Source organism: Charadrius vociferus, unplaced genomic scaffold, assembly GCF_000708025.1.
Source record: "Charadrius vociferus isolate BGI_N301 unplaced genomic scaffold, ASM70802v2 scaffold163, whole genome shotgun sequence".
Classification (NCBI taxonomy): domain Eukaryota; kingdom Metazoa; phylum Chordata; class Aves; order Charadriiformes; family Charadriidae; genus Charadrius; species Charadrius vociferus.
The window spans coordinates 4,973,378-5,044,757 of record NW_009648332.1 but is presented as its reverse complement, the minus strand read 5'-3'; the positions used below and the strand labels follow the sequence as shown (position 1 = coordinate 5,044,757).

The 71,380-nt window shown below is 45.9% G+C and overlaps 1 protein-coding gene across 1 annotated transcript; it reads left to right on the top strand.

Annotated features, from left to right (window-relative positions):
- The first annotated feature begins 37,717 nt into the window (after positions 1–37,717).
- SLC5A9 (solute carrier family 5 (sodium/sugar cotransporter), member 9) lies at positions 37,718–62,085 on the top strand. The gene is made up of 14 exons (XM_009884834.1): positions 37,718–37,771; positions 39,385–39,456; positions 41,906–42,010; positions 43,871–44,035; positions 46,630–46,735; positions 47,311–47,391; positions 48,182–48,387; positions 49,204–49,339; positions 50,247–50,354; positions 50,535–50,685; positions 51,898–52,066; positions 52,641–52,856; positions 59,741–59,888; positions 61,877–62,085. Exons 2-14 carry the CDS (start codon positions 39,442–39,444, stop codon positions 62,083–62,085), a joined length of 1,815 nt encoding a protein of 604 aa, XP_009883136.1. The 5' UTR covers positions 37,718–37,771; positions 39,385–39,441.
- The last annotated feature ends 9,295 nt before the right edge of the window (positions 62,086–71,380 follow it).

Genomic DNA, 71,380 nt, shown 5'->3' with positions numbered 1-71,380 from the left:
GTTTTCAGTTCCCCAGATGTGAGAGGCTTCATGAATTGATTCAGAGAATAGACAAGCAAAAGAGGTGAGCGTACTCTCGTGCACTTGACCAAGTCATGCCCCTTCTCTCTCTTCCTGCCTTTGTTCAGCTAAATCCTAAGCTTGTTGGGCTGGGACTACTTTTCAGTATGTACATACCCTCCACCTCACACACCAGGATCCTCCACAGAGTGCTGGTGAGAGAAATAACAGCTTGTGTTAAAGGGAAAATGGTCTGGGGAACGGCTGGGGCACATCCGCAGGGGTAACTGTGATGTCCAGCGAGGGATGCAACAATATGCACCAACTCTTTCACTATCTCCGTTTCCTTGAAAAGGAGAGGGGGAAAAAGCCTCCCAAAACCCATGAGGCACAAATGTGTTATTTTTCCTTTTTTGGAAACAAATGGTCTTTTCAATTAGACTGATTTGTCCCTGAGACAATCAATCTGAGGTTTATAAAAACAAACACTTGAGTAATTAGTTCTATCCAGGAAGAATATTAACTCTGTTTATCTTTGTGTAATTAATCACTGACCCTGCCAGCTCTACAAAGCCTCCTTTGCACAGATGGGGCAGTGAAGGAGGCGAGCAGAGGGCAGGAGCAAGGCGAGAAACATGTGATATACAATGAGAGCGTGTCAGGATGCCGTAACATACATCTTTGCCCCACGCACCTAAACAAGTGCCCACGTAAGTTCTGTGAAGCCGCATCCCAGCTGCAGAGCCACGAGGCTGTGAAGGGCTGCTACTTGAAGAAACAATAAATAACATTTTTTAATATAATTATTTATATTAACCTTTTAGCTGTGGGGACATTCAGCTCTTCACCGCGGCTCATTTCCCTAATTGATAAAGCAGTTGTGGTGTTTTCTGTGCAGCACGGCTGTATCCAGGGCTGCAGCAGCCGGCAGGTGAAGTAGCACTCAAATGCCTCCAGGCAGAGGAACCGCAGCCTCTGGTCCGGCTGGGTTGAACATTGCCAAGTGCCACCCCAGAGCTGGCTGTGTGTCAGTGGCTGGTTTTAACAAACTAGCTGTGGTTTACTCTGATCTCAAGTCCGCAGGGAATGAAGGAACTTCGAGTCTCTTCCTCTATCCCTGACCTCCAGTTTAGCTTCGAGGAAAAGTTTGGATTTATTCAAGTGTTTTTCAACAGCATGAAACAAGATCGAGTTCTGTTTCCCTCTTCTCTTACACCTGGTATGATTGTACTGACCGTCTTTCCTATGCTGTGTCAGTAAGATTTTTTTATTGATTTCACAGTAGCAGCTGAAAACACTAGAATGAAATAAAAGGTGACAAATATGGACCACTGTGTAAATAAGTAACTAAGAAAAGTCAGGCAAAGTGCAGCAGGTTCATGCCGCAGGCAGATGGGAAGATTAGCAATAAGATGAAGAGAACTGATGGGCATCTTGTCTTGACTGAGGTTAGAGAAGACCAGACTCCTTACTGTAAGAAACAGTCTCAAATTCTTCCCACAGTCCCTTAGCACTTCTGTGTGTCCTGGATATAAAATTAGAAGATGAGATGAAGCTCTTGACAGAGCCCAGGGTGACAGGGGACTTGCTTTGTCTGCCAAGGCGTTGGTGACCCTGCTCATGGCCACTGCTGTGGCTGATCACACACATGTAAAACAGACGTGCAAGGGTGGATGATAAGAGTCACTCCTCCACACCTCCAAAATGGTCTGACACAAGTCGATTCATACTGGCTTCTTTCACTAACTTGGATTTACCAAAGGGCAGAAAGAGCTCATCCAAGAGGGCTCATTTCAGAAGAAATTAAGTCTACTGGGCAAAACAGTGTGTTAACCACTGTTTCCATGAACACGAAACATGTTTCAGCCCCTGTTTTCCTCTCTGTGAGGTCCTAGAGTTTGTCTTATTGACCCTAGCAGAGGGGGCTCTGTGTGTGCTCAGGTCCCTCTCTCTGCATGTCCGTGTGTGTGGAAGCAGGGGACCTTTTTGCACTGTTCGCAGTGCTTCTCCTGGTAGGATTTTGCTGTGGTGTGCAAAACACACCATTTTGCGTGCAGATCATTGCTGCTGCTGGCAGCTTGTGAGCAGCCCCAGGCCAAGCTTTTCCATTAAGGAAGAAAAAAGGGTCCCCCTTTTTCTCACCCCCTTTATGCTGAGCTACCTTGCTATCTCAGCCACTCTTGGTTGCATCCAAAGAAGTTGAACTCCAGGTCAGAGGAAATCTGATCATCCTCTCCCACCTCCTACCCCGAGTTGCTGTTCATTAAGGTGAGGTATAGCTTTACCTTCATGGGACACTCCTTTTGCTCTTTATCAGCCCCGCTGAACACTAAGCAGGTCACATATGGCCTCTGTCAGCTACACTGCAAATCTTTTGTACCTTTTAATGAAAACATTGCCAGTGTTTTCTTTCTGTCGCTGTTGGAACCCAGCCGCATCTTGGTGATAAATGGTGCCCATTGATGAAGGAATGCTTCAGCCAGACCCACGACTCTGCAAGGACACCGCACCGATCTGAAACCCCGGCCAGGGGTTGTCTCCACCAGCCATGGGGTGCAACAGGGGTTTCAGCCCCTCCCTGCAGGTGGGACAATAAAAAAAAAAAAACCACCTCTGCCACTTCTTTTTCCACTGGGCATTGGGAAAGCTGAATTTGTGTGTTAACTCACATTGTTGTGATAGGAACTAAATTATGAGATTGTCTGTCATCAACTTCAAAACACAAGCTGAACAGTTCTTTAAAAAAAACCTCTCAGTTTTCAAATGCCAGAAGCTTTTTTTTTTGTGTGTTAACTCACATTGTTGTGATAGGAACTAAATTATGAGATTGTCTGTCATCAACTTCAAAACACAAGCTGAACAGTTCTTTAAAAAAAAACCTCTCAGTTTTCAAATGCCAGAGAGCTTGTTTCAGTTTGATAATGGGCTGCACTTCAAAGACTCAGTGGAAGAGCGAGGGTTTATGGAAATCCAGTGAATGGCACTGCATCCATGTTCCGTACAACCAGAGGCCAAGAGGTGAAAGCAAGGGAGGAGAGAGACTTAAGAACCCAGGGGCCAGCTTCTGTCTCTCCTTTCCCATGAACCAACTATTGTTCTGAGGAGACAAACTTAAGCTCCTTCTGCTGCTCCTTCTGAGCTCCTACCAGGGTCAGATAGGTGGGATATGAGTGCCATTCCTCGGTTTGGTAGTTTCTGTTCAGTGTAGATACTGACCTGATTTGAGGCTCACAGCTCTCCAGTGCTTTCCCATGGTCCATCCCTGAGGCCCATGAGGAGACACTGGTTCTCCCACAGTTCATCAGGACCTTGCTAATGCCAGAGCAGGCATTTACTCCTGTGTCCTTCTTGTGGTGAAATCCATGGCTGTGGAAGGCAAGAAGACATTTGCAATTTTTCATTTCTTTATTTTTTAGCCAAATCACCAAACAGATTCAACTCCACATGCAGCAATGTGATTGCTGATGGCGAAACAAAAGGGGCAGCGGGTCTGTATAGTCAGGAACTGGAGAAGGACGAGTGCATGTAGCTTTCTTCAATGATCTCAGATAACTTTTAAGTAGCCATTAATCCTCTCCCTTTAAAGAGTCATGATTTCAGTGTTGGATAATCTCAGGTCAAGCCCAAGTGGCTGTCAAGATGGGTGGTCATCACAATAAAATATAGGATATCAGGATGCAACTCAATTTAGCAAGTAATCTGCCAAAGTCAGTGACCCTATAATTAATGTCTTAAGGGAAGGAAAAGAAAATCTTTTCTTACAGGAAGGAAAAGACATTTTAATGTCTTCAGGGGGTTACACAACTGAGCAGTGTTGTCTAGGAATGGTAGCTGGGGAAAGGAATCGCTCTCAATTTCCGATTTCAATGCTTCACTCACAGATGCATAAGATTTGAGAAGTCAACAAGTGTTTCTTCCAAGTTAGCCTAACAATCGTGGGTTCAAGCATGTTTTTTTCTATTCAGTCTGAATCGGCTTCTCTGACCCTTACTGAGAATTTATCACAAGAGATCACATGGAGATACATCATCAGCCCTTGTTATTTTTCTCCTCTGTTTCCTTCTTTTGTTTCAAAAATACGATGACTTTTCCAAAGCCACTGTGGCTGTAAATTGAAATTCCACTTGGATGCTGCCTTGGACACGCAGCACTTCAGCACTCGTGTCTACAGCCTTCAATGTAAAGAGTTTCTGGGACACTCAGGAAAAATGGTGAAATAACACACCTGTGTTTCTCTTGAAAGCAAGGCAGCTAGATAGGGGTCCAGTTAACCTGATAGTCACATTTCTGCCTTTTGTTTAAATCAGCTCTTGCACTGTTTGAGGCACGCCTCATAGGCTTTCTGCTTGGGACACCCTCCATGTAGTTTGAAAGCATTCACTAGTAGAGAAAAGCAGTCTTCTTGGCTTGAACACATCCTGCACAACTGGCTCCAGGTTTCTTCCATGAAATAGGCGCAGCTGCATTGCAGTGGTCTGTGGATGAGTGCCAGTCTCAAGGGGAGGAGAGGAGGTGGCAGGAGCAGAATGAGAGGGTGAGTAGGACAGAGAAGCAGAGGGAGGTCCCTGGCGCTGTGGGTTGCTGCTCCTGCTACCAGAATGGGATTGAGAGAATGGAAAGAGGAAACAAGAATGAGGAAGGTGCTTGTCTTCTCCAGGAACCTCTGCTCCAGGGCAGCAGGCTGTTTCCATAGAAGCATCTGCTTATTTCCCTACTCAGCTGCAATTAGAGTTTCCTCATACCCGACGCCACTGATGGGGCAGATCACACACAAGGAGCTTGAACAACCTACTCATTTCTTCCTTATGTCCATTACATGCAAAACACCAGTTTTGGAGACTTCTGCTTTTTTTAAGGTTCCTTACAAAGCTGGGGAGGAACTTCCATGGTTCTTTGACCTCTCCTGCACACAACTGACACAGGGCTAGGTAGGAGTTGTTCACCAGTCCTTGAAACAGAGGTGCAGAGATACAGTAGAGGTCTCCTTCGGGTGTCCCAGTTAGCTGATTACCAGCCCTATCAACTGTCCAACATGTACTCTCTGCAAATTATGGGAAGATTTACCAGCACTTTGCCAGTCCTGGCAAGACACAACTGCAATAGCAGAAAATGTCCAGGAGCAGAGCTCGGTAATTTTTCAGTCATGGCCTTTGAGGCCACAATGACACTGTGCAAAGAGATGACGTATTTCTTTTTGCTAGTGAATTTTGGAAGGAGAATAAAAAGGGGATTTATCAAGTAGTTTAAGGAGATTGGGAGTCCACGTTGTGGGTAGGGAGTGCATGCTTATATGAGGAGCCATGGCTGTTCCCACAGAACAGAGAAAGAGATGAGAAAATCACTTCTTCCCCCAACCTGATGTCCCATTACCCGTCTGCCTGTGTATGAATTGCTGTGTGACTGAAATGAATCTGACCTTCAGAAACAAGCAAAATGTTACTTTTTATTCTACACACAGCCTTTGGGTAAATGCCTTGGTGGTCTGATATACACTGGCACAAAGGAGACGTTAATGGCACGAGGAGTCCCAAGGCAGCGGTGATGCCACCTAGGAAGGCACTGCGGTCGTAATTCTCCCAAAGGCTTTTTGCTTTCTTTCCCACCTGCCCCAGATCAAAGGCCTCAAGGAAAATGGATTTTAAGAGGCGGAGGGGTTAGCTGTTCTGAACGTATGCTTGTGTGTTTTACTGCCATATCCCAGCGGCTATGCAGCTCCGGTGAAAACCGGAGCTCTATTATTAATTCTCTTGTATCAGTAGAAAGGAGCAGGGCAGCGGGGTCAAGGGAACTGAAAGAGGCCTTGCAAGGCAAGCAAAAGAAAGCATTCAAGGGAAAGTAGCACTATCAACTCTCGTGATGTGATAGCAACTTTCACCATCCTTGACCTCTTTCTGAAAAACCGTGCCTATCAGAGATAAATGACTGTGCTGGGAAAGCCTAGAAATTGGATTGGAGAGCAATTCAAAAGGTTCTTTAAAAGCAGTGGGGGCAAAAGAGTAACTACATATTTTATGTAAGAAGTGTAGGTAGATTATAATGTCAGTTATATTTTTGAAACAAGAAATTAGAGCTATGTTCATTAACAATACTAAAATGAAATTCTACAAAGTGATCACAAGCTGAAATGGAACAGTCTAAGGATTCACAAAAATAATCAAAGATGTTAGTGTACATATGCTATCATGAGAAATTATATATTATTTAGATGTAATTATTGTCTGTAGAATTATTGAGGTTTTGTCTTAGATACAGCACAATGTGTAATCTAAACTGAAGTGTACTCTTTTGTAAAACACATTGTTTAAGACCATGTCCCCGACCATGAGACAGACAGATGAGTTCTGAGGGGGACTGAAGCACAGGGGGTGGCCAGCATGAAGCTCTGCTGCCCGTGGTGTGGAGTGTGTGGACCAACAGAGCTTCTGGGACGCACCATCTTGTTTTCACTTTTAAATGCTAAAGAAAGGAGACGATAACTCAAAGTCATGATTGCAGTAGAGAAGAAAGAAGTGCATCGTGGCTTCAAACATGCCCAGAGCAGCCCTGCCTGGGGCCACCACCCCTTGCAGTGTAAGGAACATGCCTGTGGAAAGTAGCAAGGTGCTGTTTTTGGTTTTGTTTTTTTCTTTTCTGCTTTCCTACAAAAAAGCCAAATTCAGAGCTAGCACAGTTTGTATGCTGGTTTATATCCAATGAGATTCCCATCCCTTGGTCTTACTTGTGCAGTTACTTGAGCAGACGCTGAAGTCTTCATTACAGAAGGTCACCTGTGCAAGTATTTTCCAAATCTGAAATGCTTCATTCCCTACATTTTTTTTCTACACAGGCTTTATGATTACTGTTAGACTCAGCGCTTTCTTTGGGGGAGGAAGGGAGAGAGGAAGCTATCTGTTTATCCAGGTTTCTGTGAAATTGCTATTAACCTGTGACACCATGCAAGGCTTGCTGGCTCTACCTGCTGGCTAGAGGGGAAACCACACTCCCCTCGCTAGGATGTCCTTACAGCATTAACAAACCATTTCATGAGACAGTGGATGAGAGATAATAGAAGAAATCAAAAAGCAGCTGCTACCTGATCATTTTCGAGCTGTCAGGTACGCCGGCAGAACAAGACTGATAGTCCAGACCGGTGGGAATTGATAACATTTCTCTGCTTCCTGTCAGGCTCTCAATAACTGAGTGATGAGAAACATTGGCCCGGAAACCAGTCCCACTGCAACAGTTTCATCTGTACGAAGATTAAAGCTCAGACCATCGTATGTCCTGCTGCAGTTCAGAGAATTGGGGATCGACTCCATTTCACCTCAATCTCATTCTGGTCCAGGGCACTGCAAAGCTGTGGGCTGCAAGGAAGGTTTTCATTACTGAATTTTAGCTTCGTGGTCTGAGCTCTGATGGAAAAAATGAACAGCTACAAAAGCAAAAAGGGGCTGGTCTGTGGTTTAGCTGATCCCTTTTTATTTGGCGTATCGGCAGGAATGAAGTGAATGGCCTCTTCTCGCAGCTTTTTCTCCAAATAACGATTGCCTTCAAACAGTGACTCTTACGCAACCAGTATTACAATCTTGACATTGTAATCCTTTCCTGAACACATTTTCAAAGCTGACAGTAAAGAATAGAGTGTTTTTTCCTTCCTAACTGCCATCTCAGCCAGGCTCTTCATGTCTGCTTGAGCTCTCCTGTCCATATCTTGTCATGGGCAATCCAAGGTATGCCTCTCCAGGAGCCTTAGGGAGCTGGGATGCCAAACCCAGAGATGAAAATCAGTGGGTTTCCTGTGGAAAAAATGCTCAGAAATCTTATCAGCCCAATAATGTTCATTTCCAGACATGTCTAATCCTGAGGGACTTGCCACTGGATTTACATCTGGATTGTATAAGTTTCACTGAAACACCTGCATTAGGCTCCCTCTCCAGTCAGCGGAAAAGATCAGCGGGTTTGACAGAGTCCTCCTGCAGGTACTCTGCTCTGCCGGAGGCTATGGCAGGAGTCTAGGGAGATGAGTCTCCTGGCTTGGACAGCACAACCAAGGGCAGAAAATGACAAGGATACACTGGAACTGTAGCTAATAACTTGGTTGAGTTATCAGACTGGAACCCTGATCCAGTTTTTCTGGAGCAAACTCCACACAGTCTGGTTTTATCCCTCAGAGGAGCAGCTGAGCATCAGCACACAAAAAGCCTGTGTCTCTGGAGAAAGGTCATTTTTAAAGCAGAACCACTCAGCAAGGGAAGAATTTTCCCCAACTCCTGCCCCGTATTTGTCAAAGTTTGCTCCCACTGGAGTCAGGACTCAGCAGTTAGATCACCCTGGGCGGCCTTTGGAAACTTCTGCTATTCAGGAGATGTACCTATGGGATTTGCCCAGCACAGATCACAAAGTTTTTCTTTTTCTCTCTTACTTAATCCCTCAAACTTTTGTCCTATGCACACTGACAGCGACTTGGAGAGCTAACGTCCTCCCCGAGAGACATGCTCTTCTCCCATAAGCAAGAAACTAGAAGTGGAAATGCGCAGCTGGGCATTTATGTTTCCCTCTGGGTACAAACTGGATAAAGATATTGCAGCTGTGCTGTCCAACTACAAAGAGTTTGGATCCCAGATTGCTCGCCCAAAATTTACTACCACCACCAAGCACAAAAAGCAAGTACAACAAAACCTCACAGATCGCGAATGATCTGTCCACTGTTCTGGTGGAGCTAAACCATGACATGGTCCTTTTGTTGTTTTGTAGGGTGAATTCTGAGCAATTTTCGTCTGGGAGATAAAACCTTTCTGTGGGGTTTCTAAAAGACGCTCTGAAGCTTGGCTTTTTGGCTTTGCAAAAGAGCAACAGAGATGACTAGGAATAGTTGTTGCCTCTTTAATGCGTGCCTGCCATACTGATTGCATGCTATGTGGCCAGAAATGTGGCAAAACACCCCTAGAATCTCTGAAAAGACTGACTATATGCATGAGAAAAAAAAACCAAAAAAACAACCAACAAACACCCAAAAGCTGCTTTGGACAAAGTAATGTCATAATGCCCTAAATAAATATTACGTTCACAATAGTTCTATTAAGACAAGGATCCCATTGTGCCTAGTACTGTCACAACACAACACGAGCTAAGATTACCCTTACACCAAAGAATTTATGTTCTTAAGATGAGAAAATAGGAAAATTCTTTTTCTTCACTTTACAGGTGGAAAAGAGTAAGTGATTCGCCCAAGGTCACACAGGAAGTCTATAAAAGAAGCAGAAACACGACCTGGTTTTGCTGAGCCGTGTTCTGGAGCTGTAACCACAAGGCCATTCCTCCTCTCCCAAAGCAGAAATTGATTCTGGCTGCAACAATTTCTCAATGAGGGGATTTAACCATCATTTGGGTCTCCATCATGGGTGGGCGGAGTTGAGACAAACCTCACCCTTAAGCCCGTGATGGTGTTCGTAGGAGTGACCGTGTGGATGTCCCTGATGCCCAGAAGAAATTCATTATGCAAATGACCCTCAAAATCAGCCCATCATTTCAAGCTGCTAATGGAAAACAACTCTCCCTAAACTGCATATCCAAAACATTTCCTCCAAGCAGCAGGCTTTAAAATATATATATGCACATATATATTTTTTATTTAATCGGTGTTGTATTTCTCTGACAGATTGGTCCAGAATGCAGAGGGAAGGGAGAAGCCACTGGAATGTGGTCTAAATTAATAGTGAATTGTGACACAATCCAGAGCACTCATAATAATCAAGTTAGTATGTTTTACATTTTCTCTCAATGTGTTTTGCATTTTTGCTGCATTGGGAAGGAGGCTTTAGATATTGAAACAACATAATGTTAAACTTAAAAAATGACAATTCAAACACTGGCTGCTTTAAATAGTTTATACCTTGATAGTATAATGTTCTGTGCAATGTACACATGGCTTTGTTAGGGACCCCTCAAATAAATATAGATTATTTATGGTTAATGGGTGAGTGCTATTATAGATTGAAAAAACTTCTGACTGCTGCCTGGCTAACCACTCAGCAATGTTTTTTTCACACATGGGCAGTAACAAAACTGTAGCAAGGGAATGAACGAGCATTTGCTTCTATTTTCCCTGACCTTTACCTGGGACTTCTCTCAAAGCGTAAAGGATGTGTCTCCATGGTCCCTGCAACCCTGTTTAGTGGTACTAGAGAGATATTGTTTCTGCCTTTCCCAGCACCACATCTCACTTCCTTCTGTTTTCTCTTCCCATTTATTTTGAACATTACCCTACATTCATCTTATGACCTTGAGGAAGGGCTGTCACAGAGGTTTAGGCAGTAGGGTTATTCAATGGGTCTGTTTTAGGAGTCAGGTAATTTGGCTTTTAATTCTGCAGGGTGAAATTTGTTTCCTGTAACTTCGGTCTTTTAAAAAATAGGTATCTCCTTTAAGGTCATTGCACAATATCTCTCCATTCATCTCAGCTGTCTTGGACATGATAGATGAATCACAACTGAAGATGCCAATCTCTCTCTGTTCCTGCAATGGGATTCTCCATGAATGGAATAGTCCAGAAACCAAACTTTAAAACGACTACAATAACGTCAGAGGAATACTGCCATGAACTGTCCCATAATGAGAGAGAGGTTCACATCTTGGGCATCGTGGCCACCATAACTGTGAAACTCAGCTCAACAACAGGCAATGCAGGCTGGTGAGGTGGGAGACACACCAGCCCAGGCTCCTCGTGCAGGAAATGGAGAGAAGCAGTCATGCTCCTAAAGGCAGCAACCCAGTGTAGGGTTAGCACACGACTCTAGGTCACTTCTCCGCTTTGGTTTGCAGATTCCTGGTATTTGTCTTCTTGCATGTATTCAGGTTGGAAGTTCTGGACTGCAATGCTAGAGGCTTGGGGAAGAGTGGCTGGAAAGCCGCCTGGGAGAAAAGGACCTGGGGGTGTTGGTCGACAGCCGGCTGAATATGAGCCAGCAGTGTGCCCAGGTGGCCAAGAAGGCCAATAGCATCCTAGCCTGTATCAGGAATAGTGTGGCCAGAAGGATTAGGGAAGTGATCGTCCCCCTGTGCTCGGCACTGGTAAAGCCCCACCTCAAGGACTGTGTTCACTTTTGGGCAAGAAAGCCCAAAAAGAAAGACAAGAAAGACTGCAAGAAAGACGTTGAGGTGCTGGAGGGTGTCCAAAGAAGGGCAACGAAGCTGGTGAAGGGTCTTGAGCATGAGTCTTATGAGGAGCAGCTGAGGGAACTGGGGTTGTTCAGCCTGGAGAAAAGGAGGCTGAGGGGAGACCTTATTGCTCTCTACAACTACCTGAAAGGAGGTTGTAGCGGGGTGGGGGTCGGTTTCTTTTCCCAACTAACAAGTGATAGGACAAGAGGAAACAGCCTCAGGTTGCGCCAGAGGAGGTTTAGATTGGATATTAGGAAAAATTTCTTCACAGAAAGGGTTGTCCGGCATTGGAATAGGCTGCCCAGGAAAGTGGTTGAGTCCCCATCCCTGGAGGTATTTAAAAGACAGGTAGATGTGGTGCTGAGCGATGTGGTTTAGTGATGGCTTTGGCAGCATTAGGTTAACGGTTGGACTTGATCTTAAAGGACTTTTCCAATCTAAAGGATTCTGTGATTCTCCGTGGCATCAGGATCCTTCTGCTTTGGGTTTGTATGGTCACTTGGACCACAGAGTCACTTGGACTTTAATGATTGCCGTTTCTCTTGCAATACAGTTAATCTCTTTCTTAGTCCACATTCATATAGCCACAAGCAGGCAAATGTGCCATAGGAGACAGAACAGCTTGCTTTCTAGTTTGATTATGCATCAAGAGGTACACAATGTCTAATCAAGTCAGTTTGATTATTGATTGACCTAAACAAGACTTGGGAAGCTAATACCTACTTTCACTCTCTTTTCCTTTTGTACAGGTAAAACAGTATTGTAGCTCACAACAGTGTATTGAGAGCAACATGGAAAGTATATAAATTTGTATATTATTTAGGCAAAACAGCATTTAAAAGACTTCTAAGGGACTTCGATCTTCTGAGCCATTCTGTAATATGTATTTGCCATTCTAGGACTGATAAACAACAAGTGATTCATGTTGGGCTGATGATTAGTTGTACATTTTAATGGTAATAGCAAAAGGCATTTTTTAGTATTCTTCTTTGTATGTGTGTTACTGGCTGGCTAATCAGGTTAGACCTGTCTAATCATTGGCAATAGGTATATTAATTATGTCTCCTCTTATATTGATTTCGAAGTCAGAATTCAAGATCACATTGATTGTCTAAATGACAGATGACTTAAGTCAATAAATGGTACTTGGAGAAAGGAAGAAAATTAAAATAAATTGACACAGAAAAATGCCTCAATATGTACATGACGGATTAAAAGAATTAAAAATCAGCTCATGTGTGTCATATTTACTTAATTTTTGAAAGACTATTTACATCCTGTGGTGATGGCTTTGATGCCTAAATGAGATTCTCAGAATGAGACTGACACAGTGAAACTGGCCCATTATGTGCAATAAACAGCCTTATTGTAAATTTCTTTTTTGTACTAGAATTGTGTAGTTTGAGGCCCCCCGCCCCCATGCTGAGTGTTAGCCATGTCTACAGCCAAACACAAAACTCAGCGCCAAAGAAATTCAAGCTAAACAGAGAAAGCTGGAAGGGCAAGAAGACTTCTTCAACGTCACACAGCAAGTCTCCGGAGTAGAGAATAAAGCAGTTGACAGTAGGTTCCCATCTGATGATGGCCAGCTAGTCAAACCAAGACCCAACCAAGTTCACACCCTAATTAAGATGCAACTTAAAGAGACTCAAGAAAAATATTTAAGACAACCCGGTTTGTCAGTGTGCCTTGTTAGATTATCTCAGGTAATTCAATATATTAAGAGGAAGGAAAAAACCTGTGAAAAATCCAAAGTGATGCAAATTCTGACCATGATTCCCATTCTGCCTAGAGTGCCAAAAAAAAAGAAAAAAAAAAAAGAAAAAACCAAGAAGGGCTAATGCCACTACCTTCTTGTAGAAGTAAGAAGTCACTGTCTAAGGATCTTCTAGTCAAATTCTGGAACATTTGAGAGCCTCTTTTCCTAGGAACGTACCGAAATCAGTTTTCCCAATGAAGAAAGAAGGACATCTCATTCATTAGAGATGTTAGACGTCTCTAACCCTCTGACCTGGGTTTTCCTATTCTCACTGTTCCTCTGCTCTTCACAAATCAGCTTTCTTAGCAATCGACAAGCACCTATGCTTGCTGTAAAGGATAATGTGGGTCTACCACAAATTAACCAGAGAGGACATAATACAGGGATTGTTACAAACATGCAGTGTTTCTAACTCAGACTACTGCATGCCTTGCAGATGGAGCTTTGTTTATCTATGATGCACTTCAAACAAACTCCACCTTCTTGTGTACAAGTGAGCTGTTTTACAGGCTGGACTTACTTAATCCTTTTTAGCTTGATTTTGTAAGAAGTTCAGCATTTACAACAAGCTTGGCTATCCATAGCCTGGTAGCAGGTTATTACCAAGAACAAAAAGTAGGTTATTGTGATGAGAGAATTTAAAAAAGACACGAATACATAGAGTGCATCTTAATTTGCTTTGCCACTACAGAAATACTTGTTTATTATTGAATACTCCCACAATTCATTTCTTACTCACTCTTCATCACCAGATAATAATTTCTAACAATATTTTTTACTTTCAATATGCTTATACCAGCTATGCACTGATCTTTGCACATGACTGTTTTTTTATGATGCATAGTATCCCTTTCTGTTTTCTCATTTAATTCCTAATGCTTTCTGACTTCATAATGGCATAATATGACTCATAAGAAGCAAATAATGAAGAGCAATTAACTCTCGAAGTCCTAGCAACACAGTTATTACCTACAGTCTGGGCTTCATAGTCCATCAATAAGTGTCCGAACACTTTCAGCAAACAAGTAATATGATGCTACTCCTCAAAACAAATACATTGGCCACTTGTATTCACTGTCCCCAAATCAAAATATTATGGTACAATATTTTGAACCTTTTTTTCAGCACTAACATTGCTAGTGAAGTTGCTGGCTTTTGAACACGTTAGCAAAAGAGACAGCTGCAGCTTTATGAGTAGGTGGTGTGTGTTACTGATGCTCCTCCAGGATACGTACCATTGTAAGAGCAATGAAAACTGTTTTTACGTGACAAATGGTTTCTCTTGCTTGGTGTGAACCACGGAAGTTTGAGGAAAGGTACTATTGACTGATGTGAACCAAAATGATAAAATATTTGTCTAGAGGAAGTGGAACACAAATCATGCAAGTTCTGCAGCATCCCATATTATGGGGGTTATGTGCTCTGTAGTCTAAGACCTCAAAAAGACCTAAGCTGGAAACATATCCAGTAGTAAACACATGTGGGAGAAAAAAGCTATTTAAACCACAGGACAATGTTGGCATAGGAAAGCGGACATGAAGAATAGGATAAAATCTGGCTGTAAATAGAAACTGGCCATGAATAAGTTCAGGGAAAACTGGAAAGAAGGGAAATGCAGTCTTTCAACACTCTACAACAAGAGGAGGGAAGACAAAGAAGCAAACATCAGAAAAAAAGATCTGTGGCAAGTTTCAAGACAGAACTTGATGAAGCTGTGTTTTCGTCATAGATCCAGGAGGTCCTTGTAGACCTATGTCATCTCTCAAAGGAGTACTCCACCAGCATGAAAAAGAGGTCGATAATGCGACACTAACCTTTAACTAGAGAAATTTAGGGAACATAGAAGCCAATCTCTGTTTACGGTGCTGTGCTTCTGGTATCTGTCATTGTTACATTAAAATCACGGTCTACTTTCTGTTAGAACATATGTATGGAAGCTATCTTGATGCAAAAACAGGCCCAGCAGCAGATCTAGACAGTGGCAAGTTACTCCCGTGTATGTAAAATGTGGCTGGAAAACTGTATGTACACTTTGTTACTTGTCATGGCAGTTTATTTCTTTTCTTTCTTTTTTAAATCAATCATTTGACTCCCTCCAAATATCAGCCTTTAGACGCAGAAGGCATTTATGCAGGCAGGCTATTACTGTATCCACCCAGACCTCCACGCTGATTGTGCAGATTATATAAACCTTTTGGTTACATTAGCACCTGAATATGATTTATGAGGGCAGGCGGGAGATGGTGATTGACCCGCTTTCATGAAAGCAGCCTGTTTGCTGTGAAACAGCTTCCGGCATAAATCATTTTAGACATGCTTTTACACCAGGACTAAATAAACACTCACTTACCCCTGGTACCTGCTAATATGTTAACAAGTAATGTCCTCAAACAGCCTCATTATTTGATTACATCCGAGATTGGGGACTTTGGGCTGTTGCTTTCTCCGCCTGCCAGGATCTCACGAGCCCAGACACATTAGCTCACTTGAATACAGAGAGAAAGTGGGAGTTTTATCAGCCTCCATTATCAACCCAGCATAACAAAACAGACCATAAGGGCATTTATGATCTCATGGCTGAGGCATTATAACGCAAACGTCTTAATCCCTGCAGTTCTCAACGGTGCTGTTGCCATGTCTTTGGGTCAGTAACATGGTGCAGGGTTAATTAAGAAAGACAAATACAGTGGAAACAAGGGAAGCTGGAGGGGTGCCTGCATCCCATTCCTGCCTGCGCTTGTGACCAGCGTGCTCTTGGCCTGTGGAAAATGTGCTCTGTTGCTGCAATCTATGCAACACACCTCTCTTCAGCAACAGTTACTGAAGTAGACCACGGCTGTGGATGATCCTGCATCCCTCAAGACAGATGAAGGTAACCACCCAACATCGAGGAGAGGCAAAGACACACATGTGCACACAAAAGACAGTTTTTATCTCAAGTGCAGACTTCAGTTACTAGTTTTGCTGCCGGAGCAATGCAGGCCATGAGCTCAAGATGATCTTACCCAAACCATGCATATCTGCAAGCAACCACCTCCATGTGTAATGCAAATACAAAGTCAGACAATGTAGCTGGGCCTGCAGAAACCACAGTTATCCTAAGTTATATCCCTTTTCTCCTTTCATGGCTCAAGGGTGTCAACATCGACAGCTGGATCCACTTATTCTACATAATATCATTATTTTGATATGACTCTGACGTGTTAACAGGCCTCATGAACCACTTTGGGACTAGACCTTTTGTTAGCATGAGGCTCTTTTCAGCATCAGCGTTTCTAGTTGTTTTTCTAGGCACTGAAGGATGTTGTAGAAAGTGCAGGAACTCAGCTTGTATAGAGCAGAAAGAGAGGAAAAAATCCACAAAATGGGAGAGGGAAACAGCACTCTGGGAGGTATGTGAGCTTTATGTCCAAAGTATGGTGGCAACCACTTGTCGTTAGCATGAACCACCAGAAGCACCTTCAGTGATTTCAACAATAAATGACTTTCCCCTGAGATACTTTGTTAGCTCACTGCCACAGCAGCTGTCACCTTACGAGGAGTTATTCGCTACCCTTTTGCAGAACTCAATACATTTGTTGTAGTCCATGAAACTGCACTTCTGTTATCTTGGGCAAATGAGAATGCAGGCCTCCATGTGGCACATTTGGGAGCCCTCAGTGGAGGGGAGAGGGTGATCGAGTGGGTGCCTCCGTGTCATTCAGGAGTGCAAGTGAGAAGCCCGGCTTCACCTGGAAGCTGTATCTCTACTGATATTGACCTGAAGCTATCCTCATGTAGAAACATCCCACCTCCGGGCTTTGGGGACACCCTGGTACCACAGCTCTGACCTGCCTTCTTAAAACACATGGCAGAATCCATCCTGACATTAATATCTAAGCAGATATCAGCGAAGATTAACTCAAGTTGGTAGACACACAAGGATGCAGGGTTGCTACAAGAAGAAAATCGGGCCTGCAATGCCAAGAAATTGTCCCCTTTTTCAGCATAATTATCTGAGCAGAATTTAAAGAAATCCATTTGAGTTATCAATAACCAAAAGCTTTAGATCTTTGTTTCCTCAACTCTGATGGAGCTGCCATGCTTTACAGTAACATGGGATTGTCCCTGGTGAAACCTACACTAGATTTAACAGACTTCAGACTCCGACTCAGGAAAGTTCCCACCACAGGAAGATGTCAGAAGTATGTATGAGTCCCATTGTAATGAAAGGGACAGAAAGACAGAGAGAACAGAAAGAAGACAGAGAAGTCAAACGCAGTTTTAGATGTTTCCTGAATCAGGCCCTAACTGCAAGCTTCATGAATGCATTGAAGCCTGGATACTCCTTTACCTGGGGCTACATTTTTCCCCCGTCTTTGCTAAGAAAGGTTAGCAAAACTGATAAAGGTGAACACTGAACAGAGACTATTTTTGTTTTATTAGATTTACTTTGCACCTCACATTTATCGTGGCTGTCCTAGCAGTGATGCTGTCCTAGCCATGATGTAATCTGCAATTAACTAGTCTCCTTTTGTCAGCCTGCATCATCAAAGCCTGTTTTTATGGAGTGTTAAGTCTAATATTTACAGTGTTAAATACTTGGACAATATTTAAATTGGTTTCATCACATACTATATTTAGTTGGAGTGATATTGTCTGGTTAACAGCAATGAAAACAATTCTGTTCTTTTGGGTTTTATATTTTGAGTGGGTATTAGGTAACTGGAAAATATGGTCATTATATTTGTCTAACATTTCTACAAGTTGTAACATGGCATTTCAATTTGGGCTTTAACTCATGAATTATCCGTACTCAAAACTTTTGAGAAGTTTCCAGGTTCAACATCGAAACAAGCGCAGGGTTCAGTGGCGTGTCTGAAAGGAAGGCAGTTTAATATTTATACACATATATAGAAAAGTATGAAGACATTTTTCAGGACCTTTTCTTTCCAGCTATACTGCTGTTACACAAAACCTGCTCCAAAGGTATTTTTACTGTCAAACAAAAATCGCAATTAATGTGTGATCTAATCCCAGTCTCACAGAGACAGACATCGCTACATTTCTGGGTATTGCTTCTTGGAGTTTTTATTTGTCTGTGTGATTCGTGTTTGTCTCCACTTGTGGCTTCTGTGGGCAATCCTGCCCATACTCTCCTGAGTAATTTTGTCCGTTGAACCAAAAGCCTCTAAGACATTGCAGCTGTGCTGACTCCTCATCTCCAGCAGCAAGGAACTCCTTCAAACGATGAAGATGTCTCCCTTCTTCAAAGTAGAGATCTTTTCTAGAGGTTTTTGCTAATGTTTATTCATTAGAGAAACTGCTATAAGAACTTTTTTTTTTCCCAACTGCAGGGAAAACCTTTTACCTTCTTTTATGTCTTCAGCTTTTCTTTCTTTACCTAGTGTTGGTGTTAAGACATCTTCCCACCTCAGTTACGTGATCTCTAGCTGTCCCACTGAGTTAGTTATTTCCCTCCTTGATGATCACAGCCACAGTCTCTGGGCCAGAACAATACCTCCTCCGTGTCTTGGCTCTTGTCCACCAGAAATTTCTGCTCCAGAAACTTTTGTCTATAGTTCTACGCAAGAGTCAGAACCACGAAGGAGCACGGCATGGAGAAGGATTTTCTCCTGACTCTTAGAAAGGACTCTGCTCACAAAACCATGACTGTGACTCAGTTTTGTTGAGCTAGGTCTCTGTGCAGAGGATCTCGCTAACAAAAAAGAGCTGTAATCCCTTCAGGCAGCCCTTTGAACTGCCCAGGAGCTCTTTGACAAAGCCTGATAATAACTTCTGAAGCATTGGAAACTTTTAATCATGCGTTTTATTTATTTTTAGCAGATAGAAATAAGACATTCTGTAGAAATCTACAGTGATGTGACAGAAAACTAAGCACAAACCAAGAGATACGTGGTAATTTTGCTAGTTATCGTATAAAATGAAAACTAGTGCATTTCTTCTTTTGGTAAGTCACAGGATTTTGAGATTTGAAGTCTGCCTGGTTTTAGAGACTTTTAGAAGAAATACAGTAAAGGCCATTTCTCTCTGTGGATTGCAGTTTCTCCTTAGCACTGTAATGTCAGTTTGTTGGTTGGACTTAAAATAAAATTGGTGTATGGAAGCAGTTCTACTTCCCCTTCTGCTAAACTTGTACCAAGGCCTTCACAGGTGTCACAAAATTGTTGCTTGCATAGAGCTGTCTAGAAAGGGGTGGGGATGAGGAAGAAAGATCCCATCTTTGTGTGGCATTGCCATGACTTGGTGACCAAAGTCTCCTGTGTGTGCTTTTAAAAACAGCTTGGGTGTCACCCGCTGACGCTCCAGCTTTCAGAGAGTCTAACTGAAAGTAAAACTTACTCATCCAATAAACAAATAAAAGGGCAAAACCATCAGTAACCAAATAAAAAATGTTTGATTTCACCATCCCTGGTAGATCACTTGGAAAAGACTGAATTCTACCTTTGGCTCCCTCCCATTCCCTCACTAGCCAAGTGTTACCGAAGGAAACACATCAAACAAGCGATCTTTGCTTTGGCTTGAATGGCAATGCCAAACTGTCCAGGGCTAACAGAGCAACCTGGGGGGCATCAGAGCCTCTGAACAGTCACTTCCAGATTACGGAAAGCCTCAACAGAATTTTATCTGTTTTCTTTACTATTTGGTTATGAACCATCCTCTTGTAGAGAGGTGAACACCTAATACATTTCCTTTTCTACGCAGGAAATAAGGTGCCGAACGCTTCTTCCACAAACACCAATCATTGTTTAAAGCATGCATGAGACTCTTAGAAAGGGTTTGAGTGGCCAAAGTTGAAATTTTTTTATTGTTTTTCATTCTGCCCTTACCTTTGCAGGTTGGACCTCAGTATTCAGTGCCTAGCAAATACCCTCTTCAACTGCAGTTTGGAAGTTGGTGGTAAAACAATCATAGAATTCTGTAAGTGTGGGAAGGAGAGAGATCTGGGAACCAATGCCTTTGCATCTTATTTCCTATTTCCCACGTGGTCCCATGTCATTTTTTAATAAATTTTTTTACATAAATGGCATAAAATATAGTATTTTGCAGATTTCACTTAGTAAGGCAGTCTTTTGCTTATGTTTTTTTTAGGGGAAAAACGCTGCTCCAACAATTTTCAGGGCAGTTTGTGAAACTCTCAAAATATTGTTGTTTGTTCAAAGCCAGAGTTTATTTCAGGCTTTTCTAAAGCATTGGGCTGCTTTGGAAAATGAAAGGGAAAGGTTTAGTCATATTCCTTAATGAAACTGTGTTTTAATTTAAAGATGTCACGAATTTTATGGCAGTCTATTTGCTTTCACCTAGCCCCCCAAAACAAGTATGACTTCCAGATTTGCTACAAAGCAAGTTAAAAAGCAGGAAATGTAAAACAAACTTGATTAAGAGCCTGATTCTGCTGATTAAAATCAGTGGCCAAACACGCTCTGACTCCAGAGATCAGATTTGAACCTTTATTGCGCTGGACCTGCTCCAAAACCCACTAGAGTCAATAGGAGTTTTTCTTTTGAGCCCAGTCACTGGGTGTCTGTCTGCCTTTTTCTCTCTTAAATTATAAATCACCAGGAGGAGTTTAATCTTGCAGTTTTCAGTGCCAGTGTGACATTTATTTTAACTTTGGCTGTTGACAAAGCACCCCGCATCCTGCATTTCCCTGCTGGCAATCACATGTCTATTCTAACTCACATGTTACTTTCTGTCAGGGATTTTATTTTATTTGTCCTCTGCTTATTGCCATCCACTTCTCCGACCCTCCCTTTTCATCTGTCCATCACATTTGGCAGCAAGAAAAATGGATCTATTTTGCAATACCAATTGCAGTGCCACTTGCCAGTCCAAATAAGAGTTGTGTATCTAACACACCATACAGGGTCTCACTTTCTGGATTTTGTCACAAGAGCTGTATTTTCTCAGCAGCTTATTAACAGCGTGTGTTTGGGGTGAAAATTAAGCAAATGGAAAAAGGATGTCACAGCAAGGAGCTGTGTTGCAACACTTAGGTTATTATATTGCATTAAGTTAAACAAAGACTGTTTAGCCATGTTATGACTATGATTCTCATTCATTCCAGTCCCTTAAGTAAATGTATTTGAAAAGAGGCAACTTTGCTCAGTCAATTTCCCTTTGGTGAAAATGCTCCCAGGTGCCACTCTTGCAAATTTGACAGGAAGAAAAAGTTGTTAGGGGGGAGCAGATCTTGTGGGGGGGTAACAGGGGGAAGATTGCCATAACTCTGCTGGTGCCAAGAATAAGAAGAATAGTGGAAACCGCTACAGATCGGAAACTTTCTTTTGGTCATTTATCAAGCCCATATTATTTTCTCATCTTTCACTGTCTTCAGAGCGCGTGTGTCAGGTGAACAAAAAAAAAGTTACAAGAAATCTTGAATTGCACTCCACTTTCCCAGAAAAATGTGCTGACCATCTATCGTGTGCCTCAGGTCAACCGTGCAGCTTTTCAGCTGGTTCTGGATCCATAAATATCCCTTGGACAAGGCTGCCGGACAGCTGAGAAGGCTTTGAATTTCTCATTCAAGGAAGGGGTGACATACAATTGCTCAGCACCAACCCTTCGACTGGCTCTTTCCCACATCTGGCCAATGACTTTGCCTAAATGGGAGCTGAGCAATTCTGGAAATTGGACTCTAAGTAGAAAACATTCCCACTTCTGCTCCCTCAGTTGTGTTGGTGGGGAAATAAAGCACGGTGACGCTTTTACCATATGTGGATTTCACAATAATTTCTGAATCCCCCATACCAGAGCCATAGCTTGCTGAACAATTCCCATCAACTACTGTTCCTGATTAGGGTGGAAATGATGCAGGTGACTTTGATAAGATGAACTTCTTGGGTGACCTAATCTAAACAGAGCTATTCTACCTTGCAAATGCCTAGCCACTTGGGGGGCTTTAGCTGGGAAGCTGTCAGTTCTCAAATGAAAGGGACAACCGTGTCTGCCAGGTCAGTCTCACTGACCTCTGCAGAGAAATCAGCTCTCTGATATGCTGCAGCAGCGGCTGCTGTATCCTTTCTCCCTGTAGGATTTCCCACTTGAAGGTCTTCTTTCCAAGTCTTTGCTTACAGATCACTGCCTGCAGCTCTCTTTTACTTGCCTGAACTGGGCATTAAGCTGTTTGAACAGATTTCCACTTTTCTGATGAGGGATGCTGCCTTCAGTCGCACTGTTCTCTAGTGATCCGACAGACACGTTTTCTCCCGTGCTGTCCTTCATTCACTACCCAGACTGTGCCCACCTTCTCCTGTTCCTGTTCACTCTCAAAAACTTACTTTTTCCATATGCAGACAGCAACATGTGACCTGTTAACAACCAGGCAGGTGAGGAGCTGTGTCTTGGCTCCTAAAACACACCCTGCTTGTGGCCAACTGATAATTGCACATCTCATCATAACAGTCACATTATTTCAGACTCCATCCGTCCACCCACCCATCCATTTCTCATGTGTGAGCTGGATCCGGGGCTAATCTTGAGTGGCATCCAACATAGGAAACTCACCCAGCCTCGGGGTATGAAAAAATGGGCAACACTAAACAATACGTGTTGTTAAGCTGTGAAACTGCTTGCCACAGGAAACTGTGGATTCGAAGAGATTTAGGTGTAGCTGGATAAATTCCTGGAAGTAAAATTCACTGGGGGCTATTAAATACAAAGACACTGTGTCTGGCTCCGGAAATCCCAGCGCCACAAATCACTGGCCCTGAGCCACAATCTGCGTGCCCCATTCTGATATCCTTCCGTAAGCACCCACGACTGCTGGCTGCAGTAGACAGGGTATTGGGCTGGGTGGACCTTTGGTCTTAACCAGTTTGTCCGTTCCTGTGTTTTTGTACTAACAGATGAGCTGGGACTGAATATCACATTCGGCACTAACGTCTCTGCGTTCACCCAGCAGCATTTCTATCACCAGCACTCTCCAAGCTGCTTCTGTCACGACATCTGGACATCACATAGCACCTGAAGCACATTAAGCTTTTTCAGCAGGTAATAAACCCCTGGATAGTGTACGGCAGGCGAGCCCCGGTCTCTAAATACCCACCACGGACATTGCTTTCTCCAGCAATTGCCGAAGCCTGGTTTAGATTAAACTCCTTCAGGCCAGCCGCTGCAGAGGGCAAGGCTGGAAACGGAAGTCTCTCTTGTTTTGTTTGGGCTCTTTTTTCTCCTGCTGATTGGTTGTTTTGGGCTTGTTTGTTTTTTGGCAAGTTATTTAAAGGACAAATATAAGGCTAGACGGCTGAATGCATCAAGAAGGTCAGCCAATTTCTCAGGCTACTGTCTTTTTCCAGCTGTTCCAGATGAGAAAAAGGATCAGGCGGGGCTGTATCTCCCTGGTTGCTTTCCACAGCATAAGGTGGACTTCTTTGATGTAAAGCAAAGGGTTAGGGAGGTTAGAGGATGCTGGGGTGGCAATGCTATACAGGACACCAGCAAGACCCCTCTCCTTGCTGGGCAACTGCTCTTTTCAGAGCCATTCCCAGTGTCATATATCCAGGACCACTGTCCGTCAGCGCCCTGAGACACAGCTGTGCTGTTCAGCTCTGGGTCTGGGAATGATACAGACCTGGAGCTTCCCAAACTCCACGTATTATAGGGGATTCTGGGCCATAGCAGTGGAAAACTTCTTGTGAGACTTGGGTTGTGTCAGACTGTCCCACACGACCATCTCTCTGGAGGAGACCATGCACAGGTTGCCCAGTCCCACCAGCGTGCAACCCAGTACATGAGCACAAATGTGCCAGATCACCGTGAGCAGGGGAAGGTGAAGCAAAACACCTTTTTGACACATCAGATGTGGGGGACAGGGTTGTCCACAGAGGAAGGTGACACCTCCACTTCCGCTGAGTCCCCCAGAGCACCCCTGGGAATTATTCCCCTTTTGTCCTGTTTCTTGTCTGCAAGTGGGGCAGCTTAGTCCAGAAATGGTTGCATCAATCCAGTTGATAGATGAAGGAAAGAAGGGAGGAAGGGATGGGAGAAAGGAAGGAAGGAAGGAATGAATGAAGGAAGAAAGAATGAATGAAGGAAGGCAGGAGAAAGAAGAAAAAACATTTAAAAAAATACAACAAAGAAAGAGAGAAAGAGAAAGAGAAAGAGAAAGAGAAAGAGAAAGAGAAAGAGAAAGAGAAAGAGAAAGGAAGGGGAAAAAGAAAAAGAAAAGGAAAAAGAAAAAGAAAAAGAAAAAGAAAAAGATCTGCTTCCCATGAAAGAAAAAGAAAAAGAAAAAGAAAAAGAAAAAGAAAAAGAAAAAGAAAAAGAAAAAGAAAAAGAAAAAGAAAAAGAAAAAGAAAAAGAAAAAGAAAAAGAAAAAGAAAAAGAAAAAGAAAAAGAAAAAGAAAAAGAAAAAGAAAAAGAAAAAGAAAAAGAAAAAGAAAAAGAAAAAAAAAAGAAAAAAGAAAAAAGAAAAGGAAAGAAAAAAGAAAAAAAAAAGGAAAAAAGCAAGTATGCATTTCTGATGACAGCTGCACAAACGTTCCTTATTCTGGCAGATCTCTCAATTAAAATCAAGCCACCCTAATTGAAGGGGAAAATAAACACAGGCCTGATGTTATGTGCTTTGCTTTCAAAAGGAATCAACCTGAGGAGAGGCAGCAGGGCCCTTAGCTCGGGAAGGTCGGTTGTAAGGGAGAGGCAGATCTTGCTGCATCGGCTGCCATCCCCCGATGCTGAGATGAAGCCGAGGAGCAGTGCCCCCCTGCAGCAGTGTGGGGGTCTGGGCGGAAGAGCCCCCACCCTGCACTGGCTCTGGGGATGAAGGGACGAGGCTGGTCTCAGATGGGTCTGTACCACCGAAAAGTGGGGCAGAAGGTTCAGTGCAGTGACTCACTGCTCCTTTTTGACTGAGTCCGTACCAGCCAGGGGCCACAAGGGAGAGCTTGGACAGTCTCTGCTCTGACACTATCCCTTACTGTTAAGACGAGAAGTTCAAGGCACAATCATATTTTCTCATGTTTTCCTTCTCCCACATTTTTAAGTAAAAATTAACTACTGGTGAACAATGTGGGGGGCTGTTTTTTAACCAAGCAAGCTGATAGTGCCATTCACACAGAATCCACACTGTTACTGCAGTGTTCTGGCTCTACCGTAGTGCTCCTGCACCCTTCAGGGTGGGAAAGATGAATGCTCCTGTAGCTGCTCGATGGGTACATACCCCTGGGAATAGCAAAACTCCCTGTTCATCCTTTTGCTGTTGTTTTTTTTTTCTCTTCTCACTCTATTTGTGGTGAAATAAAGAATCACCATCCACCTTTGGATAAGAAAATAGCCAAAATCAAATGAGTTAGCTCACAGACTGAGTTACCACTGTGTCTCCCATGCTTGTTCAATGAAACTGTTCATGGAACAGAAGACTCTCTGTGCCACTTAGGGACCAGATAACATGGCATAAGCAAACATCCTGAGGCTCTTTCAGGCCTCCACAAGCCAGGTACAGCCCTTAGCCTGCACAGTGGGAGCTGCTATTATGTTGTGATAGAAGAAACCAAAAACCAGCAGCAGCACAGGGATGCAGAGGTCCAAGGGTCTGGGGAACGGTTATGCCCAGGCTGGACATTTAAAATGCCCGTTTGGTGCACAGAAGGATTCTGCCTGAAGTTTCAGGGAAGAAAAGAAGAAAGAATTTAAAGAGTGTAACAACAGGAAAAACATACGGACTCTTCAGCGTAAGCTATCATGGACTCAGCTCTGGATTACCGAGGTTCGGGAGATCAAAGCAGCAGCAACCAGAAGGGGCAAACCAGAGACAGAGCGCAGATAAAAGAAGAGATGAAAGCCAAAGAAAGCTTGGATAGGGGCTGACGTCGGTAAATGAGGAACTGGCGTTGGATTAAACTGGTAGTGCTTGATGTGTTGTCTAGTCCCTTTTTTGGCTCCATTGGTTTCTGCAGAACTGAAGCTTTGGGGGTTGGGGGCACGAAAAATGGTATTTCCATTTTTTGTCCTTGCCAAGAAAAGCTTCCCTGTGTGAGTCATCTCTGTGCTGCCTGTGGAAGGCTGCAAGGAGCCTGGACAGAAAGTATCCTCCTGAGGGTACAATACTGCTCGGGGGGGACAGTGGACCCTGATCAGCTGTGCTGCAGGCTCCCCAGAAGTCACCCTGGTAGGACACACCACCTACTCTTTGTCTCACATGTGTGTGCAGGGACCCAGCTGATGCACAGTGCTTCCTTACACCCTGGGGTCGGGTGTGGATCTGGCCTTTGGGCAGCAGGGGACTTTTTAAAGCTCATGGGGTATTTCTGGGATTTTTACATATTTTAATATAAAACACTCCTGGCTTGAGAGGGTAACCCAAGCAGTTGCATTAGCAGAGCCCATCACGGCCTCTTGACAGAGGATCAGTCATTCAGGGAATGGGGTGGACCCTCTCGCTTCTGCAGCTCCTCAAAGAAAGCTCCTCTGGGTGAGCAGGTGGGGCTGATCACTTCCCACAGCTGTCCTGTGTGAGCTGGGATTTGCATCTCCTTTCTGTGAGACAGTTCGACTGGGCCATCAGCTGGGCGGAAGAGAAGGAGAGGAGAAGGAGAAGGAAAAGAAGAAGAAGAAGAAGAAGAAGAAGAAGAAGAAGAAGAAGAAGAAGAAGGAGGACGAAAAGAAGAAGAAGGACAAGAACAAGGACATCTCAGAAGAGGATGTGGAGCTGGAGCAGAAGTTGTGGCATGGCACAGTGAGATGCTCCTGTTGCAGGACTGACTGGGATGGAGGGAGGGTCCTTTCTAAGCAGTGGGGCCTGAAAACGAAAGGAGCAAGTGATAGTAAGAGGCTAATGCTTGCTTCTGGGCCTGGTGCTGTGGGGAATTGCTGCAGCCCGGCAGTGTGATGTGCTGTGGGTGAGGTTTTGGTGCGGAGGGAGAGCAGGGATTACTGCTGCACTCTGAGTTACTCTGCCCAAAATGCATTTGGGGACTGGCTGGGACCTGTGTGTGCAAGTCTGAGGTGGGATCAGGTTAGAAAATGGAATCTAAATGAGTCTTTGGTTTGAGAAGTTGAGCTTGGGGTGGAGAGAGGAGAGATGTGGCCTGTGAATCAGTTGATTTCTTCTTTTTTTTCCTTTGTCCTGTACATAGAAGGATAAGCACCGCGTCCTTCACAGCCTCTTCTCTCTGTCCTTGCTGGGGTTCCTAGTGCATTCACCCCCTACTTGGGGTGAAAAGCGGGAAGGTCACCTCCCTGCTCGGTGGTGAGGCCATGCTTGTGCCAAGGTCACCCGGTATTTGCAAGCTGCTTTTGTAAGGCCAGAGAAAACCCAAATTTCCCTCTGTGCTGCTGTGGAGCAGCACCTCAGTGATCTTCAGCTGCCATCTGCTGGTAACTGTGCCATGCTGGAGCCGGACAGCCAACGCTTGGCTGCTGGACCTTTCCCTGGCTGGTGCCAAGGCTGGGCATCCCTGGGGGACCAGGGACCTCCAGCAGGAGCTTCCCACACCAGTCAGGGCAAAGCAGTGCACGAGAGATGGCAAAGAGCTACCTGAACTAAAGGGACCTTGGTTCAAGGTGTTTGGGGGTGAGTCAATCCCATTACAGCAGAGCACTGAAGGACAAGTGGGGTTTAAGCGCTGCAGTAAACTTGATTTATTAGAGACTCTTTTAGTCTTTTTTTTTTTTTCTGGAGAGATATTAAACCTGCCTTGGGAAGGCGGGGAGGAGGTGGCAAACAATCTGTTAAAATATGTTTCTGGTGTTTTCTGGTCACTTAGGCACAGAAAAGCAAGTTAGCAAAAAGTGAAGTGGTTATTGAGAGCTTGGGTCTTTGCATAGTGGGGTTTTGGTTTGGTTTTGTGGGGGTTTTTTTTGTAATTTTTTTTTTTTTTAAAGTGGAATTCTGCAACTTCTCAGCTGTTTTGCTGCATATTTACCAAAGAAGATACAAATCATATGGGTCCCAGGGCTATTAGAGGAATACTGACTGTCCCTCACAGTGTGAACAGTAGGTTCACGGTGCTATTTGCACGAGGGATGGAAACACCCTCTCCCTGCCCGCAGCCCCGCGCTGCAGCTGCCCCTCTTATCTCGGACCTTGTCAGGTGCGTCACGTAACACGGTGGCCAGGCATGGCCTGTTGCGTGACCTGCCAGCAGGCATCCGTCCCCTCCGCGTACAGCCCAACACATCACCCCTTCTGCTTTGGGTTATGGTATAAAGCTAATAAGTGTGAAAATATCCCAGACAGTGCCAGGCCCTTTGACGCTGTTCCTGCCTTCCCTGCGTGCAGGACTTTTGTAGGTGGGAGGCGAAAAGCCACAGATACTGCCAGAAGTGATTTGGGGAATTTATTTCCCCAGATTTGGAAGAGGGGTTTCCTGGGGTGATCACAGGGAGGAGGTGGCATGGGTGCGTTGGTCCTTGCGAGCAGCAGCCCTGGCCTCAGTCGCTGGTAGATGCACTAGTTAACACCAATTAAATGTAGTGGAGAACTAATGGTTTTGAATACACAAAGTCCTTACCGAGGTTCATGAAAATAAATGATGGAGCAGCGGAGAAAAGCCCTATCAGTCCCATCAGCAAAGGAAAAAATCAAGTGTGAGATTTAACTGTCGTTAGCCAGGACAGAATCTACAGCAGCAGTGTACTCTGACCACCAGAATGGATGTGTGAGACCTCACACCTTCCTCTGACACTGGACCCTCCTATCCTAGGATGTACATCCAAAGGAAAGCAGGTTTCACCAGCTTCATTGCTCACAGAAGATCTTGTTTCTTGGGGCCATCTTGGAGATCTGCCCTGAGAGCTGCAGTTTGGAAGACTGCATGTTGAAGAGCAGAGACTCTGCTAGGAGAGCGGGGGAGTGTAAGAGCGGGGCCTCTGTGGAACTAGTGAGGTTTATTGTTTTCCCTGACGTCCCAGTTTCTGGAGTCGTGGGATTGCAGTAAGCATCCTAAATCTCATGCAAATATAAGACTTGCTTGTGAAGGAAAGTATAAAGATGCACCCTCCAGGAACAGAAACCAGAAGGAACAAAAAAGCTTCACTGCTAAAAAAGAAAAAAAAATTTCTCATGATATCTAAGCCAATATCATTCAATTTTGGCCCCCAACTCAAGAATTTTTAAGGCTTGGAGTTGGCAGTAACAAAACTCCACTGATGCTTTGGCCAAGAGTAAGGGCATTATTTCTTGTGTCCTGGCTGGTGTCCCAAACCGAATGATTCCCTTTCCATGGACTCAAACCCCTCCCCTGGAAATCCAGCTACGCAGGGGGCTCTTTATCACGTTTTGTCCTCAGCTTCTCCAGGGCATCACAAAACAGCAGCGTCTTCCCACGCTAAGTCTCATCACACTGTGCAAGTTGATGGCAGTAGTTTATCCAGACTGATGTATTCCTCGGGACACAAGCTGCTCGACTAAGGTATAGGAGTCATATAAGTTATTATTATTATTATCACGAGGAAGATTAGCATTGGGGGTGTTGCTGGACAATGTCATAGTCTTTCTATCTCATTCTATTTTATTTTCATTTTGTTTTTTAAGTGCAGCTAGGTTTGAAACTGGACCAGGGAGACGTTTTAGTTTTATTTTAGTTTTGTTTTAAGAAATCTCAGCCCTGGAGGGAGCTGTCATTTTGGGATGCTGATTAGCTTTTGCAAGTTGACAGGGAGCAAGGCGGCTCTCTCTGTAGCAATCCCAAGTTCTTTCGCCTAATCAAGCCAACACTGCAGGCTCTGTGTGGAGGAAGTGTAACCCTATCTCACTGCCTGACAACTCCTTCAGTTCCAGACTTTGTTTCCTCAGTCCCCACAAACTGTAACAAACCATTAAGTTTGATTTTATTATTTTATTCCTCCCCCCCCATTCTTTCAGCAACCATTTTGGCTCAGCCTTCCTCTCTGTTTCTTTTCCTTAGGGATAATAACTCCGAAGACTGTACTGACTTCATATATATCCATCATCCTTCGAGCTTTTCAACATCTATTTTATCGACTAGTCAAAGGAAATGCAGCATCCTTCAAAAATTCTCCTTTCTACAAAAAAACCCCAAAGTTGTATCTTATCTGTCCAGTTTGCTTTGAAAAGTGTTCCAACTAAAAATGGATGGACAGGCTTCTTGCTGAAGCTAAAAAGAAGGTCTTGCAGCTGTAGAGTTTGAGTCAAAAGATGTGGATTTCATTTCCAGTTCTGTGAGAGTCTGTAACACAGTGACTGCATGGAAGTGATGCTGAAATATAATTGTCTTTCATTGAGCCTGGCTGTGAAAAGAAATTAGGCGTGTTCATAGACCGCTCGTTGGAGCAGGAGGAGCTGCTGCCCCAGACTCTCAAGACTGCATTCGAGGGAGGGTCAGCAGCCAAATCATGCTGGCAGAGATGTTTTCCCTGGGGCCCTGACGCAGACACGGGGAACAGAGACTGAGGGAGGGAGCTGCATAGGAGGGAGGGAACGAAGGAGCACAGGCAGTCATGGGGAAGGCCTTGTACCTTTAATAAAAGCCCTGCAGAGCTCTGGGACAAAGTGCCAGCTGGGAAGAAACCTTTCCTTGATTTCTTCTGTTGGACTTCAATATTTCTAAACAAGCAGGTTTGTACCAGACTTCACCTCCTGGTGAGAACAACCACCAAACCCGCAGGCATTGACTAATCTGTCAAAAGGGAAAATGTCCTTATCCAGCCTCCTAACTATAAAATGAAGGATCTAATTCTTCCTTGCCATTTTTGCCCTGACATGAAGAAGAAGGATTTTCTAAATAGTCACCAAGCAGACATGGATCAAAGCTGCCGATACCTGTCTGAATCTGCAGTTCCAAAACATCCAGGCTGTTGACATCTGTGGTTTTGTCGTGGGGCATTTTCTCTTGAAGTGGGCCACACAGCGAAAATTTAAATGCATTGGTTCACTTTTCAGTTGTGCATAGGGAGTGGGTTTTTTTTGTTTTTTTGTTTGTTTGTTTTTTTACAGAGTACATACCAAAATCATTCAGCAAAGACTGTTTTCTTCCCCACTTTATGATCTGTAAAAGGGTTGTGCAAGCTCGTACTGGGAAACAGAGATAGCTATCCTGTGGAAAGTCCCACAGGAGCTTTCCAGGTAATTGTGCACCACCTCCAGTTTTACCAGTCTGGGTAAAACCAGACTGGGTTTTACCAGTCTGCCAGTGATTCCCAGACAAAGGATTGCAGGAGGACATCAAAGTAAACTGGTTGTTCCTGTAGTACCTACCAAACATGCCGTTTGCAGGGACTGCAAAGCATTACCTTACCCGCTTTGCTGTGGAGCGTTACTGTCCCAGGCAGCATGACTCGCCTCCTCCTGCCCTCCCCCTTGGCTGGCTGTCCTCTTCAGAAGCATCAGAAGAGAATGAAACAAGGTGGACGTGTTCTTACTGCAACTCCTCCATCCCTTTTGCTTGTTGATTCATTATTATTGAGTCTTCATCTTGCTGGTGGTAGCTAATGGTCACAGCTCACGACAACCTCATTGTGGAGCATCACCATGAACACACTGACTCACAGCTCAGACCGTAGGGCTTACGTGGCTTTCGCTTCCTTGGTGTTTGTCAGACCATCAGTTCATTATTCTCCAAACCTGAACCATCTTTCCAGAAAAGCAATACCCAGAGTCCTAATACAAACCACAAGTAGATCTCTTCATGTCTTAAATTTGTTAAAAATGCTCTCATAAAAAGATTTATTCCCAGGGCTTTTACCCAGACTTCTGCATGGAGTTGGCAAAGACATTATGTAATAGCTAAATCTTCATTAGTTATATCTGTTTGCTTTGTGCCTTCGTGACAATGATGAAAGCTGTAAATAAGTACATTGTCCCATCTTAACAAGGATAGCGTATCCATCAATAAGGACACTTACTCTGCTGAGATCTTTGCAAGGCTGTACAGGGGAGTAAATTAAAGGGAGAACAACATCCTTCATCTAAAATGTCCTTGTTCTGTCACTTAATGTTTTACCCTTGCTAATATCTTTCAAAGTCTGGCTGTTAGTCAGAAAAGTCATTCAGTAGATGTGACATAATTTATCCAGCCAAAGCCTACTTGGTCCTAGAATGATTTTTCTAGGCAGCCACGGCAAGTGTGACTTGAAACTGCTCCTGTGGCTTCTCACCTTAGTTTCCCAGCAGGCACCAAAGTTTCCCAGCAGGGAGCATGAGGATGGAAGGGGCAATCAGCGGAGTCATGGCAGCTCAGCTGAACAGGGAGGTGCAAACCCTTGTTTGGAATGGCAGATGCATCATCGGAATAAAGGCAGATGGGATGAGGTTTCACTCTCCGTAACATTCACTTTAGCCTAGACTGGTTGGTAACACCACGCTTAGCCCAAGGTGTCTCCTCTCAGCAACTATCTCAATTAAGTGCAGCAAAAAAGATATGCTAACTTGAAACTGCCCTGTGTGTCAAGGCTATCCTGAATCTACACGCAGATGACAGGGTCATGGGTACACAGTGCTCAGGTAGGAGCTACAGGTGATCTTCAGGACAGAGCGAGGAGGGGCTAAGCGATGGTCAGTGCCGCTTGCTGGAGAGGTCCATGCTCGGAGCTCCCTGCTGAGGGGGAAGCCCAAACAAAGCACATCCCATGTGATCCCATCTGCCTCTGCACCAGGATTGCACGGCTGAGGCTGAGCAAACGCATCCTCCTCAGGGCTATCCCCTGCCCCAGGGGCGGACAGGGGTAGTCTCCAGCGCACAGAGCTCTGAGCTTTCCCCCAGGGGTGGAGGGTGCACAAAGGAGCCTGCCAAGGTACTGAGGTTCCCACCAAAACCGGGACCTTCCCTGGCTCCTCTGCATGGTGTTTACACCGCTGCCTTCAGCACAGGTATCCCTGACTCACCCTGGGGTTAAGAAAACAAAAATTTTTTTTTAAAAAAAGCAAGAAGACTTGAAGTTATGGACTTGCTCCAGGTTTATGGGACAGTCCAAGAGTGAAAATCAGAGTGTGGCCTGCAGAGGGAAGAAAAGAGCTGTGGTAGCATCGCTGCGGCTTCCCAGGGGTCTGCTCCTCTTCCCGCTGCCACTGTCTGCTCCCCACCGCGCTCTTCCTCCGGAGCAGGCTCTGAGCTGAAAAGCCTCCCTTTAAACATTAAATACATATAAAGCCCATTTGTATCAAAGCAAAATTAAACTGCTGGATTTTATTCAAGAGTCATGCCCCCTGAGAAAGGGCTGAGAAGAAAATAATGGTTAGCTGAATGCCTCACCCATCCAGCGTGCAGAAAAATGTCCCCCCCGGAGGTAAGGTGAGAAGTGAGGCTTGGCTGTCGCCGTGCCTCATTGCATTGTTATCTGTGTATAAGCCAATTTCTCAATCCATTTAGAAATTCACTAATTGTCATTGCTGCTATTTGCTGACGACTGTGAAGTAGCTTCGTAATGCAGAGGAAGTCCATTTATTCGTTAACGTTTGCGAAAATAATTGCCTGTCACTTAACCGAACATCCTTTGCCCCAGAAACACTTGCTCTTCACTTTTTTGTTTTTTTGTTTTTTTTTTTTTCGTTTGAGCTGCACACTTTGAAACTCCACTTATAATTTCCAGGTCCCTGAAGGGCTCATTCTCAGCTGCTGTGACACGAGTGAGAGAGCACACTCCACAAGAGGACACTAAATGTCCTGTCACTTTTTTCTGCAAGGAGAGGAGAGCGTATTACTGGTGCTGCAGGAGGCCTCTGGCAGGCAGGTTGCATCTCCAAGGTACTGCTGAAACTGTGAGGTTTTATGGGGCCGTGGCTCCTCTGCAGCCCACCCTGCACCTCTGTGGGGCATCCTGATGGTACTGGGGGAGGCCGTGGTTGCAGGACTCAGTGCCAATGGGCTCATGTCTGGCCAAGGATGTGAGACCAATGAGGTAGCCCCAGACCCGTCATCAGAGCTCCAGAGGCTGTCTTCTGCCCCCTGTTTACTAACCCCACTCTCAGACCTCGCGAAGGCAAAAGATAGACTGCGTGAAGCCAGGCATGCACCAGGGAGTGAGTCCTGCAGGGGTGAGAAAAGGGGTTTTGGGAGGTAGAGGAATGATGTCTCAGGAGGGGAATGGAGAGAGGGTGGAGATCGGTGTTCCTCAGCTCAGCCCTCTGTGCCTATTATCCCTGTGAGTACAGCCGACACCTCCACCAGTGCCGTTCATGCCATGGGTGACACCCCACAACAACTTTGTCCCCCATGCCCACCGGCTCACCCCTCCCCACCATGCCCAGCACTTCCTCTGCCACCACTGCTGCTCCCACCAACACGGATAACATAAGCCCTTAGTTTTGAGGAAGCAAAATTCAGGTTTGCCTACGTGACCAAGAGGCTCTGAGGTGCTCTGCCTTCTGGGGAAGATGGGTTTGCCGTAGCAGTTAACCAGAGCATCCAAGGTCCCCTGGAGATAAGCAGGAGCAAAGGAGATTCCCCAGAATCAATAGAGATCTGCCCGCTTGCGCCTGCTGGGCTTATGCTGCTGTAATATCTTCCGCTCCAATGGCTGCTCGTTTGTTTGTCAGCTGTGTTGAATCTTTATTGTTTCCCAGGCACGTGAATTCTCCCATCCGTTCCCAGGGCAAGGAGCGCCACGTCTCCCGGGGGTGGATTGCCACCAGTGTTGACTTAAAGAGCGTGTGGAGCAGGAGATAAGCGCTGCCCTGCTGCCGGGGCCCGGCAGAGCCGTGCATCTCGCACCGTGCTTCTCGCCCGGGGTTCCTGCTGCGGGGCCCAGAGCCAGCACGAGCGTCACGCAACACCGGCATGCGTCATCCCCTGGGCTGTAGGCAGGGACGGCAGCCACCTCCCGAGGAGACCACAGGAGGAGCACACCTCCGCAGCCAGCCCCGAGGAGCGGTGAGCAGATCAACTCCTGGCTGAGAGGGACCGCAGGCAGGAGGGCCACGAGATTGCTGACCACCGCCGCAGACGTGCTCAAGGTATTGTCCACGTTTGAGGTGACACCACTGCCATCCTACCCAACTGCACCAGCAGTGGGGTTGGCCGCTACGGCTTGGGATGATCCAGTTGGTGTAATAGCACTTGGCAGGGTCCTGCCACCATTGCCTAGCGTCATTCTGGTGGGTCCAACAGACTTGTGGTAGCTCATAGCTGCTGGGAATGGTTTATTAGATGGATTTACTTTTGAGGGGTGCAAGTTTTCAAGTGTTTGGAAGTGTTAATTGCTGCTGGTACAGCACCTTGGGAAGGTGGGGTGAAGGGCTGCATTGAGCAAGTAATTTGGGTTGGGCTCCCCATGGGGAGAGGGATTCCTGGTTCTCGAAGACAGGAGATAGTGGCTGTGTTTGCTTCTTGGGTAGGAATTTGATGCGTTTCAAGATTAGGTGGCTGTCTTTTTTGCTTTCAGGTGTTGCGGTGTTAAGAGGGAAAAGTGTGTGGGTGAGTGTAAATCAGCTCTGCGCAGGGAGAGCTGCCTGTTTACACCAGGGGATTTAGGCTTCCAGATATTTAATTTCTGGTAACTGTACTTCAGCTTGTTGAAACATTTCAGTCTTTAAAAGCCTCTTGTGGATAATGAGACTACGGGAAGGCACCGCTCCCAGAGAGCCTCAGACTGGAGCGCAGGGGTGGACGGGGACCTTGCTTTGGCAGTGCAATTAATGAGCAAGTAGGTAGCTAGCTTTTGCAAGGAAACACTGGGAAAGAGGAGGATAAAACAAAATGGGAGAGATGTTTTGTTGCTTCCCTTGAAGCCAAAAACAAATGAAGCTTGCCTAAGTTTAAAATATCCTGCCTGATATTTAGTGGGGTGGAGGGACCATGGATAGCAGAGGGTGAGGGGGAGGTAGGAGATGGTTCTGCTTTGAGGACCAGAGGACTGCCTGGAGAAAGCTTGTGCCCCGCAGCCAGCTCTGCAAACCTGGTAGGAACCTAGGGCGACCCTCCCAAAGCTGGTCCAACAAAGGAGCAGAGGGGCAGTGTGACCCACACACTGTGCCCTGATTCAGAGGGCTGGTGGTGTCAAGGAGAGCTGGGCTAGTGCTGGAAGATCCCCATCTTGTCTCCAGACCAGGCTGGTGCCCTCAGCTGAGGTGTCCTGTCCCCCGTCGGTGGGTATGAGATAGCTGCAGACAGTGGTAAAGGAGGGATATTTGCAGCCGTGTTGGAGCTCAAGTCTTGGTTGCTGGTACCACAGTCAGGACCACCCTATGTGTGTCCCCAGTGTTCTTCTCTTTTAGCATCCAGCTACAGACCTTCGTGATTTCCTTTCTGACAGGCCTCAGGGCAAGCCCTGCTGAGCCTGCCAGGGTTGCAGCCCCAAACGAAACCTCTCCCAAGGACATCAGTCGTAGCCCCTGCCTTTGCCTGCTAGCCCAACCCACTGCCCTGTCTTCTCCTACAGCAGCATCCCCTCCATAGGAGTGGTCAGGAAACATCTCCAGCATACTTGTGATTTCCCTGGTGCTACTGTGGGTGGGGAAAGTGAGGCAGGGAACTGACGCTGTCTTGGAGGGACATTCACAGCACTGGGGACACTCAGGAAAGGAGAAAAGCAGCCCTACCTCAACCAGTGGAGAGAGAGGGGAGATATCTCCAGAGGCTGACCTGGGCCAGCCATGGTCTGGAGATGTTTCTATTTATAAACTAAGGGGGGAATAAATGCCACAAGTCCCCATAGCATTGAGGGTGGTGTCAGGAGCCAAAATCTGTGGGAGGTAAATGTCTTTTAGCATCATTAAGAACCACACTGAGAAGCCAGGTCTGTTTACTTCTGCCTGTCTCGGGCTCTTGGGTTTTGACCACCAACTGAAGCACCTGCAGGGACTGTCCTGGATGCCTCCCGGTGCCTCTGAGCAGGGCCTGGTGCAGAGGGAGATGGAGGCAAAGATCCTGCCTGGCCCCAGCGCTAAGAGACAGAGAAGGGCAAGTCATCCCACACAGCTGGGAAATGGCTCTGCTGCGCCAGGCAGCTGTCGGGACGGGGAGGAGGACCTGTGGTTTGCAGTTTGCTGCTGTGGTAGGGGACAGCCCCCTCCTACCTGCCCATGGCCCAAGACAGCTGCTGCTCCTGCTGCCACTGCAGCTTTCCTGACTCATGTAGGTGACCTGGCATTGGCTCTGGTTGTCACACAAGCAGCTTAACTCCTCTGCTGCTGGCCACGTGCACGCTGGAGAGCCTGCCAAGGAAATTCAGCTGTCTCCTCCCTGCACTTTCCCCTGTTGCTGTCTGCAAAGTGAATGTACAGTGTCGTGTTCCCTCTCTGCTGACCATCCGCCAGGGCTGTGGGTCTCTCTGCAGCGTGGAGTACCCCTGAGCTGCAGCTCAGGATGAGGAAGGAGGCAGCACACGGCTGGACCGAGTGAGGAACGGGCCACTGATGCCCTCATCTACCGCTGGTCCTGCCCCTGGGGGTGGGTGCTGGTGCATCCATCCTGCACAGGTCATTACCCTCACCACCTGCACCAGGAAGCTCCTCTTAAGAGGAACTTTCCCCTATAGGATGCTGTGAAGAAAGCGATATGAAAGAGTGGTGGGGGACAAGACAATGATGTGATGCTTATCCATTTGCCACCCCAGTGGCTGTCACCAATGGGTAAATGGGCAGGAGAGGGGACCGCTGGTAAAAGGATGCAGGAGCTTCTGGGAGGGATGCTCACACTGCAGAGCTATGGGGAGGTCCTCACTGATGAACCATGGAGCCAAAGCTCCTGCTGGGGCCTGCTGGGAAAACGTTAGCCACAGTCCTGCCTGGATCCCGCTCCCCACTCACACCTTCTCCACCCTGTTAATTATTACAAGGGCAGAGATGAAGGCCAACGTGCACCAAAGTCCAGCGTGAGAGAGAAAATCAGCAGTTCACTCACAGCCATGAGCCGGACAACCTCAGCCACCACAGAGCTGCCCACGCTGCCGGGGGACACGACAGTGGCTTTTGGGGTGGCAGACATCATCGTTGTGGTTATTTACTTCGCCTTTGTCCTCGCCGTTGGGATATGGGTGAGTCCCTGAGGTGACTGGGTTTAGGTCTGCCTGAGGTGGAGAACCTTTGATCTTCCCCAGCCCCCTCCTGGGTACAAAGGTGTTTGCCTGCAAAGGGGCATCCTCTGTGCGCACCGATAACCCAGGGCCTCTTGAGCAGGTTTGGGGGTGACAGTGATCTTTCTGTGAGCCTTCACCCCCACCCCACATGGGGACAACCCAGGGGTGATTCCCTGGAGGTTGTTCTGGGGATGATGCCTACCCCCTGTGCTGCAAAGCAGTCTCACACCAGGGTGTGGGCAGGCAGGGAGCAAAAGAAAAGCCTGAGATGGGGTGGAGAAGACTGAAATGGGACTTTAAAAGCTTTGAAAAGATTGTTGCTAATTATTTGTTCATGTTACTTTGCAAAGGCCTCTTTCATAGAGACCTATAGTGTTCTGGTTGGCTGAACTGTTTTTTCTTTCCCAAGTGGTACCTTCAAGGAGAAGCCATGGAATAGGTACACACAGCTTCTTTCCAAAGCAGGACTATCAGAAACCTGCACAAAGAGATGTAGAAGCAATGGGTGAAGTCTGGCGTACTTAACAGATACACAAAACAATTTTTGGAGCTGATGCTGAGACATTCAGCAGGCATTCCGGCTTCTCCTGGCTTGGTGGCAGTGCTGCTCCCTAGCCTGGGTGCTGCCATGCGCATAGGCATTTTGCAGCAAACCATTTTATTGTGGTGCCCGACTCCAAGTTGCTGGTTGCTGCAAACAGCAAGCACAGACAGCCTCGCTCACATCAGAAGCATTTTCTGGCCTATGGACATCCTATTGCCATTGAAATCCCTGCAGTTCTCACCCAGTCCCTAGATGGGGCTGCGTGATGTGGCTATACGAGTGTGGGGCTGCTGGAAACCCTGAATCCACAGCAGTGGGAAGAACCAAGGCAGCAGGAGCTGCAGCAGGGCCTCACTAACCATCCTGGAGTGCACCTGCATGTCATGCCCATATGCAGTCCCTGGTGGTGTCCCATGAGATACAAGGTTGTGCTCTGATTCTCACCCTTGTGCCATGTTCTCCCTTATTTGATTCTGAAGGCACTTGCTAGCAGTGCTGAACAGTGAGGAGGGAAATGCCTCCTCTTAGTGTGTACCATCTTCAGAGGGTGGGCAACCTTTCTTGGAGCTGCAAACATAGAATCATAGAATTGTCTAGGTTGGAAGGGACCTTTAAGATCATTAAGTCCAACCATCAACCTAACACTGCCAAAACCACCACTAAGTCATGTCCCTTAACACCACATCTACCTGTCTTTCAAATACCTCCAGGGATGGTGACTCCACCAATTCCCTGGGAAGGGAATATATATCTTCACCTGTCTGAGAGCAGACAAACCCCTAGATTTCTCAAAATTAGGTGCCTTTCACAGGGGCCCTCCTTCAGCCTGTGTCAGTGCCATGCACTACCTGTCTGTGCCGCCCTGAGTAGGGCAAGCCAGTTGACTGCAGTGACACCCAAGACAGTAGGACTAGGGTGGTGCAAGAGCTTGCTGATGGGATGTTTCAAGGCTACTGGGATGGGAATTGGGTCTGACTTGAGGGTGGGTAAAAGGAGGAAAACACTTCTCTTTTTCCTGTGCTTCTAGTCATCCATACGAGCAAGCCGGGGGACCATTGGAGGCTATTTTCTAGCTGGACGATCCATGACCTGGTGGCCTGTGAGTGAAATGCGTCCCTCTGTTTCTCATGGTTTGAAAGCAATTCCAGATGTAAGGAGGGCAGGTCCAGCGAGGGGACCCAGTCCATACATGTTTTAATTGCAGTCTTGGGATGAAGAGGATCCACCAGGATTCATCCTATGCAGCTTTGCTAATGGGCTACAGCGTGGAGCTGCCGGTACAAAAGGATAGTTCAGCATCTTCAGGTTTTTTCAAGTCTCCATTTCTCTGCTAAAGTCAGCAGTAAAAATGTTCACATTGATGGAAGTGAGGGAGCGCTGACTGCCTAGCTGGGTTTGAAACTCTTTGGCCCCAACTCACCAAAGACACCATTGTCCCCAAGCCAAGAGAGCATTAGGTAATCTAGGAATGTGCTATCCAGTAAAAAAGCATTTAGAGACTGAAGAAAAAATAATCCCAAAGCCCAGGACTTTCTGAGCCCTTGCTTTTTAGAGTAAAGTTGAGATTATTGACTAACGATGTAAAGGATATAAACTTCAAACCACCGAAGTATAAATCTTCACTATGAAGAAAAAAAAAATCTATTGAAGGCACCTTTTCTTAGGAGTGAAAGGTACATATAAAGATAATTTAAAGTTTGAAAGGAATAAAAACGCCACAGGAATAAAGATCCTTCTCAGCCAATGCCAGACTCTAGAACCATATATCTCTCCAGTGACTCGTGGGTAACGGAATGCGCTTCTCAACCAAAACACTGTATTTTTTTCTTTTTTTCCTTTGGATGTACATTGCCCATAAATTCACTAGGCTAGATTTTCAACCTATTCCATCAGAGACACATACACCTCTCTGAAATGTGTTATTTCTTAAATGTTCTTTATACTTCTGTCTTGGCCAAGTGACATTTACTGGAGAAACTTAGCTAGTTTTGTCTAATTAGGAGCAGAAAAATTAAAAGGTACTAAAATGGAACATTTTTCCCCCAACATCATTCTTTTTTCTTTTAAAAACATAAACCCCAAAACATTCTCATTTTTTGTGGCTCCAACCGCAGGTGGCCACAGAGTCTGTTGTGTACAGGTTGGCTCTTGGCTCTCCTGACTTCCCATTCTAGGCTCAGAGCAGTCTCGAATGCTCTTCACTTTTCACTTTTGTTTGTCAGAGAGCTGATGCCACCTCTGCAGCTCTCCTGCAGGCTCGGCTCCTCACAGCCTTCCCCTTGAGCACGTGGCTGGCTTACGTATTTGTTTGGGTTTTTTTTTTATATAGGGATGGCAGATTTCTGCTGCGTGTTAGACAGCCTCAACTAAGCCCTGATATTACATTGCTGCTCCTGTGTAATGTGTCTTCTGTATTTCTGTGTCTGATAGAGATATCAGGAAAACTGTTTATAGTTCTTGAGAGCACCAGTCCCCACCTCAGTTGCAAATTCATGTTGCAGCAGCCAGCTCTCTAATCGAGAGTTTTCTTAGACAGACAAGAAGACAGAACTGTTGGCATGAGTCAGTGTGGGTGTTGATGCCATATTAATGTTTTACCTTGCTCAAAGGTGAAAAGCAGATCAAATTCCGTCATTCCTTCTTTCACATCTAGCAGTACTAAGGAGAGAAAAGATCCTTGTAGGTGATGTGGCTAAAAGCAAACTTTCTCAGGAGACAAAAGGGCTAGACTTGTCCTTTGGGTAACTTCTCATTTGACCCTGAGAGAGAAATTTGGTGTTGGCATACAGAAAGGAGGTGAAGCTTTATGCCAAATAAAAGTAGTAATTAAGTCAGATAGTCTTTGCTCTGTTTCAAGCACCTTGGAGATTGCATTCTTCCAATTAGGATGTCAATGAGCCATGGCAGGGACAGCCTACCATGCCTACAGTTAAAGTTAACCGGAGGCATTTGCATTTTCCAGCCTACTGCAGAGCTGAATATCTTTGAACCTATGTTTAGACATTAAACACAAAAGGCCTGCGTGTTTCTAACATCGTCCCTGCTATGGTTCAGGGATCTCCTCCCTCAGGACGAGCTCCAGGAGAGCACTCCTGTCACCCTGGCTGTGTAAACCACCACATGCATGTTCAGTGCAAGACTTAAAAGATGCTGGGCTGTCAGGAAGGCATGGAGACATGAAGCAAGGGTCAGCAAGGTTGGAGAAGGCTGTTTCATGGACACTGAGATATCTGTGGCTGTCACCACGCTTCCCTCACCCCATAACAGGCATGCATCTCAGGACAACCATTGACAAATTGAATGCCGATTCTGAGATTAAGCTTTGAACTGGAGTGGGGGCGGTGGAAGGGAGTGGGCGCACCCACTTTAAGATACAAAACCATAGTTTTCTTTAAAAGGGAAACCCAACTGTCCATTAGCACCCAGCTACCTATCTACAAGGAGACGAGGTCCTGGGGAAAGAGAGTGCTGGGGAAAAATGCTTGGGCAGATAACAGAAGTTCTTCAGGGTGACTTTCTGGGTTTTGTGCCTGTGCCATGTGTTTCAGATTGGAGCATCCCTGATGTCAAGCAACGTGGGCAGCGGTTTGTTCATCGGCCTGGCGGGCACTGGAGCAGCTGGGGGCCTTGCTGTTGGGGGCTTTGAGTGGAATGTAAGAGTCAGTTGTGTTGTTAACTAAGATGTCACTGTTTACAAAGGGACTGGGGGTTTGTCTCCAAAATCAGATGCTAACAGTATCGGCAACTCCAATTTCTCAAGCCTTGGGAGAGAAGCCTCTAGACATTGAGACAGCCTTAAAAACATGAGATCTTTATTTTAGTTTAAGTGGAGCCCACTAAAATTATTAGCTCTTTGACCTTCCCAGAAGCACATGGCCATATTTTTAAGCTTTAATCTGCACTCATCAAGATTAAAATAAAAGATAATGAATGTGGAAAAGGTACTTGGATAATAACAGGATTCTGGGTACAGGGAGTTTGAAAAAAAAGCAGCATGTGCTCCAAAATTCAGTGTAAAGCCATGAGACTCGGCAACACTGCATTCACCTGTCAGCTGCCAAAATGTGACGTCTCTGGGGTGAACATCTGGGTGCGAATGCAGGTCTCATTCTGCCCTATTGAAGTGGCCTGGAAAATTGCCACTGACACCACACGGAGCATGAAAACCGGGCCCTTTGTGTGTGATGCTAATGAAATTTCTCAGCTGCAGTGATGAGGAGTGAGATTAGTGCCAGCCTCACAATAAACATCACTCACCTAACTCTAAATCTCTTGTCGGTATCAGCAGAGACTGCTAATAGTGCCGGATACTTGCCAAGCACGGGCAGAGCCCACCAAAAACTCTTTCCTGGGATATCTATTCACTGGATTGTTTTTTTTTCTAAACTACTAAGATCACCTCTAAGTCCTTTGTGAAGAAACCAGAGCGTGTGTTCAGCCTGGTGCATTTAGGACATACCAATATCTGTGTACTTTAGGTAAATCTATTCAAGTCATTTTAGAAGCTCATGAAGACAACATTTTATGTCAGGGCAAATCTAATTTAATGAGTTTAGATTAATTTCTTTCAGGTTGGAAAGGGACCTTAGATATGTCATTATTCTCACCCTTTGTCGTGGGACGTCACTCAGCTGCAGGGATCATATGAGCGTCTTTTACCTAAGCCAGTTTCTGCCATTGCAGGAGCCGTGGCTGTTCTCCTCAGTCACTCACAATCTCTGCTCACGGGGCTCAATTTTATTTCTGATAAATTAAATAACTGATCAAAGTAAAATCTGGACTAATGTAAGGTATTTGGATGAAAGGTAATGGGCTGAGACAGCCAGGAGGTGAGGTTTGATAATTCAATGGCTTTTATTTGTGCTCAAGACCTCCTGTTTGGGCTTTTGCTGGGTTTCAGAGAAGAAATACATGATGGGAGATGCCTTTACACCTTCCAAAAGACCCTTCACCTGTGGCAAAGCAACTGAGTTGTCCCTTTATCTACCAGTGACAGAAGCACATCTGCATCAGCCTGCAAGGAGAACATCCCAGCAGACTCTTGCTGTTGCTTATTTTTATGCTCCGCAGGGACAGTCTGCTGCCTCAGCCTCATCACTTGCTAATCAAGCAACAAACAGATGCTCCCATCCTTCTCTGAATCGCTTAACTCTTCACTGCCACAGCATCAGTGGTTTCAAAGGCCACCAAATACAGCACCAACTTTCAGAGATCCAGAGCAATATAATATACCATCTCACCCAAAAGACCAAGAGATGGAACAGGATGTGCCACTCATGACAGAGAGACATGGGGCGTAGGAGGAGAACTTCAAAAGCTTCTAATTATATTGTAATAATTCCTCCATTTGTCATCTCTTCTTCTGAACAGGGAGAAAAAGTCAGATTGCTTCACAAATATATGGCATGGCACTGTACCCTTCTGCTTTCTTAGGATGTCCACTTGAAAAAGCAAAGGAGAAAGACATTCCCATGTGTTGAATCGTGCTTTTATTTTCTCTGTCTCCTTAACAGGCTACCTGGGCACTTCTGGCTCTCGGCTGGATCTTTGTGCCTGTTTACATCGCAGCAGGAGTGGTCACCATGCCTGAATACCTGCAGAAGAGATTTGGAGGGCAGAGGATACAAATCTACATGTCCGTACTGTCCCTCATTCTCTATATATTCACCAAGATATCCGTATGTATCCAAATGAACACAAGCCTTGTGTCTAGGGCAGGGGTAGGTCATCCTGGTACAACGCAGGGCTGCTCAGAGAGAACTCAGATGTCCTTGACAGGACCAGCTCAGCTACCAGAAACAGTAGCAGTGTGTTAGTGTGCTGCTTTGCTCAAGTAAATACCTGCCTCCGTATTGATCCTGGAGACCTCCCCTAAGAGAGAGAGCCCTCATTAAACAGCAACGCACAGTGAGAACTTTACAGGGATATGGCAGCTAATTACTAAACAGTATAAGTACTGTAAGCTGCCTGCCTGCTTTCCCTCTTCTGTCAGATGAAACCTTAGGCAATACAGACAGGGGAACTGCAGCATTACCCTGTCTGAGGGTCTGGCTGGCTGCATCTTGTAGGTGTGAAATTCTCTTAAGTTATCATAAATCTGCTGTTGTTCTTGCAGCTGAGTTTTCAGCATTAGGTACGTTACGGTTATTCCTCTCTCTTTCTGCCACTTGTATAAAAACGGTATGGTGAAAGGGATAAAAAGGGTATGGTGAAAGGGAGGGAGGTTCCGGCTTAAGAAAAAACTTAGCATCCTTCCTGAAGAGCTTGTAGCGTTGTACCCTGCTGGTAGCCAAAAAGCTATGTAAGCTATTGGGTATTTTACTTCATTTAAATTCCATTTACAAAGAGGCAGAACTTACGCCCAGAGATTTGCTAAGAGTTACCTGTGCCCTTGAAGAGAGAGGCCTGTATTTGAGAATCCATTACAGGGACTGAAAATGTCCATCCTTTGTCTCCAGCTGATTGTCCCATGGCCAGTACAAGTCAGTTTTCACTAGACCCTACTGAAGTATTTAGATATCACATTGCTTTGGGTGACGTTGACTGGAGATGAGGCACCCATGTGCCTTTTGCAGCTGGCTTCAGGGTCCTTCTGCCAGGCTTATTATGTCTCAGGTCCCGGGAGGTGCATTAAGAGGAGTTCCAGGCTGGGACTGTGGGATAGATTTCCTCCTCTAATGGCCAGCTCTTGGTCATGTCGTCCGTTGCTGCCACCACTGTCTCCAGGATTGAAGCACTGCCCAGGGTGAGGTCTTGCAAAGAGGCATTTGGAGCAGAACTGGGCACATGAGGGGTCTCCTGCAAGAGCACCACGATGTGCACAGCTACACAGTCAATGTACATGGTGAAAACCGACCAGTCTTTCAAAATGACCTTCAGCAGAGCAGTATTTGCCAATACCTTTCAGAGCAGGACCCTGGCCTCACTCATTGCTGTTTCGTCTCAGTGGTTTCTCCTCTGTGCAGCTAATTCACGCGTGGCTGACGGATGTGGCTGGTGGAGTTTATGGGCATGACAGGTGCTTTCTATTAAGCAGTGCTATTGTTTGTAGAGAGCTCATTTAGCGGCTGGCTGGACAGCAAGCAGTTGGTTACAAGAAGGATTTTTCTCCCTGTGCTTTTTGCCCAAGCACAGGTTAGCAAGTAGGGCATTGCAGAGTCTTCCCTGCTTGCAAAGAACAACAGAAATCTCAGTAAATATTGTTGTCAAAGGACTGATGCTGCATGGGTACAGAGGTGTTTGTATTTCCTGCTGGGAAGTGAAAAACCAGAAGGCACAGTGGCTCCTGTGGTGTCCTGACAGTGGTTGTCCTGTCCCAGGGTTGCAGAGGTTGGAAGCTGCACTGGGTACTTGCTTTTAAGGTGCTTATTTCAGGTACAGCAAAGAGAAATCTTACCCCATCCCTTCTGTTGCCCTTGGGAAATGTCTTTACCTGTATCTCAACCCATACCAGATTTGCAGGTGTTCTTCAGATTGATTTCCCAACATACACATCTCCCATATCGCCTTCTTCATCTGAATGATGTTATCTGTATAATTCCAGGTTTCACCTCGTTTCTGGTTTCACTCTCTCTGCCACTAGGTCCAAACAAAACAGGGCTGATGGGGGTTTCTGTATTTCTAGTGAGGTCCTCAGCAGGTATAACCTGTTTTTCTGGAGTAATTCTAGTATGCTGAACTGCATGGAAAGAAAAACAAGCTGTTGACCTTTTCAGAGAAATAAATCATCGTACAAGACATCAGCGATTCTGTAGGGATCTTTTGAGCTCGAGTGTCTCCAGGCCACGGGGCCACTGAGATGTAATCTTGGGTAGAAACTGGTCTCTGCTATTTGCCCCCCCTTTCCCTCCTGTGTCTGCCTGTGGATACACGGGCTCCTGCTCCTCACGGATGTCTTCACAGTCAGCAAGTGGAATGGCGGTTTCCACCAATACCTCTCTGTGCCAGTGAGGATTACACGCCATGAAGGCTGCCTGTAAGATACTCTTTTGGTTGCTTTGTAGTCCCCTGGTGTGGGACTTTAATTTTCTTCCTCCTGCTGCCCCATCTCCCAGATGCTGAGAGCTCTGACCTGGAGGAAAGGTTTACCTACACCGCGAACACGAAGGTTCCCAGCCAACAGCCCCATGCTCTCTCCTCCTCTTCCACTTCACCTTTGTGGTGTCCTCCCTCGTCAATGCTTTCAGCTGCAGAGGGCTGCAGGCTGCTTTATTAGATTTCACTTGCATGAAACACTACTAACTGCCCTTGGTTTGTTTTTTTTTTATTCCAGACAGACATTTTTTCTGGAGCATTGTTCATCCAAATCTCTTTGGGCTGGAACCTCTACTTGTCCACTGTGGTCTTGCTAGCAGTGACTGCTGTCTACACCATAGCTGGTAAATAGCTGATTTAAAAAGAAACATTATAAACTGGAACCTAGGTTATAAGTTTCCCCTTTTCTACATAGGGGAAAGTATTCAGGTCCTGCTGTGAGGGAGAGATTCCCCTGGTTGCTGGTAGTACCTGCCCTGTCACTCCTACCTGTTGGAGACCTCTGGCTATTCCCCTCTCCCCTCCTGGCCCAAAGGAAACTGGTATGAGGGAAACATCACTGTTTTCTAGAGAATTTTCTAATACTACAAAAGGCTTCCACCTCCCTCTGTGCAGATAGCTACCACTGCCCATATTTGCTCTTTTTTATTTCTTTTTTAACATTAGCATCTTTAGATATTAAGATGTTGAGCTGCCTCCAAGTCCTCTCATGAACATGGACAACCCCTTCAGGCCATTCCTCACGGGAGGGCTTGTGACAGCTATAGGGTCCTGGGAACCAGCTCAGTGCCAGCTTCTCCTAATGGGTCTGTCCTGAAATCACAGGGCTGGGGCCAAGGAAAACTTCTTCCCAGGTGAGGAACCTGTTTCACTGTACGTGGCAATGCACTCTGCCTGTTGTCTCTGGTTCTCCTCACAGGCGGTTTAACGGCTGTGATATACACAGATGCGCTGCAGACCCTGATCATGGTGCTGGGAGCTTTGGTCCTCATGTTCATAGGTAAGGGGAACCTGCAGTGGTATCGTACACTAATTTAATGATCCCAAGGTCATCAGACCTTAGCAGGGTACCTCCCTCTTTCATATGTGGTGCAGAAATGAGTTTTAACCACTTACAGAAGTGGTGCCAGCACAACTCTCATTCACCAACAAGTCATACTTACTTTGTCCTTTGCACTAACTGTATGGAGGTGAGGTTCTGGATGACTTCACCTTGCCGGTTTGGGTTCAACTGGAGTTGCCAAAGAGCTTGCAACACTGCATCCCTAGAGCCACATTCAGCTCTCACCGCGCTCGTGTAAATTCAGAGTAATTCTGCTGACTTTCCCTGTTGACTTTGGGAGTTACTGTGGATTCATCTGGGTGTAACTGAGCATTATAAAAAAAAAAAAAAAAAAAAAAAAAAGCAACAAGGAACTGACCATCATTAGTCTTTTCTTTAAGCCTTCTTGGCAAACAGAAATATGCGTATATCTTGTTTCATGTCATACCTTCCCGCTCCAGCTCTTGGAGGGTGTGTGAGCAAAGACTACGTGCTGAGGACATTGTGGGGATTAGGATCATGGAGATTTTCCTGTATTGATCCCCTTTCAGGATGCGTTGTTAAAACCACAAGAACTCTGGACAAAATCCAACCGACTCCTGTACCTTGACTGCCAAAAGCGAGGGTGGAATGAAAAGAAAGGAGATGAGAGGAAGATAGGAGAAAAGAAAAGTAATCATGAAACTCAGATAAGGAAATAACTTTGCAGGGAGCACCAGCCCTTGAATCACTGGCATTTTCTTTTCAGGTTTTGAAAAAGTTGGCTGGTATGAAGGACTCCAGGAGAAATACAGCACAGCAATACCAAAGATTATAGTCCCAAACACGACCTGTCACCTCCCACGTGCGGATGCCTTTCATTTGTTCAGGGATCCAGTCACAGGAGACATTCCTTGGCCTGGCCTTATATTTGGCCTCTCTGTGCTGGCTCTTTGGTGCTGGTGCACTGACCAGGTAAAGAAAGTTTTTCCCTCTCCAGACAAACCACCACGCTGTTATTTCCAGTTCACTCCTCGGTTTGTGGATCTGTGAGCTGAAACATGACTGTGTCTCACTGTACGGGAGTTACTACCTTTTTACTGGTCTAGACCAGAATATCTCACTCCTTCCACCTTCTCAGCAAGCTGCTTATTTTGTGCACTTCTTAGTGCAGGGAGAGCAGGTTATTTTCTTCCATCTTTATCCCACTGTGGGTTGATGACTACCGGGTGTCTTCATACAGTTACCATGACAAGGATATGAAAATGTGGACCTGGAGCTGGCTCTGCAATGACCTTGTGTAGACCTCCAGACAAGCCATTCATATTCCTGGAGGTCTTATGTCTCTTATTCCTTTCCAAGCTAGAAACACGGAAAACTGTATTTGTTTTGCAAGACACGGTGCTTTTGTGCTTTAAGATGGGATAATCATGAAAACCCACGAATGAACTTGTACCAAAACACCTATAGTCTGCTTCATTCTTTGTCTCTTGCTGCTGTACAGCTGCTGGCTCCAGTCCTCAAGGTGGCTTCATTTCAGTCAAGGGCGAAATGATTCCTGTAAAGGAAATTTCCACGCTGCCCTCTCCTATAGCCTGTGCACTGAGCTCTGAGCAGTGGCAGCAGGCTGCAGTCAACCGAGATGGGAAAGTTGCCATTGGCATGCAAAACACCCTGGGATCCTGCTGGATGAAAGTCATCCACGAGAACGAGAGACAGAGAGAGGATGGATCCTGCTCTCTCTGTAGAGCTTCTGTTTTACTCTCTGCTCCCTTTCTGCACTGATTGCAGGTGATAGTCCAAAGGTCTCTATCTGCCAAGAACCTCTCCCATGCCAAAGGTGGATCGGTGCTGGGAGGATATCTGAAAATCTTCCCTATGTTTTTCATTGTCATGCCAGGAATGATCAGCAGAGCTCTTTACCCAGGTAAGCCACAGGGCTGTACTCCTGCCGTGACCACTAATCCTAGACAGGTTGGCGAGCACTTTTACACCTCACAAACTGCTGTCCTGCAGCCATACTGCTATAGATTCCTGTTGTACAATGGTGTTCCCATGCCCTTCCTCCACCTCCAGTGCTCCCACAGTGGCAGAAGTAACTGGGAGTATCCATATGGGGCATATTTTGCCATGGGGGTCATACAGCTCCACGCTGTGGAGATTGCGTGCATCTGTCTATCTGGAGGAAACCAATGAAATGAAATACACGAAACACTGAGGTTGTCCTTCAGGTCCTGTGGATTACTTTCATTAGATATTTGGTGAGAGCTTTAGCAATCTACCACACAGATTCATGCAACTCCTGGTGGATTATGCAAAATAGCCCTCCTTTGGGAAAGAGCAAGCGTTCCCATCCTGTTGTCTCCCAAGAAACTCTCATTGCTGGGTTCTCCAGAGCATGCTCCTTCCCAGGAGGAATACCCCGGTTAGGAGGGCCACTCCTGGAGGGAAGTGTAAGTGTCTCAAGTCCCTGTCTCCCAGATTTCCTCAAATAGGAGTAACTCAGCCTGCAACACCCCTGGTAATCCAGCTGACAGGTTCATGGAAACAGTCCAGTTCCCACAAATGACAAATCATTGAGGATTACAATTGTGCAACATCCAAGAGAGTTATATCTGTAGCCTGAACAGAATCACAAAATGTCATCTTGAAGTTTCACCTTTATTTTACGATGTTAAAATGTTTTTCAGCTCCACTCATTCTAGCTGAATTCCAGCTGCACCTCTGAATTTATATGAACCTGCAAAAGGCATCAAGATTTGTTCCCTTGAATTAACATCCTATGGCTCAACAGAGTTCACACTAACTTCTTGTCATTTTCCTGTCTCTTACAGATGAAGTGGGCTGTGTGGACCCGGACATTTGTAAAAGGGTCTGTGGAGCTGCGGTGGGTTGTTCCAACATTGCCTACCCCAAACTTGTGATAGAACTCATGCCCGATGGTGAGAAACCTTTACACTTGGAGGTGGGCTTGAGCCATGGTCTGCACAGGGGGGATCATGCTGCTCTTACCCGTCCTAAGGATGAGGAAATCTTACTGCAGTTACCAGACATCGGGATGAAAAAGTGATGAGAGGCCAAAGGTCTAGTCCTCATTTTTCTTGCCTTTTTTCGTCTCCCAGGGCTTCGGGGTTTGATGATTGCTGTGATGATGGCAGCCTTGATGAGTTCCCTCACCTCCATTTTCAACAGCAGCAGCACTCTCTTCGTTATAGACATCTGGCAGCGGATCCGCAGAAAGGCTTCAGAGAAGGAGCTGATGATTGTGGGCAGGTCCTTACATTTCTTTATGTCTCTTTGCTCTCATTATGTGTTTTGAGTGCAGCATTTACGTTCTTCAGTCTGGACTCACTGAGAAAAATCTGGTGCCTAAAATATAGAGCAGGAACGCAGCCTGGGAAAGAGCATTACATTTTCCAGCTTCATCTCAGATAGACCTGGTCAAAGAGAAACACTGAGCGTACCACTGAGCTAGGTAGATCATTGCCTTTCTCTTTGCTGAACTTCACATAAAGACTGCCTGAAAAGTAACTTTCAGAAAAGCCAAAGGTGCTCTAGAGTCACTGTCACTGGAGATCTTTAAGAGCACATTATTTTTGCATCAGACAGGAACGATACATTGCAGTTTCTCTTTTTTTTTTCAGGGAGAAGTGCAGGGAGCTGGGCCTCCCAGCTCTCTATCTCTGGGACAAGTTATAGTGCCCTTTGCGAGCAAGCTTTGGTACTGCATCATAGCAGGGGCAAATAAAGTTCTCTACCTGATAGTGGAATTTAAGCTGAAGTATGCATGTTTGTGGTGCTTTTCCTCTCCAGTCATGAGCATTAAGTTCTAAACTTTCCTGTGGGTTGGTTGAAGGCTGCAGGCAATCTCATATTCCACCACTGTAAAGTAGAGAGGGGAAGTTCCTCTTGTTCAGCAACATGGAGAAACCTCTATAACATACAGTGTAAAGATGAAGAAGGGTTATGGTATGGACCTGAGTCCCCAATGAAGCAATTTTCATAAGCAGCAAATGAGTTGGAATTTGTCAAAGGCACCAGAATAAGCACATTATCTGCTTGGAAAGGTGGCAGAAAGACTGCTTCCACAACCTTCTAGCTCCCTCTCTGTTGCATCCAAGAGCTAGTCCTTCGAAGATCATGTCACGCTCTAGGAAGCACCAGGTTGAAGGGCTTGCACTGATCCAGATCATGGTGGGAGCCACCATGCCCTTGTGGATCTCTCATGCACGTCGACTGGCAAGTCCTAGCTCAGCTCACTCTGAAATCTGTGATGTTAACTTTGGGAATTGGTTGGAATGACTTTCTAGAAGAGAACAATTTTCTCCTTTCCTATGTACACAGGGAAAGGTTCTTGAGAGTGATCTGTGGATTTTTTCTTGGGAAATCCTGAGAGCAATTGGAAATGTGTTTTCCTGCAAAGCTTGGTTTTCAGGGGGCCTCCACCACCTACAGAGCTAATACAATTTTACCCTCACCTTCCAGAGTCTTTATCCTCATCCTTGTAGTCATCAGTATTCTCTGGATCCCGATCATTCAATCAGCCAACAGCGGCAAGCTCTTTGACTACATTCAGTCCATAACCAGCTACCTGGCCCCACCGATCACAGCTCTCTTCATCTTGGCAATCTTCTGCAAGAGGATTAACGAGCCTGTAAGTGTCAACAACCTATTGATATACGTATTTAATTTGATAAAATAAATACATGGCTCTCCCCTCAGTACCCAGCCTTTGAGACTCTTTAAAGTCAAAGCCAGTCCAGCTAAAGTGTGACAATTAGACAGCCTTTCCCTGGCACGCGTTAGTGGATCTTAGCCCAGTCCCTCCTGTAGGTGCATTTGCTTCCAAGAAGCCACTGCAAGTGGTGCTTCTTGGCAGACTCATTTGAAAGCACGAAAGGCAAAGTTGTTCCGCACTTTAGGGATGATGTGTCAAAGTCTAGTCAGAGGCATGCTGTTAGGAAGAGACTCTTGCATTGTCTGTGCTCTATCTGTTGCGTGTTCAAGGGCAGAAAGAGAAAATAAGGATTTTTAAGTTAAAACATCCTCTTTTGAGGCATGTCGGTGTGGGTTTCCATCAGGCATAAAAGGCCTTCGTCTAAGAAAGAGCAGAAAGAAAAGAGAAGGGAAGGGAAGGGAAGGGAAGGGAAGGGAAGGGAAGGGGAGAGGGTTAAGTTTAATCAAAGGTAACATTCAGTGACCTTTTCTTTATGCTTGCCTTTTCTCAGGGCGCTTTCTGGGGCCTCATGGTTGGACTAGCTGTTGGTCTTGTTCGGATGATCATCGAGTTTATTTATAGCACACCATCTTGTGGTGAGGAGGACAGAAGACCAGCTGTGCTAAAGGACTTGCACTACCTCTACTTTGCCCTCATCCTCTGTGCCCTCACTGCGATTGTCATTGTCTTTATTAGTCTCTGCACCCCACCGATCCCTGAAGAAAAGGTAAGTGACTTGCAGTGGCACCCTCTTCTTAGAGCTCCCGTTTGGTTTCCAAAAATCTCTGAAATCTGTCCTTTTCTTTTCCTCCCATGGTTAAGAAGCGGTGTGTAATAAGAAGCCCCTGCTCCTCAGCTTTCTATTCCCCAGGTCGCACAGTGTTAATGCTTCCTGAGGCCCTGAGTGCTTCAAATTGAGTGTGAGTTCCCATGCTGTGCCCAGAGCTGGGCAGACACCACAGCCCATCATAACTGGAATAGAAAGAAGAGAAGAAGGCGAAGGAGATGAAATCATATTACAGAGCACTGCTGAGGAGGAATTAAATATATCTAATTGTAGCATCTACCCTGTTTCAGCAGAGCCAGCATCAATCTTGCAGGCAAACAAGATTAATATCTTTTGCAACATGGGCATTTAGGAAAATAACATTTTGTCCCAATGTGATCTCAATTGCATTTAATAACTTTGAGTCAGGCACAACTTTCTTTTACTTAACACATTAAAACAGTGCAGAGTTGGGAGGCTTTATATAATAAAACCCGAATGCAACTCTTCCCAGTCCCAAGTTTTAAAGCAGCTGTCAATATAAAAAAAAAAAAAAAAAAAAAAAGCCATCTATCTCCAAACAAAGGTTACTGGATAGATTTAAAATACCTATTTTTTTCCCTGTCTAACTGCATGAGGAAATGAGGGTGATGCCATCATAGCATTTTCTATCTGTTGCTTCCTCGTAACTTGTAAAGCATTAACCAGTTCCATCAATGTTTGATTGAATGTTAGTGGTGTCAAAGATACCCGTCTCCTTAAGATTAAATGAAAGCAGGTGCTCAGATAGGGGAAAGGGGGAGGGAGAGAAACTGTCTTTGTGTCTGCTTTGAGATAAAGTCTCAGCTTTTATTAGCTATCAGAGGATCCACATGGGAGAAAGAAATACTGGCAAGGAGGCACCATTAGTTCTGCTGCTTACGTTGTTCACTACTGCTCAGGGGTGGCCAGATGGTTGCCAGCAATTAATTACTGTGGTTTAATGAGTTCCCACTCATCATCTGACCTGTGATAACTAAACATGTGCAGTGCTCCCTGCCCATAGCAATAGCAAGATAAGATGCATTAACATAGCACTGGCAAAGAGTGAACATCATACCAACAGTTCAGGAAATGAAGAAACTGGCCACAGCACACTTATGGGCTTTTTAGTCTGACCTCGGAGGTATAAAAACATTTAAAGCACGTTTTAATGGGACAGTTCAGGATGAAGATCTACTATAATAGCATCAGGGACAAAGAGGTTATGATAATCAGAGATTCCTTAGAGGAGATTTTCAGTAGAAATAGGTGAGCTTATAGGTGCTGGACTTAAGGGACCTTATTCAATATATTCTTCAAAGAGCCAATGGTCAGAAAAGGTGGATTCAGACTGGAAGGAGTCCAGGGAGGAAAGCCAATGGGATGGTCAGGTAGGACAGGATTTTGTCTGAAACTGCTGTATGCAGTTATCCCAGAGGAACAAAGGGTGAGGGGTGGTGGCTGGTCCCCCCAGCTGCATCTGGAGAGCCAGGGAGGGAGGACATCTTGCTAAGGGGCAGTGCTGGCCATGAACAAACATAGGCTGGGCTTTTTGGGGAAAGTTTTCTAAAGAGGGATGTTCAGGATAACCTTTTGGTAGGCTATGAACCCCACATAGTGCTGAGCTCAGGCCTTGATATCTGTGTAACAGATTCTGTTGAAGAAAATGAATAAGAATTAATGATATTGCCTATGGCAGTGAGAGGCTGGACACAGAGACCCAGACCAATCATCTGATGATGGTGATGACCATCCCATGTGCCCCTCTGCCCTCAGTGTCTTCCCACCACAAGGAAAATGAGATGGGCTGGCAGGCAATTTGTGTCCGTAAGTGGTAGCTAATTCTCTCTTCTCAGCTCGGTAGGAACATGAAAGTTGGTCCCTATTTGGTTTTAGTCTGATTTCCATTCAGTTTCTACTATTTATCCCCAATTTCAACAGGAAAGGTCTGACCTTGTTCCTCAGAGAACAGCCGAAGTGAAGATATTGGTTTTAAGCTGAAGTAGGTGCCAACATTAGTGGGCTGCTGCCTGTCTGGCATGAATCTGAGTGGGCAGCATTAAAGCCAACATTTTTCATTTTCCCTCAGTCACGCTCACCCCAATTTTTCCTATAGACAGGAGCACAGATGTAGGTTTGGACCATCACTCCTGGTGGCATGGTTTCTCATGGATGTCCTGCAATCAGGGCTTGTCTCTTCATCTTAAATAAGTCTGTGGCTGTGCTGAGATGGCTCAAGGATAGAAGGGTTTTGGGAAGGAAGGGCAAGAGGTAGAAATCAGGATGGATGTGTCAGGGTCTAACCCTCTGGGTAGAAACTAGTACCTGAACTGTGTGTTTGGCCATTAGTGACGTTGGGTTGCTGGGTTTTGGCTTGCAAGTGGGCAAACCTGCGGTGAAGAGCCTGTATGTTTCCCATGGTAGTGTCTGGGTGGGGGGCTCGTCAGGGGTGTCCTGGCAGAGGATTTCTGAAGCTCTGCTGCTTTCCAGTCTCATGTGTTGGTCAATCGTCTTTATGAGCCTCAGATATTTCCTCCATAAAAATCGCACGGGACTAGTTCTGCTAGTCCTTATCTGTGCAGAGCTTTGAGATGTAATGATGAAAGACTCTGTGTAAGAGCTAGGAATTATGCCATTTGTTTTGTCAAGCAAAAGGAAAAGAAAAACAAACCACCAAAGAAAAAGCGAAAGAATTATAGTGATAGATCATACTTCAGCAGATGTAAATCAGCAGAGCTCCATCGCCTTCAAAGATCGGGAACAGCTGTTGAGCACAGTTATGCTGCTTTACACCAGCTGAGGATCTACACTGGACAGCTTTAAATATTGAATCTCAATGCTTTTCAGATAGTAAATGGGCAAAGGGAGAAAAGAGATTTGTATCTGAAGTTGGAATGGTACAGCTAATGTGCCTGGCTTTAAATGAATTACAATCCAAGAACTGCAAGCTGTAGCATTTTCTCCTGCTGTTTTGGACACTCTCCCATCCCTGTGGTGATTGATGCTGTGCAGGAAAACAAGTATGCAAGGAATTTGTTTGGTATGCTCTAGAGTTCATATGTCTTCATTGTAGGTAGTCCATATTGTGTCACGCCGTCCTTGAAAACCCTGCAAAAGAGCTTACAATTAAATTTGAGACTGTGAAGCTGAAACACAACTGTCAGGTGCCAGATGGCATTTTGGAACAGAAGGATTTATTCTAGTTTACAAACAACAAAAGAAAAACTTTGCTGAGTTCTTGCAAACTCCCTTGTCCAAGGAGAATGTGAGGGCGAAAAGGGAGAGGAACAGCCCCCAAAGCCCGAGTGCTACATGAGCAGGTCACCTCCCCAGGGGTCAGGGCTCACCTGGACAGGCTGATGGATTGGCAGTTCCACCTGATGTACTCTGGGGTCAGGGAGGTTTTTCTTGTGTCCCGACATCTGGATTCAGCGGTTCCTTTAGGTGCATAGCCTGGGAGGAGCACCAAGCCTGCTTTGGCTGGCCTGAACCAACACTGCACCCCGAGGTGCTGCAGCTGAAGCTCCCACAGCATTATCTAGTGCCACTTAGAGCAAAATGTGCTCAGCTCCTGTGGGAACCAGGTACTCATAGAGGAGCAAATGGGGGTGAGGGCATGGAGCTCCCTGAGCAGTGATCGAATGTGGCTCTGTGGTGGGCAGTGGAGCTGCAGGACTACTTCGGACTCACCAAGCAGCAACTTCCCCCGGTCCCTGCCCTTGGGTATGGTGGCCTCAGGCAGCATTTCCAAGGTCCAAGTAAATTATGCTGATGCAGCTCCTCCGTCAGCAGTTCTCCATATTTATGTATTTGCTTGCATTCTCCAGGCATGTAAACCACATGCCATCATCTGCCTCCCCTGTCCCCATCCCTTTCTAAGTCTGTGCCAGGGAAGTGTAGCCAGTCCCGTGGTGGCCTCCATGGCCACACAGTGCTGCTGCTCTGCCATAGCACACGTCTTTCTGGCAATGGCAAAGAGGAGAAAGGGGGACCTGAAGGAATTAAGACAACCAAAAGCCACCGCAGGGGAGCTTGAAGCTGGAGCGTGGGTGTGAGGCTTCACCAAGGAGCCCTCTAAGGTGGTGGTTTTCTTTATTGAGCAGGTTGGCCATGGTCAAAGGACCAGCTCCTGGGTGGGTCAGTGGGTTGATATGTGATAAGGTTACCTGTGTGTCTGTGCTGCTTTCAAGTGGGACTCACTTCCATCTGGCAGAGTCTGAGCCCCAGCTAAACTCCAGCCCTTGCAGATTTTGCTGCAATGTGAAGACAGTCATTCAGTGACAAAAGGAAAGACGAGAGAAAAGAAAAAAAGTTTTGGAAATCCTTTAGTACCCTGAAACTTTGCTATGTTCCAGTGCCATTTCCTAAGTGATTAAAAAAAAAAAAAAAGAAAAAAGAATCCTTGAGAAAGATGAGGATCATCAAATCAAAGCAATTTAGCACATCGTGACAAGAAAGATTAGCCCTGCCCAGTGCTCATCTTGGTTGAAAATGATTTAAATAAAGCTATAAATCTTCTGGAAATTATGCAACATTTTGTGTCAGCTGGAAACTCCTGCCTAGATTTGTGCGTGTAAAATTCAAAAATTAAACTCACGTTACTTTGTAAGTGACCCGTTTGAGACGTTCATTTCCATAGAGGCAGAGCAGGGAGGCAGCCACTCATCAGGCAAATGTATGACTTTGCCTGACCTGTTGTCACCACTGCAGCTTCGCTGCCCTGGTGCCATCCTGCGGCTCCTCTGCAGGGCGGTCGATGGGCTGGAGCGGGAGGACAGTCCATGGACCCGGGCAGCTGCATCTGAGTGGGATTGATGAGCAAGGTCGTTGCTGCCCAGCTTGGCCAGAGCACGCAGAGGTTAGAAAGTGCCGATGCCACCAAGCTGCTTGGTCTACCATGGTCAGCCAAAGAAGCAGCAGGCCTGGCTTAAATTCAAAGACCTGAGCCCCTGGGATGGATAACCCCACCCCACAGCTGCAAAAGGACCACTGTGAGGTCTGCAGGATTAATGCCCCCTGTGCACTCCATATGTCCCAGGGAGGAGAAGACTTTCAGACTTGCCTGTCATGGTTTCAGCTGGGGTGAAGTTAACTTTCTTGCTAGCAGCTGGTGTGGGGCACTGTTTGGATTATGGGATGAGAGCGGTGTTGGTAGTGCACTGACGTTTGTGGTTGTTGCTAAGCAGTCAAGGCCTTTTCTGCTCCTCACACCGCCCCACCAGCGAGTAAACTGGGAGTGCACAAGAAGTTGGGAGGTGACAGAGCCGGGACAGCTGTCCCCAACTGACCAAAGGGATATTCCATAACATATGATGTCATGCTCAGTATGTAAAGCTGGGGGAAGAAGAAGGAAGGGGGGGATGTTCGGAGTTATGGCATTTATCTTCCCAGGAACCATTATGCGTGCTGGTGTCCTGCTTTCCTGGCGATGGCTGAACACCTGCCCGCCGATGGGAAGCAGCGAATGAATTCCCTGTTTTGCTGTGCTTGCATGCACATCTTTCAGTCTACCTGTTAATCTGTCTGTATCTCAACCCACGAGTTTTCTCACTTTTACTTTTCTGATTCTCTTCACCCATCCCAATGGGGGCAGTGAGCGAGTGGCTGCATGGTCCTACTTGCTGGCAGGGGTTATGCTGCGACACTTGCCCTAGGATAAGAGTTTCAGACCTCCTGCTTTTGTAAAGCAGAGCAGTTTGCAGCCACAGCAGCCTGTCTGTTCTGATGGTCTTTCATGGCTTCTGACGTTCTTTCACTGAAAGACTGCAGAGAGAGGTAATGTCTTGTATTGGCCTAATAGAGAAAACTGAAATTGAAAAACAAAGGAAAAAAAAGCCAAACTAACAAACAAGCAAAAAAGAGAAAAGATGTTTGGATGGGTAAGTCTTCCAGTGTGTGCCCAGAGCTCACTTTTTTCTACTTGTAGCTACACCTGTCGGTCTAATGTGTGGTATAATCCTCCCTGTGAATTGTGACTTGATATTTGCCATCATGGCTCTGTCTGCCCACACAGGTGCCCTTCTTGAACGCGTACTTGCAGTCACAGAGCAGAGACACAATAGTGCTGCTTTTCCCACTAAGAGCCCTGAGAGAAGCTCATTTGGAAGTGCAGGTTGCTGCTTTGATGTGAGATTGTCCCAACTGTGGGGTTTAGTGTTCACATGTTTGGGTTTTTTTTCCTATAAAACAACAGCTGAGATGAGACAGAAGATCCTCCAGTCCCTCCTCATATCCCAGAGAAGGAGCTACTCAGATACCAGTGTTCCCATGGCCATGTATCTGCATTGTGCCCCTATGGCCATATATCTGCATGGCAACACCCTGCTGATCTTTCTCTGCTGAGGGTACAATTGCTGTCTGTATCCAGAGAGGGTTATCTTGGCTTCGTTTTTTTTTTTTTTTTAATTGACTTTATTACCCTTCCCTGTTGGAGGACTGCCATTCTGGATGCAGATCATTATTTCATGTCAATCAAATGAGCCTAGCAAATAGGAAGCTGCTTCTTCAGTGTCTACTAAAAGGTTACCTCTGGTAGAGACAGGGATGGAACAGGTTAATTAAAAAAATAGAAGGAGAGAAACTATAATAATTTGCACTTTTTCTCAGTTTTTCAGCTCCAGCTGGATGGTACCAGCCTTTTTTTCCAGGGTGTGGGCACCTGGGCGGAAGGGAGATACCCCTAGAGAAAGTGGGGGAACAACCACCGCCCCAGAATGGGTCTCTTGGATCATCTTGGATCTCTGCCCCCTGAAGAGGAAGGTGACTGGCGTGCCAGTTTGGGACCGGCAGGCAATAACCTGTTTCTTCTCTGTCCCACTTTGCAGCTCGCTTGCCTGACATGGTGGACAAGACACAGAAAAGCATCTGCCATTGACCTGAAAAATTACAAGAGTGAAGAAGCACAGATCAATCCAGCCAACGGAGAGAGTGACTTGGTTGAAAGCGGAGATTTAGGCGACAAGGAGGAGGCAGGTAGGGTGGTGGGCTGTGAACAAGAACACTCATGTGCATGTGAGTGCACAGCCAAGATCTCGTGCAAGTCCCTCTAAAGCTCATGAGAGGCCCTCTGTTGCATACACTGGAGTTGAGGCTTGTGTTTACAGGTGTACCAGTTATAAGGACGTGACAAAGGAAAGCGTTGCAGTTCTTGGTTCTCCCAACGTAACTTCTAGCATTTACCTTCATGTCACAATCCTCTGAATGACTCAGAAGAGCTGCCATTCCTGAAAAACAAAGAAAAATACCACAATTCAGTAAAATGTTTTTCCTTCTCCTCCCTAGAACAAGTTGCTTACCCCGGCAAACTACCCCAGTCCAGCTATGCCCAAGTCACGGTGTTATTTTAGCACTTCAGGTCAGGGCACTTAATGGTGTGCTGTACTCCTTAGATGGGAGTCAACAGCCACTTCCAAACATACCTTGGGAGGACGGAGGTCTGTGCTGCTGGGACACTGCTCCTCGCCCCATTGACACTGGGGCTTTGTGCCATGACACTGCATCTATTTTTCTGTCTCACCAAGATAGTCTTGAGGAGCTCCATAGCGCTATTGCAGGCATAACCAAAGCTGCAGCTACCGCTACTGCTATGAATGTCGCGGCAGCCTCTGTAATTTCAACTTTCAGCACATAAAGGTAGCATCCCTTCCTGTCCTCATCATGGATAGGAGATAAAACCCTTGTGTAAGTGCTAGAGATGCCTCCTCCTTACCTCGGTGTGGGCTCTGCTGGCCAAACTCACTCAGTGATGCTGTAACATACTGTATCAAATTAGCATCACAGTCTGAAGGGACCATGAGAAACTGGGAGCAGATATGTACAATTTGTGGCTGTCCTAGGACAAATCTACAAGCTTCAGTTTCCTCATTTACATTATGCCAATAGTATCTTTCATCTTCCCTTAGGATATAAGCCACGGTTAAAACTCAGACCCAAATTGCTTAAATAGCTGTGTGTCCTACCAAGGGTATTTAATAGAAGGAAGGCAAAGAGTCAAATGGACTTAAAGAGCTGTCAGGAGACAGAACAGTAGCAGGAGATGCTACACAGGCATGTTCTTTTCAGAGTGGACAGCGGTTTATTCTGCAAATACATTTAAAAAAATGCAGTTTTCTGGTTTTGAGCTTCACCTTCCAAGGCTACAGAGCGGAAATCAGAGAAGAAAGGCACATACACAAGATCTCTTCACTCCTTCCTTCTGCTGGTCAGTCCAAAGGATGCTGGTACCAACTACAGCCAAGCTAAACAGAAGTGAACAACTAAAGAAATCTCTTAATATTTTTTTTTACCAATAGAGTAAGTTTGGGTTTAAGTCAAATCCAGCCATTCAGCATTATTTATTATTTCTTATCAATTTCTAGTTCACTTAACTAGCTCAAATTTTTATAAACAAATGTCTTCATATTTTGGTAATTAGTAATGATGGGAAAGGAAATGCAAAACACAGCAGTTGACAGTTTAATGAGGGTTGGGGTTTTTTTTTGGGTAACACCTTTCTCAAGGCCTTATGACATTCTGCATTTCAAAAAAAAGGTTATATTTGGAAAGAGCAGCCAGTGAAATGCAGACAGCACAGGGCTGACAATTAAAACACATACTTCACCCCGCATGTCACGTGTAATAAATAAGCCAGGATATCGCTAAATGGACTATCATGCTGTCAGGAATTTGTGAAAGTGGATGGAAGCTGGGTTGGGGAGGAGCAGGAAGAGGTCTGTTAATTAACTAATGAACAATTGGTGTTGTAATCAACCAACTGTAATCAGGCTGTGCTGTACATGGTTGAGGCAGAGCTTCCTCTTTTCCCTTCCTTTCCCATCTCTCATTATCATCTCACATCTCCCATCTAAGGTGCACCTCAAGCCTCACTCCAGATTGGTGAATGCACCTCCAAACTAGTGGAAGGAGGGAGGGAAGAATCCCAGCTAGATGCTAACATCCATTTTTCGGTCCGTTTCTTGCAGCAGCCAAGCCTCCCTGCTGGAAAATGCTGTACTTGTGGTTCTGCGGTCTGTCCACCGGCCCCACACCCACGCTGTCCCAGGAGGAGAAAGCTGCCCTGGAGCGGAGACTCACCAGCATCGAGGAAAAGACCCTGTGGAAGACTGTTTGCAATGTTAATGCTATTCTCCTGCTGACCATTAATGTCTTTCTGTGGGCATATTTCGGCTGAGGGGTGGTCAGGCAGCACGTGGCTTTGGCTTCTCTCAGGAGTCCTCATCTTCATGTCTAAGCAAGAGGTGTGGGGTGACAGAGACCCTGGTGATGGTCCCCGGAGGCGCCGGCACGCCTCAGCACAGCCCTTCCCTGGAGGCACTACTTGCTGGAAATGACTGCGGGGCTCCGTTTCTCCATAAGATAAGATACAGTCAAGACTCAAAACTGGTCCCATCCAGGATGCAGGGGACGTGTGGGACAGCACAGGGGTCGGGAGACCTGGGGTCAATTTTAAAGGTGCAGAGCTGAGCCCAGCAAGGAGCAAAGGCTTTGGAAAGCCCAGCTGTGGCTCGGCCGGCTCCTCGCTCCCCTTATGCACCAGCTTGGGGCTGACTCTGCACCACTGCTCTTAGGGAAAGGACTTCTGAAGGGCTTCTGGTTGGCACTGGTGTTGGGAAGGAGGCTTAAGCACTACCTGCAGTTTTTTTATATGCTCAAAATTAAAATGGGGTTAGCGTGGGACCACTGGATTAGCTCAGCAGTGACAACTTTAGCTCCCACAGCCACCGCAGGACCTGTGTTGGACTCTTCCCCAGCCCCCTGGTTGACGTCAGCAGTGGGGACGGGGGCTTCCCTGCCCTCCCTGAGCCCCTCACCCTGCCCTCTGCCACGTGACGGTGGGTCTTGCAACAGCCCGAGCCTGTTTACCCATGGGGCCAATCCTGCCCCTTAACAGCATTACCAGCAATAAAGGTGCCTTAGTAACAAAGCCAATTCCGACTTCGGGTTATTGTGGTTATATATCCTGCACTGACACACAAAGACCGCCCTGGGACCACGGTGACCTGGCTGTGGTCGGGAAAAGAAATAGCCCTCCTTCGGCCAGGTCCAAGGTCGTGGGCTTCTCTGGCCCATCTTGGTACCATCATGTAACGTGGCACAGCCATAACCTTTTAAACCACCTCCGGAGGAAGGGATGGCAGTAACCACTGTTAATGTCCTTGTCTGGTGGTTAGGATGTTCACCTGGAGAAGGCTCAAAATACCCACGGGGATGTAATCCTCTACTCCAGCATGCGGGGGGCAAGTCCAAGCCACCAGGCATGGGCTGTGTGGGGAGGTGAGGGCGTGCGGTGAAGCAAAACACCATAAAGGTGAAGAAAATGAGTCATGATCCAGCAGGGAGAGAAGAAACAAAGCTCTGTGCCCACCTGGCACAGGGAGCCCAGCTCACAGTTCCCCTGCTCATCCTCGGTTTGGAGGAAGGAGACTCAATCAGCTGTGCAGGATGGGGTCTGTGCTGTGCTCATGCGGGTTGATACAAGCATTTGCTTTTTCTGAGAGAAAAAGTAGATTTCCTTTGAATAAGGGAGATTTCAGCCCCATCAGTCGCCCATCCATCCCCGTGGGAAGAGGCATCCGAAGCAGAGCTTGCCTTGCCTTTCCACTAGTCAATTTTGAGCAGGTGGTGCCCAGATCAGAGGGTGCCTCAAAACATTTAGAGGAAATCAAGTTACCAGCTGTGATTAATAGCTGGTAAATGTCTAATAATAACGGACACATTTCTAATGCATTTAGAAATACCAGGGCTCTCGCCTCCTCGCCTAGAGCAGCGAGGTGCTGAGAGCTCCTGAGCCACAGAGCCCCTCAGCAGCACTTAGCTCCGTGGATTTATTGGCTTTTTTGGACCGCATGTCCACTAAAACCATGGAGAAGGCAATGTGGAGCAGGATGAGGAATACTGAGGCAGTTTTTTAAATGTTTGAGATTATTCTTTTCCCCTAAAAAAACTGGCAGAGAATAGAAGTGAAATTTATTAAGCCTTTTTTTTTTTTTTAATGGCACAAATTTTGATCTTTGGATGTACGATACTGACCTCTTCCCCTCCCCATCTCACCCCACGGACCATGGAAGATGATGGTTCCTGTAAAACGCTGATGTCTATGGCGGTTAAACAAAGTAACATGCTTTGAGAGATGTGACTGCATCTCTGAGCTTGGCCCACCGAAGGAATGGAGACATCTGCACTCCCAGATGCAGCCAGCTGTGCGCCCCACAGGAGAAACACATTTCAGCGGTGAATTTATTTGACTTACTACTCTGAATGACTAAAGTGAAATAAAAGAAAGAAGAGTCATAGGGGAGGAAGAGTCTGAAATGTTTTATTGAAATAAACAAAAGTTGTCTCAAAACATCTTGGCCTTCCCTTGAATTTTCTAGGGAAATAGAATGGTTAGAGTTGGAAGGGACTTTAAAGATCATCTAGTTCCAACCCCCCTTGCCCTGGGAAACACCATATTTAGCTGGGGTGGGGTGGGGTGGGGTGGGATGGTTCTCAGCTCCCTGGTGCTGTGGGTGTGATGCTGTGGCAGAGCACTGCTGTGAGTGTGCAGCTCTTTGCACTCTCAGGCGCACTCTGAAATTTTTATGAGGGGAACCCCAACAGAGGCTCTGCAGATGGAGTGATTATAAGCCCCAAATAAAATGTTCTTTTCCTAACAGGGGCAATCAAGGCTGAAAAACCAAGGCCTGTGGCAGCCTCCCGCAGCACCTGTGAAGAGCTTTATCTCCTCATGCACTGCACACCCAGCAAAGCGGAGGGTACTTTCTAAAGCTGTGTCAGCTGAAGACATACAAGTGCTTAAATGCTTGTGGCAGGCTCTGGAGGAACCTTTTTAGAGATACATGAGCTGGGACAAGCGCAGACCCTGAGTGAAATTGTATGTCAAACCCCAAGTGCCGCAGCTGCTGTAGCCCAAACTGCTCTGTGCCCGAGCAGCTTCTCCACCAGCATCGCTCAGCCCACGCCGTGAGGGCAGCGCTCCCGAGGGAAGAAGGATTATCTGCGAATCCATCCAGCCAGAGCCCCAAAAGCAAGCAATGAGCAAATTCATGGGGTCCGGAAGAGTTTTTAGCAGCGACATGAGGAAACGCACGTGGGAAGCTGGAGTGCAGCAGAACCAGGGCTCTGGCGATGACAGGCTGAGCCGACGGCGGATGCGGTGGGCTGCGGTGCAGCCGCGGCGTTGGGCTCCTCACGAGCCTTTCCCGGGAAGTAGCTTGTCATCGCCCCAGGAGCACTATACAGCCTCGCTCCTCACAGCGCGTGATGAATTGCAATATCCTAACAAGAACACATCGCTTTCAGAGCTGTAACCAATATACAAGTCCATTGGCAGCAGATGTTATTAATGATGCCAATACATATTTTCTTATTAATCTTCCATACTAGGCTTGTGTCTATCTGCAAATGATTATCATTCATTTTCCTGACAAATCTATCAAGATCATTTATTACTGTTCGGCAAAGGATCTTCTTTTAAACAAAGATTAATAACATTGCATTTTATCTGGCTGGCTGAGCCAAAGGAAATGAAATTAACAATGAACCCTACAAACATGTCATCACTTTAATTTACCGGAAAATATTTTAAAATGTTATTTAAAAGAATATACGCTATGGTGGGCACAGTTTATTACAAAGAAATGAAACTGCATGCATTTTAGCAGGGTGGAGAGTAAGTTAGCAAACAGGGGTTTTCTCGGGTTCCTCGCGCTCATTTTCTGGGACAAGGAGGGAGCAGCACCTGCAGCTTTCTTGGCACGGGCTGATGGGCACTTGCCCAGGAGAATCGTAGCTGGGAGTCACTCTTCCTGGGTTAAAGTGGATCCCACCTGGGATCACAAGCTCTCATCCCTGCAGGGAGCACTGCCCTCCCTGCACTCCTATAGGGGGAAACTTCACCAGAGTAAAGCTTGTGGAGATCTGAGGGAGAGGAGGGCACACGAGAGCTGGCAGAGTCCCAGCACCTTTCTGCACTTTTGGTCCCTATGAGGAAAAGAAACAAACTCAGTAGATTTACATGGGTTAGTTGCCTTTCTTCTGTGCTCTCTTCTTACTTTCTCTTCCCTCTATTTGAATAAAATATTTCTTCCATACTAGGCTTGTGTCTATCTGCAAATGATTATCATTCATTTTCCTGACAAATCTATCAAGATCATTTATTACTGTTCGGCAAAGGATCTTCTTTTAAACAAAGATTAATAACATTGCATTTTATCTGGCTGGCTGAGCCAAAGGAAATGAAATTAACAATGAACCCTACAAACATGTCATCACTTTAATTTACCGGAAAATATTTTAAAATGTTATTTAAAAGAATATACGCTATGGTGGGCACAGTTTATTACAAAGAAATGAAACTGCATGCATTTTAGCAGGGTGGAGAGTAAGTTAGCAAACAGGGGTTTTCTCGGGTTCCTCGCGCTCATTTTCTGGGACAAGGAGGGAGCAGCACCTGCAGCTTTCTTGGCACGGGCTGATGGGCACTTGCCCAGGAGAATCGTAGCTGGGAGTCACTCTTCCTGGGTTAAAGTGGATCCCACCTGGGATCACAAGCTCTCATCCCTGCAGGGAGCACTGCCCTCCCTGCACTCCTATAGGGGGAAACTTCACCAGAGTAAAGCTTGTGGAGATCTGAGGGAGAGGAGGGCACACGAGAGCTGGCAGAGTCCCAGCACCTTTCTGCACTTTTGGTCCCTATGAGGAAAAGAAACAAACTCAGTAGATTTACATGGGTTAGTTGCCTTTCTTCTGTGCTCTCTTCTTACTTTCTCTTCCCTCTATTTGAATAAAATATTAACAATTGTTGTGGTTTAACCCCTGCCAGCATCTAGGACCACGCAGCCACCCGCTCACTCCCCCCAGTTGGGACAGGGGAAGAGAATCAGAAAAGTAAAAGTGAAAAAACTCATGTGTTGAGATAAAGGCAGTTTAACAAGTAAAGTTAAAGATGTGCGCACAAGCAAGGCAGAACAAGGACTTCATTTACTGCTTCCCCTCGGCAGGCAGGTGTTCAGCCACCACCAGGAAGGCAGGGCTCCAGCACACCTAATGATTAGTTGGGAAGCCAAATGCCATATCTCCAGATGTTCCTCACTTCCTTTTTCTTCCCCCACCTTTATATACAGAGCATGATGTCACATGGTATGGATGTCCCTTCGGTCAGTCAGGGTCGGCTGTCCTGGCTGTGTCCCCTCCCAGCTTCTCATGCACTCCCAACCTACTCACTGGTGGGGTGGTGTGAGGAGCAGAGATTTCCCGTGCAGCCCGTGGTGAAGACCATGGTGAAGAATGCTGTCCCACTGCAGCCCATGGAGGTTAATGGTGGATGCCTGAAGGACTGACTGTCTCCTGTGGACAGGACCCATGCTGGAGCCGTTTGTGAAGAACTGCAGCACGTGGGAAGGCGTTACTTTTACTGCAAATAAAATGCAAAAACTTAGTATCAGCTTTGCTTTTGCATTGCTTTGTTTATACCCATGAACTTCTATTTTGAGCCCCGTTTCTGTGCAGGTTCCCACCACTGTGTCTCTGCAGGACCCTCCCCACGTGCCTGGCTCTGGGCTGTGACATCTGCAGCAACGGGAATCCCACCACTCCCCTCCACAGCCCTGTGTACTGCAAATAAAATGCAAAAACTTAGTATCAGCTTTGCTTTTGCATTGCTTTGTTTATACCCATGAACTTCTATTTTGAGCCCCGTTTCTGTGCAGGTTCCCACCACTGTGTCTCTGCAGGACCCTCCCCACGTGCCTGGCTCTGGGCTGTGACATCTGCAGCAACGGGAATCCCACCACTCCCCTCCACAGCCCTGTGCCTGGAAGGTGTTTCTCTCCCCCCCAGTACTGCAGCTGACTTACCTGTTTCTCAGTGCCCAGTGCTTCCAACACCACCAGACCACTCCTCTCCCTCGCTGGGGGTGGGGGGGAGAAGGTTGCTTAAACCAATTTTGAATTATGTAGTCAAGAAGCATTTCTCCTACGGATGATAAAGTCAACTTACCTTCAGTGGATTCATCTTATCTTACCCAGATACCAGGTTGGGAGCAATGTTTTAAACCCCAGACGAAAGCACATGACCCTGCTAACCCTCAAGCTGTAGCAGTTTCAAAATGCTGACGTATCGGCAAGAGGATTTCTGAGTGTGCATTTGTGTACCTCTGCGGAGCAGCAAAAGCACACTCGCTAAATTGGCTGGTGTTTAACCATACATTTTATTGCTACATAACAAAGTCTTCTGGATTTTTTTTTTATTAAAAGGAAAAGGCAACAATGTAGCATAGGTCTTCAAAAATTTATAACAAATAAGAAAAGCCTGATGATACCCCAAAGCAGGGTTTGGCTTGGCTGCAGATTAAAAGGTAATGAGTTAATAAGAGAAGCAAGTTGCCCTTCTGTTTAAGATGGAGCTGTATCTCCAGTTGCTTTGGGGACACTCTGTAGTGTGGTAAGCGTCGAAAGCTCAAGCTGCACGTGTGCAGGCCATGCATGCGGAAGTAGGACCAGACCCCGAGCTTCTAAAAGGTCGAATCTTCTACGTTGACCTCACATTTAACGGTAGAATTTTTTATCTTTGACTGAGGAATAACCACAATGCATATGGCAGAACATCCCTGCCTATTTCTTGATCAAACTGCCAGCTTAGCCATTTTTCTTTTAGTGCAATTGTCAATCCAAGACTGCAAGCGAGGATGAGACCAGTTTCTGGCTAAGGTGCTCCAAAAGTTAAATATTCATTATGTTAAAAAAAAAAGGATCTGCACCCTGTTTCCAGTGTGACTGTGTCTTGCTCCAGCTTTCAACTGCTGGACATCAAATCTCTTCTATTACATTAAGCAGTTGTCTGTTATGAACTTGCACCACATAAATAAAAATCATAGGCAGAAAAACAGGGCTTTATAATCATGAAAAGGCAAAAAAGGGGAAAAAGTCAAAAGGAAGTGGCAGATGACAAAATGTAGTAGATACAAAACCCAAATTCAAGTCTCTCATCTCACAGTTATGTGTATACATTTAATGGGATACATTTATTTTCCCCATTTCAGACTGCTGCCAGCATAATGTGGGAGGTGTCATCCCACCCTGGTGAGTCCCCAAAGCTGTGTACAAAAAGTTTTTAGTTTGTTTGCGTTGAGCAGTAAGAGCAATATACAGTATATTGTGAAGGCAACACAAGGAACGACAGGTAAAAGCGATTTTTTTAGCATAGGTAAAGTGTTGGCGTCACAACAAGTCGAGATTTTTTTTACAACTTCTTCTGAAGCAGGTGAACGTGAGTGAAGAAGCTAATTGTCATGCTGCCGCCCAACAGAGTGTTGCTGCAATGGTGATGAAGGCACCCTTCCAGGCTGTGAAAAATTGCTGGGAAACATCACTGCCTGTTCTTCGGAGATGTGAAAGATGACTTCCTCCTCACCCAAACATAACCTCCTCCCCAGTGGAGATGGCAAATCCATTGGGAACACTAAAATACAGATGTCTTTGTTGGAGAAATGCTCAAGGAGGAGTCTTTGTTGGTGTTGCCCATCATTGCCCCAAATTCCACCACCCACAAGTGCCTTTTCCCAAGTGTACCCTGACAGTCACACATTTTCTCCACTTTTCTCTGACTCAATGAATCTTGAAACTCCTACAGGAGAGATGGGGAACGCTTCTGCCCCAGGACAACCTCTCAAACCAAGAACTGGGCACTCTTCATAGTCTGTTACAGGTTTCAGGTCCTTCAAGGGGAGCAGGGAAGTCTGCAGACATCCAATGGCTCTTTGATTCCTGACCCGAGATCCCACATAATACCTGAAGCTGTCTTCATGCCTTCCCTCCCCTTATCTCAAATGCAATTTCCAACACCTCTGTGTATCCACCTCCAGCACCGTACATGGGGGTTGTTATTTAAGCGTGTGCCATCTGGTCCAAGGCTGGCATCAAGGCATCGGTGCGCCATTCAAGCACAGCCCAAGATTTCATAAGCAAAAACTGAAATATCACGCAGTGCGATATTATAGATAAGCTGTCCAAGCAAGACCAGATGGCACCACCATGCCAAGGACAACAGAGATATTGAGTTGTCAGAGTACAAACCAAAGTCAGCCTGAGCTGCTGAGTTCGTGCCATTTCTGTGCACGATTCCCGGGAACGAGAAGGGAGCTGCTGGAGAAGGCACTTAAACAACGCTCTGTGAGCCACAGGGTGTCCCCCGAGGAGTCCCAGTGCCACACAAGGGGAAGTGCGCAGAAGGTGCATAACAGTACTCACGTGTATGCAGAACATCAAAGCAGCTGCACTTGCAACACTCAGTTACTGCTCTATGGTGTGGTCGCTCTACTGGACGTCTGTCAGGTTGGGTTGACAGCCCTCCAGACTCGGTACTGGGATGGAGATCATCTGGGACAATTCCTCTGCCCACTTTCTGGTTTAGACTAACACAGCAAGCTTTATTTCGTGTGTGTGTGTGTGTGTGTGTGTGTGTGTGTGTGTGTGTGTGTGTGTGTGAAGGAAGGACCAGGGCAACGACTTTAAGAAACACATAATTTTTGCTGCATTTGTTCAGAACAGGAATGTTGTTCAGCTGCAAGTCGCTCCTGTAGCTTCCACAAAAGAAGCATTCAATTTAATATGTGAGACTCATAACCAACTCACACAGTGCAATAGTTCACATCAGTTTGAAGAAAAAAAATTCTGCTGGAAGCACAGGCAAGTAGCAGTGTCAATTTTTCATTAACCTACAGTCACTGTCTCTGTAGACTTACAGCTGTAAGTAAGATTACTGTTATAATTTCTTCTGATCCCTAAGGGGAGGGAAAAAAACCCGAAAAACTTCTCAAAACTTTTAAGGTAATTTAAAAAAACCCTCACCTTTAAATTGGAGGTAGTTTCAGTTTACTTTCATATTTCAAAATCAAATCTTAGCTCCAGCCTCGCATCAAAGGAGAAATGTCAGTTGCTTTGTTTCTACATCTTCCACAAAAGACGTTCCAGCTTATACATGAGCTGACTGCCAAGTAAATAGATTTTCCTGAGGAACAAAGGCAGCTTTTTTTTCCGTTTGTTTGTTTATTTTAAACATATGTAAATAGAGTCCCAGGAGCGGAGCTGCCTGTCACATCAACCAGGTTTACACTCATGTCACTCCAGTGGGTTATTTCTGACCGACCTTAGGTCAGAGCTGCAGAAGTTCCCCTCCCCACTCCTCCACGCACTCCTATCAAGCCGCCACTCAAGACCTTTCCCTCCGGCCTCATACCTCAGCAAAGGAGAAACAGTTTAATGCGTATTCCTTTTTGGCTAGTTTCTTACTCCTGCTTTTCCTTTTTCTGTTTTTAAGCTTTAGTTATGAAACCACAGAAATACTTTGGTCCTCTGTCACAGTCACCACGACAGTTCTGAAAAGCTTTCGGCTGGTAAGATCAGTATCTACCAATATATGGCTGCTATCAATAACGAGCCAGGGCTGTGTTCCCACCTACCAACCAG

Excerpts from the sequence above, each read along its gene's own strand:
- SLC5A9 (XM_009884834.1), top strand. Across the intron at positions 46,736-47,310 it reads TGCTGTCTACACCATAGCTG|GCGGTTTAACGGCTGTGATA; the intron begins GTAAATAGCTGA and ends TTCTCCTCACAG. Across the intron at positions 47,392-48,181 it reads TTTGGTCCTCATGTTCATAG|GTTTTGAAAAAGTTGGCTGG; the intron begins GTAAGGGGAACC and ends TTTTCTTTTCAG.